The 72,089-nt window shown below is 38.8% G+C and overlaps 1 protein-coding gene across 1 annotated transcript; it reads left to right on the top strand.

Annotated features, from left to right (window-relative positions):
• Positions 1-43,020: 43,020 nt before the first annotated feature.
• Positions 43,021-64,002, top strand: LMNTD1 (lamin tail domain containing 1). The gene is made up of 8 exons (XM_036455517.2): positions 43,021-43,171; positions 46,426-46,652; positions 50,643-50,835; positions 54,611-54,791; positions 56,048-56,167; positions 61,707-61,921; positions 62,788-62,953; positions 63,436-64,002. The coding sequence occupies exons 1-8, from the start codon at positions 43,155-43,157 to the stop codon at positions 63,523-63,525; spliced, it is 1,209 nt and encodes a 402-aa protein (XP_036311410.1). The 5' UTR covers positions 43,021-43,154; the 3' UTR covers positions 63,526-64,002.
• The last annotated feature ends 8,087 nt before the right edge of the window (positions 64,003-72,089 follow it).

Here is a 72,089-nt window from a genome sequence, read left to right as displayed (position 1 = left end):
ACTCTAAAAAATAATCAATAAAAAAATATTTTAAAAAAAGAAAAGAAAAAGAAAAAGGAAACATGGGAGAGAGAAAGAGAGTGAGTGATGTGAGAGGGCCTGAGGCAGTCTCTACAAACTGCCCGAGGGTATGTTTTTAGTATTTGCTGACCATGTATGTGACATACAGGCCAAAGAACAGAAACAGAGCAGATACCCAATGTTATTGGAGAATGAGGTATTTTTCTGCAGTGGATTTTCCAAATACCTGAAACAAGCCCTTTGGAATGTATACCTTCATCTTTGCCAGGAAAACCTCTTAAATGGACTGTACATATCCTGAGCTTTTAAAGCAGAGTTTATGAGTTTAGTAGACACTTTACTAGATGTCCATCCCTGACTATACTGTGCTTTAAAACAGCGAAGCCTTCAGGTGTATGAAGCTCTGGCAGACTTCTTGTCCATACAGGAAGCATGACGTCTTTCCAGACTTCCGCCTTAAAACACAGAAAGTCTTGTAGGGATTTTTGTTTGTTTGCTGTATATTGTCCTCTGCAGTGTGATGGTGTTTCATATTACATCTAACCCTTCTTTATGAGTGCTCTTCCCTTCTCCTCTTCTGCCAATTTATTTCTGACTTATCTGCTTGGGGCTACAAAACCAGATGCTCAGATTTGTAAAAACTGTGTGTAAAATAAGAGGAGGGGAGGGTCCTGAAAAAAATATCTTATGAATGAAGCATTTAAACTTCAGTGTATGGACATCAAACTCCAAACATCTGTTTAAGCTGCTTCCAATCCTCTGGTGCCTTTGTGTACTGTTTTGTTTGTTTTCATGGTTGAGATTGTCATGGGTCATCTCTGCAGTTATGAGGTATTTAGCACGATCTGAAATGTGATTTGGCATTATACATTTGCCATCATGTCTTTTCTAAAACTGTGACTGGTGCAGAGTATGAGCTTCACAAATATTTATTGTATGAATAAGATATTAGTAAATATATTCATCAGGCAGGATGTACAATTTCTGTCCTACAAAATTCAGCTACATGCCCAATACAGCAGATAAGCATTAACTAAGAATGATGTGGCTACAAGCCAATGATACTGATATCATTCTGCAGGGGTCACAATTTCAAGGTCAACGGCAACACTGCCCAGCACAACATTTTGTTTTATGTCAGTGCCTGGGGATCATGCATGAACTCTCCAGTTCACTGGCCTCAACACTGTGTTTTGCTTTATACTTGGCCAAGTCACAAAGTTAAGTTACCTTCTGGGTATGCTCTGGGGGTGTTGGAATTTTAAGGTCCCTGAAAATTGAGTTTCTGTCTTATATAATCATTATTGAATATTCTCACCAAACAAGGCAGTACTAGATGGTGAGAAAGGAGTTCAAACACTGAAATTCTTGATTGCCCTTCCATCCGAGGCCTACTTTTCCCATAGTCTTCCCCAACTCAGCCTTGTCTGCCTTCAAATGATGAAAATTATCAGGTAGTTCTCTTTTCTTCATGGTTCATGTTCACCCCATCAGCAAATCACACTACTTTTGAAATATATTGAAAATTTAAGTACTTATCACCCCCATTGCCTCTACCTTGGTCTAACCTCCCACTGCCTGGAGTCCAGACTTTGGAATAGCCCCTGACTGGCCTATATACTTCCATGTGTGCTCTCTTACAGTCCTCCCCACAGGGAGGTCCTTCTACTATCAGTTCTAGTTCAAAATCCTCTCTTACTTTCCTGTCTCACTCAGAATGGAAGCTGCAGTCTGCTTCATGGCCCCAAAGGCAGTGCTTTCCCTTGGTCCACTTCTCTGACTATTCTTCTTACCACTCTCCTCTTGTTTCATAAAAACGAATCATCTACAGTTGCAACCTATTGCTTCCAGAACACCTCCACATGTTTTTACTGCATTGCCTGTGCAAGTTTTTTGTTTGTTTGTTTGTTTGTTTTTTTGTTTTTTTTTCCATTTTCACCTTCTCCCACCAGATGGCCAAATGACTTATTTCTGAGTGAACCCTCCTTCTGGTGTCTGCTCAAATGTCTCCATTTTAGATAAGCCTTCCACAAGTACACAACCTAAAACAGTGCTCCCACATCATTTTCTAGCCCCCTTGCCCTGCTTTATTGTCTTCACAACAATTCATTTATATGTTGTATTACTGGTAGTAGATATTAGTGTCTTCTCCTTTAAGAATATAACCTTCCAGCCGAAACCAGTTTGGCTCAATGGATAGAGCGTCGGCTTGGGGACTGAAGGGACCCTAGTTCGATTCTGGTCAAGGGCATGTACCTTGGTTGTGGGCATATCCCCAGTAGGGGGTGTGCAAGAGGCAGCTGATCGATGACTCTCTCTCATCAATGTTTCTAACTCTCTCTCTCTCCCTTCCTCTCTGTACAAAATCAATAAAATATATTGAAAAAAGAGAAAAGAATATAACCTTCCAGCTTGGTGGGACTTTGTTCATTGGTGTATCTTCTGTAGAATGAGGCCTTGTTTTATGGGCTCAATCAACATTAAAAAGAAAAGAAAAGAAAAAAGCGAAAGAGGCTGGCCTGTGTGGCCCAGTGGTTGAGCTTTGACCCAGGCACCAGGAGGTTACTGGCTCAATTTCTGGTCAGGGCTCATGCCTGGGTTGCCTGAGCACATGTTGCGGGGTATGTAGGAAGCAGCCAAATGATGTTTCTACCTCTCCCTTCTTCTCTCTCTAAAATCAATTTTAAAAACATATTGTAAAAAAATAGGTAAAAGAAAAAATGGGCAAAGAGATTTATGCATTCCAGAAACATTTCTTATATTAACTACATATCAGGGACTGTTCTAGGCTCTGAAAATACTTCAGTGAACAAAACAGAATAAACCAGCTCTTGTGGGGGTTGGGTATGGCAATGAATAGAGATGAAGACAACAGATGGGGAGGTAGCCTAAGACAGTGGTTAGGGATGCTGATGACAGCTCATCTGGGTTTGAGTCGCCTCCCAGCCACTTATCTGACTATCTTGAACAAGTCACTTAAGCCTTTGATGCTTCGGTTTCTCCCCTCTGAAAAGTTGGGGTGATTTATCTATTGCTTAGTGTTGGAGGATTTTATGATGCAGTACACATAAAGCACTTGACACAATATAAGAACTCAATATTGATTGATCTCCATTAGAGCAAATGAAGACATGGACACCAACACATGGTGTTAGAGTAGAATACAATATATACAAGGTTTTAGGAGAGAACAGAGGTGACCTGGTGTCTGAAGCCTTAGTGCAGAGGTTAGTACTTTCATGTTCAACATTAGAAGAGGAAGTCAGTTCAGAAAAAAACACGTAGAGAAATGTCAAATGGAATTGCTCTGTGAGAAACTCCCTGGGGCACAGACAGATGGAAGGAAGGCCCATAATAGTAGCAGCAGAGTGTACATACTCGCTGTGATGGGAAAAGTTAGTAAATTTACTCTGGTGTGTTGAAGAAAAAGAAGTATATACATTGCAAAAGTACATATTACTACTTTTCCTATCTTCCCAAGAAACAAAAAAATAATCCCATAAAATTTATTTTGCTACTATAAAAGTTTGAATTAAAACATAGAATTAAATGAAGTTAAAAGAGTCGAAATTCCCATTAATATTTAAAAAATATATATTTTAGACACTTCCTGTCAACAGTGGCCTCGGTTTTTCATGTATCAATGAATTTCAAGGCTCTGTAAAAATCTGGATCCAGACCAGAGGTAAGATGGCAGAAGAAGAGATGGGCGGATTCTGAGCCCTGTCCCGAAGCAGAAAGAGAGAGCAGCTGAGGGTCTTGTGCTGTGAGTGTTTATCAGCAAGCTGGGAGACAGTGAACACCAGAAGAAACTGCTGGGGGGCCGCTGACAGAGGTGCCCCTCACAGGGAAGCACCCACGAGGGCTGTGTCCCTGCCTGGAGCTACCTACCGGCTTGGACGGGGAAACCTCACCATCTTGAGAGGAAGATAGGATCATGTCAGAGGCCTGAATATCCACAGCTGCAGCGAACACCAAGCAGCTGTGACCCCCAGAACGCGGATCCCAGGCGGCTCGAACACCTGGCTGCACTGGAGTGCCCCACTGCTCGGTGAAAAGGTCAGATTTAGCGGGGAGAGGGTGGAGAGGGCTCACGGCGAAAACAAAAAGCCTGCGTGCACAGAGCCCGCATGGAAGCTGGAGGACAAGGGCGGTGATTACAAGTAGAAGCCCCCGCTGCTGGGTGGGTGTCACCCGTGAAAGTGGACGGGGCTCTTAACAGGGGAGATATCTAAAGAGCAACACATTTGGATCTGGCTCGAAGGGATATCGGAGAGTTGCCGGAGATTGCAGTTGCTCGCACCTGCCCCCTTCCCCCCTCCGTAGTTCATGCTGCAGAGAGGAAGAAAAAAAAAGAAAAAAAAAAGCTGGAGAGGCTAGAGTCTGGGAAGTCAACCTAGAAACACTGCCCCCGGAGGCTAATTCACAAATTGACTCTAGTGTAATAAAAATAAAGCAAAACCTGCCTAAAAATCAGGACTGGATCATAACAATAGAGGAAGCGAATGACCTTCATTACTGCAAATTCTATTTAAATTTTTAAAATTTTATTATTTTTTTTAATTGTTAAATTTTTGTTTTTTATTTTTGTTTTCATTATTTGCAACGTTTACCCAAGAAACTATTTTTTTTTCTTTTTCCTCACTTGATTTTATCTTTATAATTATTACATTGTATACGTAATCAACATTATTACTACTACTAATTTATCTTTTTCATCTTATTTTCTTTTGTTTATTTTTATTATTTTTATTTCATTTTATTACATATATATTTTTTTATTTCAGGATTACTGATCTACAGTCTTTATCTATCTTTCCTTCTCCAACGCTTTATTCTATCTCAACCCTACCTTTATGCCTTCACCCTCTTTTCGATCTTTTCCTTTGGTACCCCGTTTATCTTAACCCTTTTCTGCTCTAGATTTTCCCCATTCCTTCTGTCTACCCCCTCCTAAAATTTCACCCTACTTGTATATATCTAATTTCCAACTACCTGCTCCAAGCCCATTCACACCTCCCTCGCAGTTGTCCTAAAAACAAAACAAAACAAAACAAACAAACAAAAAAAACAGTCTTTCTCTCTAACCCTTTGAAGTTGTATGTTGAATGTTAACTATACTGAAGTTGTATGCTTTTTTTTTATAAGATTGACTTGCCTATGCTTTTTGTTTGATTGTATGTTTTTGTTAGCTGGGTTCTAGTCACCTTTATTGGTGGTTATTAATATTGCAAACACATTTCTATTCAGTGCCTTGTGTGTTGTACCTGGTTGTGTTGTATTTTGTGCCTTTAAATCAAAGCAGGAGAGAGAGAACTACACAACCAGACATCCTAGATCATGGGGAGACCAAAAACCAGCCCGTATATGAAAGAAAAGCAGGCTTCACAAGAAAAGGAAGTAAACGAGATAGAAGCAAGCAACTTACCAGAGCAAGAATTCAGAGTAATGATCATAAGATGGCTAAAAAGAATGGAAGACAAATTTGACAATATGAGTAAGAACCAAGAGGAAATGAAGAAGAACCAAGAAGAAATGAAAAATGACATCGCTACTGTAAAGAACTCAATAGAAAGTATCAAGAGTAGATTAGAAGCAGAGGACCGCATCAGTGAGCTAGAAGACAAGATGGAAAAAAATACCCAATTAGAACAGTTTCCGGAAAAAAAAAAATTAAAAAACAGGAGGAAAGTCTAAGGGAAATTTGGGACAATACAAAACAAAACAATATTAGAATAATAGGGGTTCCAGAAGGAAAGGGAACTGAGGAAGACATGGAAAATGTATTTCAAGAAATAATGACAGAAAACTTTCCTGAGATAGAGAAGAAAAAACCCCACACAAATCCAAGATGCTTGCAGAGTCCCAAGCAGAATGAACCCCAGAAAACCGACCCCTAGGCACATTATAATTAAGCTGGCAAACACCAACGACAAAAAAAGAATTTTAAAAGCAGCCAGAGAGAGACAGAAAGTTACATATAAAGGAACCCCTATCAGACTAGCAACTGATTTCTCCACAGAAACTTATCAGGCCAGAAGGGAATGGGATGAAATATACAAAATCATGCAAAGGAAGGGTCTGAATCCAAGAATACTGTACCCAGCAAGGCTATCAATCAAAAGTGAAGGTGAAATTAGGAGCTTCACAGACAAAAACAGACTAAGGGAATTTATCTCCACCAAACCAGCAATGCAAGAAATACTAAAGGGTCTACTGTAAAATTAAAGAAATAGAAAGCAAAGAAGGAACACAGGGGTATAGAATAAAAATGGCGTCTAGTAAGTATTTATCAATAATAACTTTAAATGCAAATGGACTGAATGCTCCAATCAAAAGACATAGGGTAACGGATTGGATAAGAAAACAAGACCCATATATCTGTTGTCTACAAGAAACCCACCTCAGAAAAAAAGATGCACACAGACTGAGGATGAAGGGATGGAAAAAGGTTTTCTAGGCGAATGGAAATGAAAAAAAAGCTGGGGTAGCAATACTTATATCTGACAAATTAGATCTCAGAGTGAAGGACATAACAAGAGATAATGAAGGCCACTTCATAATACTAAAGGGAGCAATTCAACAAGAAGAAATAACCCTGGTAAATATATATGCACCCAACACGAGAGCACCTCAATATATAAAAAAACTGCTGGAGGACATTAAGGGAGAGATTAATAGCAATACAATCATAGTAGGAGACTTTAATACCCCATTATCACCCTTTGACAAATCATCTAAACAAAAACTCAGCAAAGAAATATCAATCCTAAATGACTCGGTAGACCAGATGGAATTAATCGATATCTTCAGAACATTCCACCCCAAAGCCACAGAATATACATTCTTCTCAAGTGCACAGGGGACATTCTCAAAGATAAACCACATTTTGGGACATAGGCAAAGTCTCTTCAAATTCAAGAAGATAGAAATCATATCAAGCATCTTCTCAGATCATAGTGGCATAAAACTGGAAATTAACTACAATACATTGAAAAAAATCCAAAGAAATCAAACACATGGAGACTAAACAGCATGCTATTAAACAAGGACTGGGTTACCAAAGAAATCAAGGAAGAAATTAAAAACATCCTGGAAACAAATGACAATGAAAACACAACTATCCAAAATCTATAGGACACAGCAAAAGCAGTTTTGAGAGGGAAGTTCATATCCCTACAAGCCTATTGCAAAAAACTAGAAAAAAAGGTAACAAATGATCTAACTCTACAACTCAAAGAGTTAGAAAAAGAGCAACAAGAAAAGCCCAGTGTAAGCAGAAGGAAGGAAATAACAAAAATCAGAGCGGAGATAAATGACATAGAGACTAAAGAAACAATACATAAGATCAACAAAACCAAGAGCTGGTTCTTTGAAAGAATAAACAAGATAGATGAACCTCTAGCCAGGCTAACCAAGAAACAAAGAGAGAGGACCCAAATAAACAAAATCAGAAACAAAAGAGGTGAAATAACAACAGACCCTGCCGAAATACAACGGATTGTTACAAAATACTATGAACAACTCTATTCCAACAAACTGAACAACCTGGAGGAAATGGACATATTCCTAGAAAAATACAACCTTCCAAAACTCAATCAGGAAGAATCTAAAAATCTCAATAGAGCAGTGACTTGGGAAGAAATTGAAACAGTCAACAAAAAGCTTCCAGCAAACAAAAGCCCAAGGCCAGATGGCTTCACAGGAGAGTTTTACCAAACATTTAAGGAAGAACTAAAACCTATCCTCCTCAGACTTTTCCAAAAAATTCAAGAGGAAGGAACACTTCCAAACTCCTTCTATAAAGCCAGCATCACCCTAATACCAAAACCAGATAAAGACAACTCAATGAAAGAGAATTACAGGCCAATATCCCTCATGAACATAGATGCCAAAATCCTCAACAAAATTCTAGCAAATCGGCTCCAGCAGAGCATCACAAAGATCATACACCATGACCAAGTAGGATTTATGCCAGGAATGCAAGGTTGGTACAATATCCGCAAATCAATAAACGTGATATATCACATAAACAAATTGAAAGATAAAAACCATATAGTCATATCAATTGATGCAGAAAAGCATTTGATAAAATCCAACACCCTTTCCTGATAAAAACTCTTAACAAAGTGGGAGTACAAGGATCATACCTCAACATAATAAAAGCTATATATGATAAACCCACAGCCAACATCATACTCAATGGGCAAAAACTAAAACCATTCCCTCTAAGAACAGGAACAAGACATGGATGCCCACTATCGCCACTCCTCTTTGACATAGTACTGGAAGTACTAGCCATTGCAATTAGACAAGAGGAGGAAATAAAAGGCATCCAAATTGGAAAAGAAGAAGTAAAGTTATCCTTATTTGCAGACGACATGATATTGTATATAAAAAAAACAAAAGACTCCATTAAAAAACTAATTGGCTTAATAAATGAATTTGGCAATGTAGCAGGATACAAAATTAACGCCAAGAAATCTGTGGCATTTCTATACACCAACAGTGAACTTACAGAAACAGAGACTAAAAAAGCAATTCCATTTACCATCGCACCAAAAAAAATAAGATACCTAGGAATAAACTTAACTAAGGAAGTAAAGGAAATGTACATGGAAAACTACACGACACTGAAAAAAGAGATAGAGGAAGATGTAAACAGATGGAAGAACATACCATGTTCATGGATTGGTAGAATCAACATCATCAAAATGTCCATACTTCCTAAAGCAATCTATAGGTTCAATGCACTCGCCATTAAAATACCAACGGCATATTTCACTGATCTAGAAAGAACTCTCCAAAAGTTCATTTGGAACAATAAAAGACCCCAAATAGCCACAGCAATCCTGAGAAAGAAGAGTAAAGTAGGAGGGATCTCAATACCAGACTTCAAACTGTATTACAAAGCCACTGTTCTCAAAACAGCCTGGTACTGGCACAAGAACAGACATATAGATCAATGGAATAGAATCGAGAACCCAGATATCAACCCAAATCACTATGCTCAATTAATATTTGACAAAGGAGGCACGAATATACAATGGAGTCAAGACAGTCTCTTCAATAAATGGTGTTGGGAAAATTGGACAGATACATGCAAAAGAATGAAACTAGATCACCAACTTACACCATACACAAAAATAAACTCAAAATGGATACAGGACTTAAACATCAGACGGGAAACCATAAAAATACTAGAAGCATCCACAGGCAACAAAATCTCAGACATATGCCAAAAGAACTTCTTCACTGATACTGCCTCTAGGGCAATGGAAGCTAAAGAGAAAATAAACAAATGGGACTACATCAAAATAAAAAGCTTTTTTACAGCAAAAGAAACCATCAGCAAAACAACAAGAAAGCCCACTGTGTGAGAACATATTTGCAAATGTTACCACTGATAAAGGTTTAATCTCCAACATCTACAAACAGCTTACACAACTAAATAAAGGGAAGATGAATGATCCAATTAAAAAATGGGCAATGGACCTAAATAGAATATTTTCAAAAGAAGACAGAAGGAAGGTCAAAAGGCACAAAGTCACTAATTATCCGAGAGATGCAAATCAAAATAACAATGCGGTACCATCTCACACCTGTCAGAATGGCCAACATCAACAAATCAACAAACGACAAGTGTTGGCGAGGTTGTGGAGAAAAAGGAACCCTCGTGCACTGCTGGTGGGAATGCAGACTGGTGCAACCACTGTGGAGAACAGTGTGGAGTTTCCTCAAAAAACTGAAAATGGAACTCCCATTTGACCTAGTAATCCCACTCCTAGGAATATATCCCAAGAAACTAGAAACACCAATCAGAAAGGATATATGCACCCCGATGTTCATCTACAATAGCTAGAATCTGGAAACAGCCTAGGTGCCCGTCAGCAGATGATTGGATCAAAAAACTTTGGTACATCTACACAATGGAATACTATGCTGCCATAAAAAAGAAGGAATTCTCATCATTTGCAGCAACCTGGATAGAGCTAGAGAACATCATGCTGAGTGAAATAAGCCAGTCAATGAAAGAGAAATACCGCATGGCCTCACTCATTTATGGATATTAAAGAACATTATAAACTGACAAACCAAAAGTCAGATATAAAGACAGTAAAGCAATAAGCAGACTGTAAAATTACAGCGGAAAGAGTAGAGAGATCTGGGGGAGATAAGATCTGGGTTCAAAATATATATATATATATATATATATATATATATATATATATATATATATATATATTATATATATGTATGGTGAGGGAGGGTATGTATGAGGTTTATTTTAGTACCTATATGCATGACCAGGTTTGATTCTGGCCAAGGGCCTGTACCTTGTATACATGCATATAAGTACAACCAATGGACACAAAACTCTGGAGGGTATGTATGGGGTTTATTTTAGTACCTATATGCATGACCAGGTTGATTCTGGTCAAGGGCCTGTACCTTGTATACATGCATATAAGTACAACCAATGGACACAAAACTCTGGGGAGGGAGGGTATGTATGGGGGGAGGGGCAATGTTAAAATATGTACACAGATAATAATTTAATAAAAAAAAATATATATATATATATATTTTATTGATTTTTTTTTTCAGAGAGGAGGAGAGAGGGATAGAGAGCTAGAAACATCGATGAGAGAGAAACATCTACCAGCTGCCTCTCCACACCCCCTACTGGGGATGTGCCCGCAACCAATGTACATGCCCTTGACTGGAATTGAACCCAGGACCTTTCAGTCCGCAGACCGACGCTCTACCACTCAGCCAAACCGGTTTCGGCCCATTAACACTTTTAAAAATATATTTTTATTTATTTCAGAGAGGAAGGGAGAGAGAGAAAGATAGAAAAATCAATGATGAGAGGGAATCATGGATCAGCTGCATCCTGCATACACCCTGTTGGAGATGAGCCCGCAACCTAGGCATGTGCCCTTGACCATATCAAACCTAGACCTCCTGGTTCATGGGTCAACCCTTAACCACTGAGCCACACCAGCTGGGCTCTGTTAACATTTATAAATGGCTTGTTTTGTGAAATGCCCTTTTAAAACATTGCGTGGAGACTTGCCATTGGAAATAGCTATTCCATTAAAAGAGAGTCACATATGGGAATATCCAGTTTCCTCCAGAAGAGCAGCTCAGTCATAACTGGAAGTGAACTATGGCCAAGCTAAGTTTTTTTCCCCCTTCTCAGCACAGTATGCCCAAATTTCCAGCAGAGTTAAAGGAGAATCTAACTCATAAAATGCATATGGCCTTGCATATATATTTCACAGCTCTGGAATAAAAAAGCTAAAGCTTTTGGAAATGTAGTATTCAAAGAGTTCCCTGAAAAGGTCAGATACTTATCGGAGTTGTTTGATTAAAGTCAGAATTTACAAGTAGGACAAAAGTCTTACTATTCATGTCTTAAAAAAGGAGGAGTTCGCAAATCTACCGATGATCAGCATTGCTGAGAATTCTCTTGCATTAGTATGCCCAGGACAGCTTTACCATTCTTTTTGCCTAAACTTGACTATCCCTGGGGGACCAGCAGGGAGAGGAGAGGCAGCCCTGTCAGGGGCGGGCCTCCAGGCTGCTCTTAGCGCTTCTTGCTGCAGAGGGCTGAAAATTCACTTTGGAAAAAATGGCAGAAAGAACACCTGCGATCTTAGATCATTTTTTCCTGGATCTCAGCCTGACTACCATCAGCCAATCTGCCCTAAAGAGCTGTCTGGAGATATGAACAGTCTCCTAAACAGCTTCTCAGAGTAAAAACAGACACAAAAGGGTTGTGTGTGGAGATGGGGGTGGGGTCTTGGTCTGTCACAGCCATTTTATGACCTGATTATAAAAGACAAAGCTAGAACTAATAACGGCAGCCCCTCCACTGGCCCATGAAGTCTTGTCTCTTGTCTTCTGAGACACCCACCTTCTTGGCTTGACCCATGTCAGGAAAGTGTCTTGTCTTGGTGGTGTCTTGGAACCAAGAGGCAGATGCTATTAGAGATTGTACCATGCCACTGGAGTTCTGTAAAAGTCATCTATTACCTAGGTTCTGCCTTTTACAATAAAAAGAAATAAAGAAAACCCCTATATTAAACATATATAGGGGCTCTCAACTTTAACATCATTGTTAATATTTAAGTTAAAATTAATAATAATGGCAGCTACAGAAAGCAAGACAGCCAGTGCATGTGAGTCTTTCTAGCTACGTAAGTTACTGGGAAAGTTATTCAACCTTCCTGAGCTTAATTTTTCTCTTTTGTAAAATAAATTATTATAAGAATCAAATAATATGCAATTTAGCACAATGTTTGGGATATAGTAAGTGCTCAATAACTACTGACTATTATTGATTTATCCAAGTCTTTCCTTAAATATTTTTTCTTAGATAGCCCTCCCTGATCACACTGTCTAAAAGTGTTAGTTGTGTCAATATTTGTTTATCCTGCCTTATTTATTTTCTTCACAGATTTTACCACAGTCTAACTCGTGTGTGTGTGTGTGTGTGTGTGTGTGTGGCCTGTCTTACCTACTGAAAGTAAACTTCATAAGGGTAAAAACTTTATTGACTCATTGCTAAGTCAGGAATAATACCTAGCACATGGTAGGCACTTAATAAAACTTTATTGAATAAATAAATGAATAATTATATTCCACATACTCATAATTTTAGGCAGACTCATGCTAAAATCACCTGAAATAAAATACAATTTATTTTCTTTTTTAAAGTCAGCACACCATCCCAGTTTTTATCCACTCACACTGTTAACAAAATACTCTCTTATGACAACTAAGTTACTGGCATTAAGAGATAATTCAGGACAAATATAAATTTCTTTCCTGTCACTCTCTAATTTATGGATTGGAGAACTGCTGGCCAATGTCTTCCAGGCGACCTTTTTATGAGTTAAAGAGCATTAATATATCCTTCCTCGGCCTCCTTGTTCCTGCACTGAGAAATCTCAATGTCTTTACTTTCTAGTGATTAAAAATACACAGTTCTATGTGGTTCTGTTCTAAATCTCATGCAAAATCTTCACATCTCTCTTTGGTTTGGAGTTCAGAATTGGAAAACATACTTTATTCCTGACTGCAAAGCATAATTACTAAATTTACCTCCCAAGTTCAATGGCTGTGTTCCTGTTCATAAAGCCAGAAATGGTGCCTTTGTGTTTTACGGCATTACATAGCTAACTTGTGGTCAGCACGTTATTCCCAATGACCTTGGGAACTTTTTCTGCCCAACTTGCACATATCCAGCCTGTCCTCACCTGATTGAGGAGTTTATTTTAGTACCTAAGTGTCTCCCTTTTCTTTGAGCCTTATTCTGTCTTTGGCCACCATTGTGAATTGTGTCCTTCCCTTCTCTCCTCAAAAGAAATGTATGCATTGACGTCTTAACCTGCAGTATCTCAGAATATTTAGATAGGGCCTTTAGAAAGGCAATGAAGGTACAATGAGGCCACTAACCCAATATGACTGGTGTCCTTATAAGAAGAAGGGATTAGAACACAGAGACACAGAAAGAAAGCCAGGTAAAGACAGGGAAGCTGCAACCAGATTGGCTCAGTGGATAGAGCTTCGGCCTGTGGACTGAAAGGTCCCAGGTTTGATTCTGGTCAAGGGCCTGTACCTTAGTTGTGGGCATACCCCCAGTGGGGGGTGTGCAGGAAGCAGCTGATCGATGATTCTCTTTCATCGATGTTTCCAACTCTCTATCCCTCTGTCTTCCTCTCTGTAAAATATATATATATATATGACAGGGAGAAGGTCCTGTTTAGTAGTCAAGCAGAGAGGCCTCAGAAGAAACCAACCTGACCTTGACCTCAGGGTCCTAAACTCCAGCACTGTAAGAAAATAAATTTATATTATTTGAGCGACCCATTCTGTGGTACTTTATTATGGCAGCCCTAGCAAACTAAACTAGCCCCTTTTCCTATTTATCAAGCATACTTTGAGTTCTGATTCTTAAGGTGCTATTCTGCAGTTGACTCTGGCACCCTGTTCTCTTCTGGTGTTAATTCTGCAAGGGAAGTGCTCAAAAGAGAATGGGCACAAAGTCTACTGGACCTGATAAGATCATGGGAGGTAAATTAAACTCTAGTCTCGCTTACAGTTCATAGTTGATTACTCTGAAGGATTTCTGGGAAAGCACCCAGGAACAGTTAGGTGTGTGGGAGGTCAGCATTACCGGTGTCACTGGTAATTAAGGATTTGGGATGAAATGAGCTTATCAAGGGAATACATCTGTGCAGGGCAGATAAAACCACTGGCAGCTAAATGACTTACCTCAGTAAACCCAATGGACACTTCATGCAGAACCTGTCTTTTTTATTTTAACTGTCTGATGGCGCTTGACATGGACAATCTTTTATTTCCTCCTTTTTTTGAAACATCCTCTTCCTTTGTCACAATACTTGTTTCTGGTTTTCCTCCTGTTCCTGTGAAGCTCTCCCAATACTTCTAGTTTCCTTATTCTTCCAATGCCATCTTTATTTAGGAATCTGCCCTCACCCAACTTCTCACTCAACACATCTCTCTCACACCATGTAGTTCACCATCCCCATCATAGGTGGTACCCTGTGCCCTACACTTTCCCAATACTTTATCTCTTCTCAATGTTTACTTTCTCTGAGACCCATTCTCAACAAGATTCTATTGATATCTAATATTTCCTAATAAACGAATTCCATTTATGCATTCTCTCATTTGTTTATTCCCTTAACAATCACATACAGAGTGTTATATGCCATGCACTATTCAAAGAACTGAACTGCAATGATCATGACCAATTGTGGCTCATTTACATTTTACCAGAAGCCTTCAATTCCGCAGTCCAGAAAAGTAAGTAGTAATAACAATAGTTTACATTTTTGTTACAGTTTACAAAATGCTTATCCTATCTAACGAAGACAGGATATGCAAATCGACTGTCACTTCGTGACAAATATGACAGCGCCCACAGCCAATAAGGAGGGAATATGCAAATTGATGCAACAAAGATGGTGTTCTGACTCACCCAGGCCACTCCAGTTCTCTGGGCAGCACACGTGTACAGGCACGAAGTGGCCAGGGAGGGGCGGGATGCCTGCTATGAGGTTGGGGGTAGGGGGTAGAGGAAGCTACAGGAGGGCAACAGGGCCAGAGCGAAGGCGGCTCCAGCTGGAGTGAACGCAGAAGGCAGTGGCCAAGTGAAGGCCCACACGTGGGTGCCAGAGGGAAACCGGTGCCAGCAGCCAGGGGAAGGAAGGCCCATTCTTGCACAAATCTTCATGCATTGGGCCTCTAGTATTATGCATATTATACCATGTGATGCTTATCACAACTCCATGAAATAGATTGGGAAGGTGTCATTTTAAACCCAGGAAATTCAAGCTCATGGATTCTGACAAAAATATCTTTCTAAGAATTGGCAGAGCCAAGATTTGAACATAGGTCTTTTGCCTCACAAGCTAATACTGATTCCTTTCTACTCCAGATGCTATGTCAGAACTAACTGTAATGGTGCTTTGAAGTCTAGAGGGAGAATGGAGTTTGCATGGTGTTTTGGTTTACTATTGCTGCTGTAACAAATTGCTACAATCTTGGTGGCATAAAGCAACATGCATTTATTCTCTTATAGTTCTGGAGGTTGGAAGTTCAAAATGAGTCTCACTAGGCTGAAATCAGCATGTCTTCAAGACTGTTCCCTCCGGAGGCTCCAGGAGTAGAATGTGTTTCCTTGCTTCATCCAGCTACTGGAGGCTGCCATCATTCCTTGGCTCATGGCCCCTTAGCAAGTTGCATTTTCTACAACTTTTATCATTATATCACTTCTTCCTCACCTATAAGATCTCCCTCTAACCCTTTCTTATAAGTACATTGCTATTGTATCATTGGAACCACCCATGATAATCCATGATAATTACTCCATCTCTGTATCCTTAATTTTATCACATCTGCAAAGTGACTTTTGCCATATAAATTCATATTCACTGATTCCAAAGAATAGGACCTGATATCTTTTTAGGATCTGGTATCTTTTTGGGCTATCATTCAGCCTACCACCCATGGTATCCTTTTTAAATTATTCATTTAGTGGACTATTAAAATATATATATTTTAATTTTTCTACATAGAGGAAGAAAGGAATAGAGAGTTAGAAACATTGATGATGCTCTATCCACTGAGCTAAACCAGTTAAAACCTTTTTTTTTTTTAAACAAAAAGTCACAACAAACTGTAGTGACTTTTCAATTTTTCTTCATCTAAATCCAAATAGGTTCATCAGTCCTTCATTCATTCAGCTGACAAACATGGAGCTCCTATGTGTTGGGCATCATGCAAGTTATTGGGCAGTGATAATGAAAGAATGTAAGAGGTATAATTAAAACTTCTTTGGCCTGAGTGGCTCAATAAAGGTTTTCCAGACATGGAATTGCTTGAGCTCAGTCTTCAGTAGCAGCAGGAGTTTGTCAGGCAAATTGCAACTAGAAATAAATACAGACAAAGGGACAAAAACTACCTAATGACCAAAGTGTGAACCCCATAGCATATTCCAGGAACTGCAAGTAGTTTTTCAATACTGCTGACAAAGTGTGATGTGTGTGCGTTGTCTGTCAGACACCTCAAAGACCTCAGATAGAGATGGTGAATTGTAGGGAATTAGGTACTTTTTTTTTCAAGCAATTTATTAATTTATTTTAATAAGCATTTGAGTTTCTCTGAAAAAATTCTAATATTGCTATGTCTCTGTCAAATGCCACAGTATTCTTCTTATTTCTGCAGTTAGCAATGGAAAGAAAGCTCTACTTCTTTGGACACACACAAATATTTTTTTTAATAGATTCAACTAAGAGACTAAAATGGTAAAACTAGCTTAATAAGCACTCTCTATCCCTGAACTGAAGTTTTGCTGTTGCAAGAAAAAATATCTTTGACTTCTAGACATTTATTCTTTAATTCTCCCACACATACTGAAGGGAAAGCAGCCAAGATGGTGAGCAAAGGAAATTGAAATTTATAAAGAACCATTTAAATAAGAAATCAGATTGGCTTAAAATGAGTCCCATTCTAATCTAATTTTTGAATGCAAAGCTGTTGGTCTTTCAGGATCTAGGATCAGGCTTCTGTACTGGAAATGCGCACATTTTACTTAATTTATCTGCCTGTGTGAAATAATTTCATAGTATTATTAACTTGGCTCATCAAACCACTTGCCTAGAAAAATCAAGTAAAAAAAATGCTGGAAGTGCTCATAGCTGTGTGTGTGTGTGTGTGTGTGTGTGTGTGTGTGTGTGTGTGAGAGAGAGAGAGAGAGAGAGAGAGAGAGAGAGAGAGAGAGAGAGAGAGAGAGAGAGAGAGAGAGAGATGGAGGTGGGAGGAGTCCAGTAGAGGTTGGCCTTAAATTTTCAATCATATTTTGGAAGTGTTTTGTTCTTCATTAAATTTGTCCTTTAAGCTATGTAAATGCTCTTAAATGGATACATGAATGTCTGAGCTAAACCATGTTTGAGAAAGACTATCCATAGGATTATACCTAACTAGCTTAACTCACCTACATAGTGAAGGGTTCCAAATGTACTTGTTTCCTTCCTCTCATTCCCTCCCTCTCCACTGTGTTATTTCACTGCCTTTGCCTAGGTCTCCTCATCCTAAACAAACAAGGCAACTCCCTCCTACCACCATCAAAACAATCAAACAACTTCCTTTGAGTTTGTTAATCCTTTAACCTGACTGGCAATTTTTTAAAACTCTCACAATAACTTTGTGGTTTCTCCTTCTTCTGTCTCTGATGCTCCACTGACATTCCACTTAATATGTATTCTTAATCATCAAATGTACTTTGTGCTTTGCCTCAGTTTCTGTTCTGACTTTCCTGGCGTGATAATACACCTCGCGCCAGGTGTTTATTAACCAATTAATGTTTATTAACATAAATACAAATTAAGTAAAAAGAGAAATATTTGTATATGTTTCTCCTTTTACTTAATTTGCATATGTTTCTCCTTTTACTTAATTCCTACTCTGCATTATGCTGGTTCTCATTACTCTCCTCTTCTTCTTTTGACTCCTGCAAGCCCTTAAAATTATGTATTTCTCAAGGATCTCTTCTTTCTTTAAAGGCATTACTTTGAGGATCTTAACCACCCTTCATTCTTTTTTTTATTACTATTTTTTTTAATCCAACCTTAGCCACTCCCAGGTCTAAGCCTATGTTCAAAAGCCTTCAATAGCCTTGAATTGCCAACTGAAATAAATAAATGAAGGTGGCCTTGGAATCCTTCAATTGCACTGTCATGGCTAGAGTAGGGATAAGAGGGGTGGTAGATGGTTGCACTGCACATTAATGTCTTCAGCATTGGGTCCTATTCTGAAGGGCATATAAGAAACCCAGAGCTCAGAGTACAGTGACTGGGATAGAGAAAGGTTGATGATCATGTGACATAAAAGTGGTTAAGTAAGTGGATACATTTTGGCCTTTAGAACCACGGTAAAGAAGATAGCTGATGTTGACATATGAATAATTGCCATTTGGAAAAGAACTCCTTTTGTGCCATTTGGTCATGAGAGCTAGAACTTGAACAAAGAAGTGGAAGCTACAGGGAAAATGATGTTAGCTCAATATATAGAGAAAACAGAACTAAATAAAGTTGGGACAGGAGTTCTCAAGAGCAGAACCTCTGTTATCGGAGGTTTTCATTTAAACTGGATGCATTTGTAAGAACATTATAGAGTTGATTCAAGAATATAATTCTTTTCAATTATGAGGTTATTTATTTATGTAGCTCTTTCTTAGCCTAGCATGCAGCACCAACCCGTTTTGCCAACTCTCCCTCTCAATTTCTATACATGTCCATGCTGTCTTTACCCGCAATTTCCTTGACTTATAGATTTCCTTTCAAATTTTTAATCCATTTTTTAAATTTTGAGGATAAATAATTAACTAAAAAAATAAGTGATGGTATTACTTCTTAAGGGAGATCTATAGGTAAAGGCCCCTAAATGTATTACCCCAGATAGATATTCTTAAGCAGAAATATATAGTCAGCTGATTCTTCTTCCAGGCAAGTAATAATAATAATACCAATTAAAATAATGTATTCCATAACAGGCATTTCATTAGATGAAACCCACAAATATGGCAGTCTCACATTCCCTTGAAATCAATAGAGGTTTTTGTCAAAATTAAAATGATAACACACAAAATTTTATCCATTTTCAATGGCCAAATCAAATGTTACTTTTCTATCAAAATTTCCCTCCTCACATCTCAGATACCACCATGAACAGATCAGTTGTTTTACTCTAAAACTTTAACACTTCTTTTATTCATTTTAAGGTGCTTAGTATTCTTGTTAATGTTATTTGTTTACGTTTCTCCTTTTACTTAATAAGATACCAACTTCATGAGGCAGGAATTACTTTTATATTGCTATAATCTCTATAAGACCTAGTATAATGGAATTCCCTTATACTAGGGTTCAGATATACTGATGTCAAATTAGTAAGAAAGTTTTTTAAAATGATTCTAAATAGTAGGTAACTTTGTTTTTCGAGAAGTTTTGTGACATTCTTACTGAGATATCCAACACATATTCATAATAGAACATTAAAAGAATTGTAAATTTGGTTATATTTTTATGAAATTAACTGACACTGAATCAGAGCTCTATACCATTAAAATTTGTAAAATTAAGAACTCAGAAATATAAACAGTGAACTCTGGCAAGACTTAAGAAAGGGAACATCTTATTGTGATATATCAGACATTTACTCTTTTATCTCAACCATTTCTTCCTGCTCTTTATAGCAATACAGAACATTCTCATTGGTGCTGATTTCTGTTTGGTAAATTGTTGCCAAGAGCCCAGATGTTTTCTCTTTGTGAATTTACAGAAGCTTGTGCTGTCCAAATTTTAGAAGGGCTGTTAAACTAGATTCGATAAAGCAAGAAAAAAAAAACACAAACAAAAAACAGACCAACTTACGTTGAAAACTAAGCCTAAATTATTTACTATTTCACCTGCTCCCCACCCCACTCCCTCTTTCCCATCTGCATTCAGTTCTCAAGTACGGTAACTCAAATTAGGGGCTAAAATTCAAATTATGAGTTGAAAAGCATGACTGTGGCTGCCAGGAAAATCTAAATATATGGGAATCTAGTGAGGCAGTCTGATCAGCTCAGAAGTCTCCTTTACTTATGGTACTTCTTAGGAAGCAATCTTCTAAACCGTTGGACTGTCAGCCATTAAAATCCCCTTAGAAAAGGCCCAAAGGAAAGCCCTTCCATATGGGTCTGAGGCTAGTGTAATGCTGTCGAAAAGATGAAGTACCGTGACTCCTCAAGTACCTGGGCACCTCAGGAATGAACGAAACTCAGTGTTTTCCCTCTAGGCTTATCTTATGGCTTCTGCTGCTTAGCCTTCTATCTTCTGACTTCCCCCTTCCTCTCAGCCTAAACGGAAGAAAGTCAGAATGACATGGTCCAAAAAGTCAGCAGGAAGGTTGTGGGAATTCTCTTTCTCATCTGGATATGTGCCACAAAGAAAGAAGGAGAAAAAAAAAAAGATTATCAGGTTGCAGCAGAGGAAAAATAATAAATGAAATAGACAAATTACAACAGTCATGCTTCCCCATTGCAAGTTCAATGTCATTCTTTTCTGATAGAATGAAGAGGAAGCTAAAAGATATTAAAACTTAATGTGGCTCCATCCCCCCACCCCCTCTTTCTGGTATGAAAATAAATTTCTAGATATGAAAGGAGCACGGTTTGGAATACTAAAACATTATTTAATTAATTAAAGCAATCTGGCATTATTACCTACAATATGCTTTCTGACAACTTGGCATAGGCATTGAGAAGTTGCCAGACTATTTGGAAAAGAATTAACTTGGTCTTTGCAAGAAGGGGGCATGAGGACTGATGATTAAGCACTGATTTTCTTTTCTTATAAACTAGTGTCGTGTGTTCCGAAGGCATTAGCTTTGTTTTGTAGGAGAATTGAATCTTCCCTGTCCTAGCTCTCTGTGGTTACGTGGGTAGGATAAGTGGTAGCTGCTTCAGGCTGAGCTTTAGTATAGAATGCTTCTGACAGTGCAGGGACTCACAGAGCAAGCTGAAGCAGAGTATGAGCACACTGACTCATGCTTTATGCCATCTACACTCTCTTAAGTCTTATTTGTAGACAAGAAAGCTTTTTTAAATAATTATTCCAAGTGGGATATTCCTGCCATAAAGATTATAAATCTCATAATCCCTTGCTGAAAATCTGGCTTGTACTTAGAACATCAAAACAATAATCAGATTCTTTATTTTTAATGTAAAAAATATAAAATATGGAACATATTCCAAAAAGTACATGTACAGCATATGTAATTTAAAAATTAGTAAAATGAACAAACTACCCCCACTGCCAGCTTGAGAAATAGAGCACTAATGATGTCTTAAGTCACCTGTGTACCCATTCTCATTCCCAGCCTCAGTAGTCACCCTTAGCCATTACTCTGAGCTTTATATTTATCAATTTCTTGCATGTGTATATATACTTGTCTTTAATTTTATATTAAAAACATCAGACTATTTTCCCACATGACTTGTCTTCCTTAACATGTTTATGAGAGTCATTTGTGGAGATGTGTGTAGCTCTAGTTAATCTATGTCTGACTATTGAATGAATGTTAATGTCATTCTTACTCCTATTGATCAACACTTGAGTTGTTTCCAGAATTTTGCTATTATAAATGATGTTGCCATTACATATATGTTGGACAGTAATTGCTGGGTTATGGGGTATACATGTCTCAGCTCTGCTAAATCATGCCCTAATTATTTTTTTTTAAATTTGGTTTCTAGCAGCATAAAAGAGTTTCTGTTTTTCCATAGCTTCACCACTTGATATTGTCATACTTTATAAGCACATTTGGTGGGTCTTAAATGGTATCTCATTATATTTTTAATTTGTGTTTGACTGATTACTAATGATGTTGAGCATATTTTATGTGTTTAGTAGCTACTCAGTTCTGATTTTTGCTCATTTTTCTATTGAAGTGTTTTACTTTCACTTATTGATAGTTAGGCATTCCTCTCTTTTTTATTGTGAAATATAGTATACAAACAAAATTACATGAAACATGTATAATTTAATAAATAATTTCAAGGAAATACTTGTGGAAGTACAACCTATGTTACGAAATAGACATTTTTAGGACCCCAGAAACTCCACATATGTCTCAGATCTTTACTTCAATTCCATCTTTTGCCAGAGAAGACCACTATCTTGATTTTTGTGACAATATTTTTTTTGCTTTTTGATAGTTTTATCATCTATGTATGCAGTCTAAACAATAAGTTTAATGTGGTCCGTTTTGAACTTTATACTGTACATATTCTTTTAGATTTGGCTTCTTTAGATCAACATTGTGATTCTTAGCCTGATCTCATATCCTATCTTGAGGATTTGGGATACATCTTACTTTAATCCTAGAGCTTTCCCTATAACTCAGATCTATAATACATCGAAATTTAAATAAAACTAAAAAGATAATACTCACCTAGATTAATTTATGTCTTCTATTTTACCACAATTTATAAATTTCTATATGTTAATTGTAGATGAATCAGGAAATTTCACAAAATTGCTAGCTACAATAGTTGCTATGGTAGCAGATTTATTTTCATTTTATTGCTGCCTTATTTCTGAACATTTTATGTATGGCATAATCATGAATTAATTTTAACTCACCCAGGCTTCATATCTACTATCTCTGAGGCAAGGCCAGTGTTTTTATATTCTTTTCTCTTCAACACCAATAGCCTAATATATATCTTAGAAGAACTCTTAGTCTTCTGGATTCATATATATATATATATATATATATATATATCTCCTAAGTGACTGTTAAGACCGAACAACCAGGATGACCAGAGCAACCAGTAGACCAGTCACTATGATGCACACTGGGGATCACCAGGGGACAGACACTCAATGCAGGAGATGCCCCCTGGTGGTCAGTGCATTCCCATAGCCAACCTCCTGCAACCCCTCTACCCGGCCAGCCAACCTCCCACAGTCCCTTCCCCCAGGCCCTGATCAAGGGGGAGGGGAGGCTTGCAGGTCAATCTCCCATGGCGGGCCAATCTCCCACAGTCCCTACCCCCAGCCAGCTGGCCCCCCAATAGGCTTTGATCACCAGCCAGGCCAAGGGATCCCACCTGTGCATGAATTCGTGTACCAGGCCTTTAGTGGAAATATAATATGAAATAGTCAAATAAGTTATAAATCTTAAGATGCTATGCCTAAGCCATAGAACTTAGTAAACACTAATAACTGGGACCCAAACACATTGCCAATGATATAAACTAGAGGCCCAGTGCATGAAATTTATGCACCAAAGGGGGATGTCCCTCAGCTCAGCCTGCACCCTCTTCAATCTTGGATCCCTCAGGGGATGTCTGACTGCAAGTTTAGGCCCTATCCCGCAGTCGGACATTCCTCTCACAATCCAGGACTGCTGGCTCCTAACCGCTCACCCGCCTGCCTGCCTGATCCCCCCTAACCACTCTGCCTGCCTGCCTGATTGCCCCTAATCTCTCTGCCTGCCTGCCTGCCTGATTGCCTCTAACCTCCTGATTGTCCCTAACCCCTCCGCCTGATTGCCACTAACTGCCTCTGCCTGCCAGCCTGATCACCTCTAACTGCTCTCTCCTGCTGGCCTGATCACCCCTAACCACATCTGCCTCAACCCCTCCACCTGTGGTTTTGTCCAGAAGGATGTCTGGAAGACATCTAATCTATCTGGTCTAATTAGCATATCACCCTTTTATTAGTACTTGTAGACTTTTTTTTTTAATTACTGGTTTTTACCTAGTTTTCTTGTTCTCTACTCTCTTTCCTAAAGCACCCCAGAATTCAATTCAAATTAGTTTAATTCAACCACCAATTACTGAGGGCCTAAGGAATATCCCCTCCTTCAACCATAAAAAAGGAAGCAATAAAAAGAACTAATTTATTCTTTAATTTATTCTTTAGACCAGTCAAGAAGACATAGGTGTGTGTGTGTGTGTATAATTACCACATAGTATAAAGTCAATAATAGAAGCAAGAACAAGGTGAAAGTCACACAGAGGAAAGAGTGATTAACTCTATTAGAGATCACGTGTTAGAAGAAGATATCACGGAAAAAGGAAGTACCCAACCTGGTTTTTAAAGGATGAGTAGAAAATGTCTAACCAAGGGAAAAGGGATGGGCAAAAGCCTGAAGGTTACAATGAGTTCAATGAACTACACGTGATTCAATGTTGCTGGAGCTTTAAGTACAAAGCAAAAGAATGAAGAGAGATGAGGCTCCAGAGAAAGGCCAAGGTAAGATTGCAAAGGACATTGAATGGCTTGTCAAGGAGTTTGAACTAAATAAGCAATAGGAAGCCATTTAAATATGGGGACACAATCACATCTCTGTTTCAGGAATATTATCTTCGAGATGTTGTGGAACTTCAGTGGTCAGATGTGTAGAGGGTGTTAGAAATATAAAGATCCAGTTCAGGACTGTTAAGCATCAGAGGCTCCACTGTGTCCAAGACCCTTTTCCTATATTGTCGCCCTTGTGTGTAACCACAATCTCATATTGAAGATGGCAGTATTCACATCCCAGGCAGAAAAGTTAATAGAGACACAGTAAAAAAAGAGTAAAGTGAGCCACCCAACTGTCTTTATAAGAAGATCCCCAAAATCTGCCACATGACGTTTCTACCTACCTTTGACCAGAACTTCCTCGCCTACTCACACCTAGCTACAAGGCAATCAGAGGAATACAGGGGGAAAATGGTGATGAAGGACAACTGGCAGTTTTTTGCCATTGAGAAATAAGATATTGGAAGCAAAGGAGGACAATAAAAAAATGACTCCAGGCCCAGCAGCATAGCTCAGTGGTTGAGCATTGACCTATGAACCAGGAAGTCACGGTTAGATTCCTGGTGAAGGCACCTGCCAGGGTTGCAGGCTCATCCCGAATGTTGGGCATGCAGGCTGCAGCCAATCAATGATTCTCTCTCATCATTGAGTTTCTATCTCTCCCACTCCCTTCCTCTCTGAAATCAATTTAAAAGAAAAAAAGACTACTGTAGTATTGCAATGAGATGATGAGACTATGGTGAGGCAGTATGCATGAGGGTGCAGAGTGAATTGGGAAACAGAATGGTTTAATAGTTTAAAATCTAATGGATGGAGTGATGATTCTTTATTTCTAGCTTAAGTGGCTGACTAGCTAGAGGTATCCCCATGGGGAATTTATACCATCATAAAACTGATAGGAGGGGGGAAAAAGAAACCAAGAAAAATGTCAAAATAGTATTTTTTACTGTATAAAAACCTCTTGCCTCTGACACTTTCCCTTCCCCAGAGTTTCCTCCAAATGTTTGGACTTTACTTAAATGTCTAAGGGGAGATGCATTTATCCAAATAACAGGATGCTGAGCCTTTTTCTTCTATTCAAGAGAGTGGGATAGAAACACTTCCAGACCTGACTGTCACCAACGAGATGAGTGACTGGGCCTTCGTTTCCCCATCTGTAAAATAAGAAAGTGCACTAGTTGATGTCTAAGTTCTCACCAGATACAGAATTGTTTGGCTCACTAATCAGACCAATCACCCACGCTCATTAACAGCATAAAGTGAACAACCTTGATCCCTCCAGCCAATGGAAAAAGTAATGGAGGCAATATCTTAAAGTTCAAGTAAACACAATTTCCTGTCTAATTGCTTCATGTCCCTTTTCACTTAGCTGGTGGAAACCTCGTTTAGTGTGGTCTGGGGGTATTAAACTTCGCTGAACTTATGAAGTCTCTTATTAAAGCGGAGGGGGTTTTGTCAGATGCATTTCAAGATTACTTTAAAAGGTTCTTACTTGTGGGGGAAAGGATTACTTTTCTCATTATGTACGTAAGTCTCCATATGGTCGTTGCAAATATCTCCCCTGAGTTAAGAAGTATTTTCCCTTTCGGTTGGTCAAGTACACAGTGTTTCACCTACTACAAACGTTTCCAACGATCCTTTCATCCCAGAGCACAGCAATGGCGGCGGCCTGTGATTTTTGGCAGAAGGAACACTTTGGAATTGCTAATTTCCTATTTCCAAATTCAGCTGGAGATTGTAGCCTGAGTCCACAGCGCTTTGCAAGTTTCAGCAAGCAGGCCCCGGTGGCACTGCCAGGCTGTGTAAAATGCCAATGCAGCGAAAGCAGCAGGGCGTTTGCTGAGGATGAGCCTTTTGGAAGGCACATTCACATCCAAGACCCCGAGTGAATGCCTTACAGAGACAGGAAAGCGTCCACAGGACACATTGGTAGACTCAGGTGTTTGCTTTGGCCCGAGACTCCCTTCTCATCTCCACTGTGTTCTGTGCCAACTGGCAGCGGTACTCAAGGTCAGATTCTTTTTTAAAAATCAGCAACTTAAATGAGAACCAGTAATGCTTTCAGCAGGTATGATCCGTTTCACTTGGAAAGGGTTTCAACTAGTATTTCTTTTGATATAAAAAGTTTGGAAATCTGATATGAATGTTATATTTTTGTACTCATATCCAGCACCAAGTTTGCCTTCCTTAGCCAAAGAAAATAGCTTTTACTGAATAAGTATTAGGTCCCAGCCTAAGATGAAAACACATTTTCTAGGTGACCAAAATAAAACAAATGCAAATAAGGCTGTGATGATATAATCAACCTGGAAGCAAGCCATGGTTTTATTATTCTCAGTTTCCCAACAATCTTCAGTTGATTTTTTTAATTGATCATTTTTTTTTTGCATTTGACAAACAGACCTTTTAAAAAGAAAAAAACCATAAACATGTTATACATGTTTAATAGCTAGATACCTATCTACTTATATCTATCAATATTTACCTGTCTGTCAGTCAGTCTGTCTCTCTCTGTGTGTAAACTGGCAGCTTAATTCCTACAGTTTCTGAAGCGCAAATCCCCGGAGCTATTTTGATTTGCTCTCCTTTTCTTATATCTCATATCTAACCAACCGGTGAATTCTCCCAGCATTTCCTTGAGAATATATCCAGAATCTGAATATCTCATCACCTCCATTGCTACCCACAGTGGTACTCAGCATCACCAACTTTCCCTCGATGATGGAAAAGGTACCCTCCTCTCCAAAGTGGCCTTAAAACAGAAGCCAGGTCCGTCCCTCAGCTCAGGGCCCTCCGATGAGTTTCCTTCTTTCAGAGTAAAGCCATCATCCTCCACACAGCCTGTCACACCTGGGACCTTGGTACAGGAAAGGGCACAGAGCTTCTATGACCTCATTGAGTGTGCTGCTTTTCCCAAATCTCTACCTGTTCACCAACATGTAATCTCTCTGTACCCTGTTTTTCTGGATTGTATGGCGACTTCATTTCATAGGCACTGTTGATTGACTCATTGGCCCTTGATGATTGAGCTCAATCTCCAGCCTCTCTCCCCTTCCCAGAGGTGGAGGGAATGGGGAGGGAGAGGGAGAAGAGGAGTGATGGACGTTCCAACCAGCTAATCACAGGGTTGGCTCTGCCCCCATTCTTTGGTTACCTAAGGACTTTCCCAAGATCACCTCATTAACATAAAAAAGACACCTTTATTGTACTCTTCACTTTCAAAATTCCATGGGTTTTAGTTGCTCTGTGCCAGAATCAGGGATAAAGACCAAATATGTATTTCTTATTTTAAGCCATATTACACTTCCCTCTTCTCTGGGCCTTCATTTCTTCATCTGTAAATGTGAATAATTATAGTTCATATGATTGCTTTGAGAATCACATGAATTAAGGTATGAAGAGTACTGTAACTACTGGCTGGCCTAGAAACAAATTCTAGAAACCTAACATAAGCAAGAAGCCCTTTTGAAAGATATACATTTTAAAAGGAAGGATATTGCTTCTTCTATTCCCTATTGGAAAAACTCAGGAGAAATTCTCCAAGCAATTTTCCTTGCACCATCTGCATCAGAGTCAGTAAGACTCTTATTTAAAAAGCAGGTTCATGGGCCCTGCCCCAGACTTCCTGAAAAAGCAGCCCAGGAAAATCTCATTCCTAGCAAGTGCCCATTTAATTCTTTCATACTTTAGGGTTTGAGAACCACCTCTGTAAATTACCCCAGGTAACTCCAGCACACCCTTTCTTTCCATCCTTAGCCTGTGCTACAGTAAGGAGTTTCAACTAACTAAATACCACCAAGATTTGCTAACTTATTTAGTATCACTTGCTAACTTTTTCAGTGTCATTTATTAACTTTTTCAACATTCTAAGTACTCCCATTGACCTAGCCTCCCTAACTGGAACTCATTTATAACTGGACTAGAAACCTGAAGCATGAAGATTCATGCAAGAATGGGCCTTCCTTCCCCTGGCTACCAGCACCACCTTCTCTCTGGCCAAAGCCACCTTTCCACACTGCCCAGAGGCCTGGAGCTTCTTGGATGGTGTGGATCACCCCACCCCCAGCTGCTCAGCAACTGCAAATACAAATTGACCCGCCATTTTTGTTGGGTTAATTTGCATACTAGCTCCTGATTGGCTGGTGGGTGTCATGAAGGTATGGTCAATTAGCATGTCACTCTTTTATTAAGTAGATAATTTTAAAAATAGATACCAGAGAATCTCAGTAGCCATTTACTTTCTAAGGAATGCAATTAATGGAACTCTGCCCATGTAGCAAGCTTTAGCTTTTAAAAATTACCACAGAGAGGCTCTCCCATTGGTGCCTTCTGGGGCTATTTTGGTTTGTGTATCTCCTAGAGGAGGAGCCTGTCTATAATTTAATTCTGATTCAGGACCTTCCAATAGTGTCTAAGACCTACTTTTAAGTCTTCAGGTGATGCTGCATTTATATATAGCATCTTTTTCAGCTCTGAGCTTGGAGAAATTCCAAAGTCTATATAGATTCCCAGAGGTAAACCCAAAGTCAAAGGAGCTTAGTTCAAAGCACAAAGAGGACAAGAAACTTGAAACTCTAGGCCAACAATACTTGTGTCTTTGCCAAAATTTTTAATTTATAGGACCCATGTTCAGGCAAGGAATGGAAGCAAGGATCCCCAAGAAATCTTTCAGAATTATGCTGATTTTCTTTGGTTTATACCTTTTTCCTACTGATGCTGTCAGTGAGATTATTCCTAATTTTATAATCTCCTAAATTAGTGTTTGGTGTGACATTTTTAGGTTTCTGAGCAAGCTTGTCATTTGGCATCATTTCTCTAAGGTAACTTTTGTCTTTGTATACAATTTACTAAAGAACAGGTATGAAAATAAGAGCTGGTTTAATTTAATTGTTAAATTATAGAATGGTAAGTTTGAAGAATAAACTTTGCACGTCAACTGGAGAGTCTCCTGTTGACACAAATACATAGGCTGTTCTATTTAGATCTGCAAAATATGTGAAGCAGAAAACCTCACCAAGCTCTTGCCTGAAATTCTCCTTTTGCCCCTCTAGCATGCTGTGAGATCCTGACATTCCATATTGAGCTACCATATAACCTTTTTTTTCTCTCAATAAGGAAATACTTCATACTTTCTAGCTTTACATGGATGAGGAGGAATAGAAGTAGATTGAGAGAAAGAAGTCGGGGAGGGGGAGGAGTAAATATATTTTCTAACCTAGATTTAACCCTTCATAATATTATTCTTATCTTTCAATTTTCCAAGTTAGAATTAGATGCCTAAAATAACAGAATTTAATCAAAAGGGTATTGTATTTGGAATAAATTTTATTTTCTTGGCTTTATTACTAAATTTTGTGACAGAAGTATTCAACTTCTTTTTGTCTCAGACTCATCTTTTCTAGTCATAGTAGCTTCAGAGTCAGAGAAATAAAATAACTGTGATTACATTACTAGTCTTGACAGTTAACCTAACAACTGCTCTATATATATATATAGTTGATCGTCATATTTTATCGGCAAAAGAGATGCCTTCATTGAAAATGGATTAAGATGTTTTAAAACCGGATGCTTTAAAATAAAACAACAGCAGTTTCTGTTTTGACAAATAAAGCTATCTTGGGCCTTTGATATGTAATCAATACTCCAAGGGAGATATATGAGAGCACAGAGGGAAAGAAGTGAAAAGAAGAAATGAAGGTGGTCATGACTACAAAATTGAGATGACATATCTGAACCTTTAAAGATAAGTGGGATTTTTAATAGCGGTAAAAAAAGAAAAAAGAAAAAAAAAGAAAAAGGGCAGGACATTGTAGGTAGAGGAAACAACTATATTAAACAAAGGCTGCCAATGAGGTAGGGAAGAAAGAGTCAAGAATGACCAAAGCACTTGGCTTGAGAGTAACTCTATAGGTTTTACTTTAGATGGTACAGGCAAATAGAGATAGTATCTCCAGTATGTTTGGAAAGTGAGCAAGATAATGATCTTGGTTTTGTACATACTATGTTATGCAGAATACCCAGATGGAGAAGTTAAAGAATCAGTTGTAAATACAGATGACTAACAGTATCTACTCTATGCCATACAGATATGGATATGGATTATATATATGAACTAAGGACCCGGTGCATGAATTCATGCATGGGTGGGGTCCAGCCAGCCCACCCTGACTGGGCCTGATCAGGTAGGGCCAGCTAGGGGAAAGGGGACCAATCAGGGATGGGGACTTCCAGGGGGAGGGGCTACAGGTGGTTGGCCAGCTGGCCCAACCCCTGATCAAACTCCCGGTTGAAATTTCAATGGAACTCCTGGTCGAGGGGACAATTGCTAATTAGCCTTTTATTATATAGGATTATATGAAATACACACACACACACACACACACACACACACACACTCACACACACGCACACACTTGACAGACAACTCATAGCCTAAGGAGGCAACACTGAAAAATAATTACTCTTCCTTTAGGAGAAACTCTGGACACTGACTTTGCTTTTAGCTTTATTGAATCCCCAGCTGCACATCTTCCAGGACTGGATTAAGGGAAATGGGACTTTGGAAACCCAAGGATGTAACTCCATGCAAATAAAATTCACTCATCCTCCTGTGTGAAACTCAGGAAATTCTTTTTCTTGAGATATGATAACAACTCGACCAATAACATCCTATCTAATAAAGAGGGAAGATGCTAATTGACTGTCATGCCCTCAAAAATGGCAGTTCCCACAGCCACAAGATGGCAGCGCCCAGTTCCCTCAACCTTGCCAGGGCAGCAGGTACACAGGATGGCCGGGCCCACCCCCAGGTTGGTCCAGTCGCTCCATGTGCCTGCCTCCAGAGTCCCCTAGACCCATCAGGCCCCCAGCCACCCAGGGCCAGCCCAAGGCACAGACAAGCCTTGGATGTTGGCTGCCCAGCCATCCAGGGCCAGCCTGAGGTGCAGGTAAGCCTTGGATGTCAGCTGTCCAGCCGCCCAGTGCTGGCCTGAGGTGCAGGCAAACCTCAGATGGCGGCTGCCCAGCCACCCAGGGCCACCCAAGGCTCAGGTAACCAGTGCTGGCTGAGGCTTATGCTGCCGGCAGTGGCAGCAGCAGAGGTATGATGGGGGGTGTTGCCTTCCCCTGATCACCAGGTCATCTCCCAACCCCTGAGGGCTCCTAGAGTGTGAAAAAGGGTAGGCCAGGCTGAGGGACACCCCCCTGCCCCCCAGTGCATGAATTTTTATGCACCAGGCTTCTAGTTATCATATAATTAAATGGCATCCTATGACCTTGGTATTGCCTGCACTGAATTTCTTATATAAGCATTTACTTCTGACAGTTATCTAGGGACAATACTGAACTGAGGACACTTTAAATTAAATTCCCTTCCTGAGGTTTTTGAATGATGCTGATGGTGTGAATTGAGACATCATACCAATGTGAGTATGGCTGAGGTTCACCATCTCAGGGGAGATTTTTCTTTTCTTTCTCCTCCCAGTGTAAAGGTTGACAAACGCAAGTTGTCGCTTGGGGATTTCAGCTCTATGCCAGGATCTCTTATTAGATTCTCTATCTGGATATTTTTCCCTTGGCAGTTGATAAAATAATGCTGTGTCTTATAGCCAAAGGGATTTAAGAAATTTGATATTGGAACTGGAAAGGTTCATCAGGGACAAAAAGAAAACCTCAGTTTCCTGCTTCCGAGCAGCAGCACTGCCTTCTTCCAGTCTTTGCTTGTGTCTCGGAGCCTGGCACCACCTTTTAAGAACAGCTAGGTAATCACCCTACACATGAATGATTCACGATGCAATTTGTAGGTATAATGGGATTTGTTAATTTGTAATTTCATCAAGGTGTAATTTGTGAGCAAAGATTGTGGTAAAGCTATAATTACCATTCCGGTGATTTTGTTCATTGCTTTTGCAAAAATACTTACAAGGTATCTATTCTGTGCCTTGGGGAAGGAAATGATGCCTGATCTCAGGGAGTTAGAGTCTATTATAATTGAACTAGAAGCTCAAATGCATGAAATTTGTGAAAGAGTAGGCCTTCCTTCCCCATGGCTGCTGGCACCAGCTTCCCTCTAACACCCAGAACATGGGCTTCCCTCTGGCCACCAGCAGGCACCTGGGACCCGGGCTTCCTTCATAGCCCCAGCTTCACCCGAAGATCGTCTGGAAGGACATCCAGTATAATTAGCATGTTATGCTTTCATCTTTATAATAACTTTTTTTAAAATATATTTTTATTGATTTTTCACAGAGAGGAAGAGAGAGGGATAGAGAGTTAGAAACATCGATGAGAGAGAATCATCGATCAGCTGCCTCTTGCACACCCCCTACTGGGGATGTGCCCACAACCCAGGTACATGCCCTTGCCCAGAACCGAACCCGGGACCTTTCAGTCCGCAGGCCTACGCTCTATCCACTGAGCCAAACTGGTCCCGGCTGCTTTCATCATTATAGATAAGTCATGTGCACAATAACTGTAATGCAATGTAGAAAGTGATGGTGCCAAGGGGCAGGAATGAAAAATGTGCCCTGTGGATATTCAGTAGAGAAAGAAATCATTTCTAGTTTGTGTAGAATAAAAAAAAATACTTTATGAAAAATATGGGTATAATAGTAATAATAAAAATAATAATGATTACCACTTAAAATGTTGTAATATTACTTTACCTAATCTTTCATGAAATAGATATTAATTCCACTTTATAGTTGAGTATACTGGTTTTGAAGAGCAGATAGACTTTTTGAGGCTGAAGCAGTGTTGGGACCAGTTCCTCAGTGAGAATATCAGAACAAAAGCACATGTGGGAAAGCAAGGAGCACATATAGAAATACTATAGCACATGGTTTAATTTGGTTGGAGCATAGGATGTGTATAGGCACGTAATAAGAGATAAAACTGAATATATTTTGTTTTAAGTAGGTAATGGAGGAATAAATGGGAGTTGTCATGGAGACAGAATAAAATAACCTGGCAGATCGTTTATTGCAAGGTAACAGAGGAGGAAGGTTTTTCCAAGATGAAGAAACCTTTTGGGGACAAGAGATACTAAGAGAATTAGTAAATACAAGAGAATATTGGACATAGAGGTTATGTCCCAAGGAGCTTAATTAGCAAAGTATTAATACTAACACTGAATGTGCTAGTAGAGAAAAGGCTTGGGAGAAGGGAAACACAGTCAAAGGAGAGATGAGAAGCCACTCGCACCCACTCCCTGGCTGTGATGAAGCCCCGCCCCTGAAACAGCAGTGCTGGGGGGATGCAGAGAAACCAGGTCTGCACCACTCGTGGGAAGTTCAAGTGTGATTCCTTAAAAAGTGAAACATAGCCCAGCTGGTGTGCTCAGTGGTTATCATTCTGTGCACCCAGAGGTCATGGTTTAATGCCCAGTCAGGGCACATGCCTGGGGTGCCCCAAACATATGGTCACATGATTCACAATCAAGACACCACTTCAATGGGGGAAATGCAGGGCTTATTGGGTAATCATGTGGAAAAGAACTAAACCTTGAACCTGTTAATCAGCCATAAAAATTAAGGTGAATCATAATGTGAAGGATTAAAAACAGTAAAACTTCTAGAAGAAAATAGTCTAAATTTTCATGACCCTAAGATAGATAAACATTTTTTTTAAATAGGACATAAATTCTTTAAGCAAAAAATATTGATAAATTGGACTTCGTTAACATTAAGAACCACTACTCATACAGTAAAATGCACTATCCAGAGAGTGAAAAGACAAATCACAGTCTGGGAGAATATATTTGTTATACATAAATCCAGTAAAGAACTCTCATCTGGAGTATATAAAAAACTCCTATAAATCAACCCCAAACCCCACAAACACACACAACACAAGCATTCAATACACATAGATTGAAGCTAGGAACTCCTGGAGTGTTCTGTGGTTAATCAAACTACCAGTCCATTAGGATCAAATAAATGGCTACACATAATGCATACTGAGAATATATTCCATCCTTGGCCTGGGCTCAAGGCCCGCACAGTCTGGTCTCCCCTATCTCTCTGGCTCTACCTCACACTGCACACCCGGGTCATCTCGCTACCTTGGCTATTTAATATGCCTGCACCATGTTTACCCTGGCATTTTGATTCTTCCCAGAAGAGTACATTCAACACTTGTTTAGCCACAATAGACAATTAATATGCATTTGATGAGTAAAACGCACATAAAAAAATAAGTTATAAGTTAATAAGTGCCTTCCTTCCTGTTATCTGCCTTTTGAAATCCTACATAACCTTTTTTAAAAAATATATATTTTATTGATTTTTTTTACAGAGAGTAAGGGAGAGAGATAGAGAGCTAGAAACGTCGATGAGAGAGAAACATCGACCAGCTGCCTCTTGCACACCCCCTACCGGGGATGTGCCCGCAACCAATGTACATGCCCTTGACCAGAATCGAACCTGGAACCTTTCAGTCCAACGCTCTACCACTGAGCCAAACCGGTATCGGCTGAAATCCTACATAACCTTTGAGGTCTATTCTTATCTCACCTCTTCTGTGAAGTCTTTGCTAACCATAATAGAAAAAGTCATTTTTCCTCGAGTTCTTCTAATTCTTAACAAAGCTATCCCTTTGATTCTTATCACATTCCATCCTGCATTATTTTTTCATATTCACAGATACTATTGTCCTATCAAAAGGAGCATGCCTTACACCTGTTTATATTATTACAGAGTATCTGTCCGATTGCCTTGTCAATAGTGGCACTCAGTATTTTTCAGGGAATGATATAGTGTAATTGATAAATGCACTCTCTAAAGTTAGACAGTCCTGAACTCTGGCCCTGGTTCTGCCGCTTCAGAGATGTATGACTCCGGGCAACTACCTGACTGTAGTCAGCATTGATTTCCTCACTGTGAGAGGCAGATAAAAATATGTCCTCAAAAGGATGAAATGAGATATTATACAGAGAGTACTTAACACAAATAGGAAACGTGATAAATGATAGCTAATAGTAGCAGTAGTAGTAGCATTCACTATTGATTACGGCTGACTCTGAATTTTTATAAAAGCAATTTTCCCAGAAACCTAAGGGGAGAAACAAACATGAACACAGGACAACAACAACAAAACCAAGAATAATACACCGGCTCGAGAAAAGTTCAAGCACATCAAAATGCCCAGCGTGTCTTTCTCTACTGCAGACTATTTTACATGTGATCAAAGGTCTTTCAGAGAGTTCTGTTCCCAACATGGCATGACTTTCCTCATTCCCTCTCAGGTGTTTGATTTCTCACCTCTTCCTAATATACAGGACTCGAGCAAATGGCCCAAAGTTATTTAATTCATTCAGATAATCCATCCCCGTGGTTTCCTTTCTGGTCCTAGTGAAGATTAGAGGTGTTCTCTTGCAAAAGACTTAATTTGAATCTCAGCATCCTTATTATCCTTAGAAGCCTCCTAATTTCTTCTGTTCTCTCATTAGCACACGAGGAGAAAAGCTGCTAACCAACTTAAATTTAATTTACTGAGTTAAATTTGCTCATACTTCAAGTTGTCAAAAGACTAATGAAAGTAGCTTCATTTATGTAGATAGTATCAAGACATTTCTCAAGAATTAACAAATCCACCCGTAGTGAACTGTACCCCTTTTACCATGTATTGCCATTATCAATAAGTGAATAATGAGCCCTAGCCAGTGTGGCTCAGTTGATTGGGCACCAAGAGGTTGCTGGTTCAATTCCCAGTAAGGGCACATGCCCAGATTGCAGGCTCAATCCTCAGTAAGTGGAGTACAGGAAGCAGCCAATCAATATTTTGCTCTAACATCGATATGTGATGTTTCTCTTTCTCTCTCACTCTCCCTTCCTCAATCTCTAAAAATCAATAAAAATATTATATATATATATGAACATATATTATCCTATCTAATAAAAAGGGAATATGCTAATTGACCCTCACGCCATGGTGACACAGCCAATAAGGAGGGAATATGCTAATTGATTGTCCACCCTCAAAGATGGCAGTGCCCACAGCCACAAGATGGCGGTTCCCAGTCCCCTCAGCCCTGCCAGGGAGGCAGGTGCACTGCACGGCTGGGCCTGCCCCCAGGTGGGCCAGCCACTCTGCATGCCCAGTCCCCTCAGCCTCCCAGCCACCCAGGGTCACCTGAGGCTCAAGTAATCAGGGCCAACGAAGGCTTGTGTTGCCGGCAGTGACAGCAAAAGAGGTGTGATGGGGGTATCTGGGGCATCACCTTCCCCTGATCACTGGTTGCCTCCCACCCCTGAGGGCTCCTGGACTGTGAGAGGGGGCAGGCCAGGCTGAGGGACCCCCCCTCCAGTGCATGAATTTTCATGCATCAGGCCTCTAGTATGTAAATAATGAATATATCTATATCTACATCTACATCTATATCTATATCTATATCTATCTATCTATCTATTTACTTATAGATATATAGATATATAGATATAGATGATATAGATATATATTGTTATAGATATAGATATATAATATATATAATATATAGATATAGATATATACATATACATATACATATACGTATACATATACATATACATATAATGAATAATGAAAACAGTAGCTACCAGTGATCAAATTTGTGATGTGTGTGATAACCAGAGAAGAGAAACAAGGTTTAGGTCCCTCCTTGCCTGTTGTGCTTCCACAGTGAGTTTGACTGGGCTCCATACAGTTTGTATTTGTGCCTGAAGACATGGGTATGGCTCATGTTTAGGCTTCTAACAACTCTTTCATACTCCTTTAATCCAATGCTTCTCACAGTGTTCCTATGGGTCTCCAGTGTTTCATAGCTGTAGAGAAGGTGCATTCCACTGTAATATTGAATAATGATTGCCTTTACCCTGTTTATAGAGGGGGGGAAATTGGTGGATAGTATTTTCTCAATTCAAATTATTATCCAATAATGTTTTACAAGTCTTTGGCTCCAGACACCACTTTTCTGCTGTAGGTTGTCAGTAGATGACAGGAAAAAAAAATAATGAAATGGCAAATTCATATCTATAGGGAAACTGAAAACCAACCATTTGTTTTTTGTTCAATAGTTTGTTGGGTGTTTTATTTTGTTTTAAGACCTGTGAGTTGTTGGATATGAGTTTATATGGTGCACAAATAATAAAAGGTAGATTTCTTTTTGCTAGTAAAATATATATAAAAATAGTGTGTAGGTGAAATACAAAAATATATTGATTTGTAATTTTAAAAAACTCTACAAAGATATGGTACTCTGCAAATAAGATCATGTGTTCTGAATCTCTGCCTCCCAAAGAAGTCTGAGATACCCTGTCTTAAAATATTATAAGCTGTTCCTGATTGCTCAATGGTTAGAACATCAACCCAAGGACCAAAGGGTCAGTAGTTTGATTCCTGGTGAAGGGCATGTACATGGGTTTCAAGTTCAATCCCTGGTCCCACATCGGGGCCAATATGGAAGGTAACAAATTAATGTGTCTCTCTTACATCAATGTTTCTTCCTCTTTCTCTCTCCCTCTCTTCCACTCTCCCTGAAAATCAATTGGGGAAAAAATAATTCTTGGATGAGGATTAACAACAACAACAACAACAAAAAGACAGAAAAGATTGATAGATGAAGACTAAGTCTAAAATACCCTATGTATTAAATACCTATGTAGTTCTTTATGAGCCATGGCTAAAATTGGCATGAATGTTTGAGGATTCAAACCACTGTTGGACACTTGGTGTCACACATGTGGGTCTAGGATCTTAGCATGTGTTGAAATAAAATTTTTGATTGGGAAATCCAGTGAAGGTACTTGGACAAACTGTCTGAAACTTGAACCTCCCAGTAAATGGTCTCTCATTCTCTCCGTGAACACCTCCAGGAGGACCTTAACATGACCTTGACTTCAAGTTAAAATAATAACATCTATGTTCGAGGCTATGTTAGTTACAAATGGATCAGTGTGAAGAAAATGAATGAACCCAGTACACTTTTAGACTAGCAAGATACTTTACAATAGGAATTTATTCTGTATTTGTGCAGATACACATGTGAAACTATATTCCTATATATACAAACTCCTTGAATCTTAGATAGTGGGACATGTCATGTTTTAAATTATAATCCTCAAGTGCATATTACTCAATTTGGAAACTACCACCCATGGCCTGAGAGGGAAGGAAAATTCTCTTTATATATACAGCCTTCATTCACACAAGACATTTTATTTATATTACTGATTTAATAAAATCCCCCAGTGAGCAAATGTTCTCCATATGTGGAAACAGTGGGCTAGAATGCATAAAGCCAGTTCTTTGTGCTTTTCAGCTTTTAAAAAATTATGCACATGTAATACTTTGCCTGTTTTTTAGAAATTGCTGAATTTTGCCACTTTAAATTTGTTCTTAGTTAAGGTAAAAAATCACAATATAAAACTCAGTTTTCAGAATCCTATTAGACCCTATATTTACTCTTAAGGGGCTTCATTTTCTCGAGCAATATTTATTTTCCCAACCAAGGGAAGGGTGAACAGAACACTGACCCAGACGTTGGGAGAGAGAGGGATTCAAGACCAGATAGGAAGATCAGGACAAAGCAGGTTCAGGAGTAGGTAAGCAGTTAGGCAGTGACTGTGGAAGGACTTAGGAAGATAGTGGACAAGGATTATAGCAGAGAAACAGAGAGTACAGTGGAGGGGATCTTCATAACAAATGGATATGAGACCAAATCCTGACTGAGCCATCTATTGGCTATATTACCTGGGAAGAGGTATTTATCTCTCTGAATTTCCATCTCCTCATTTTGGAAAATGGGGAAATTCCCATGTCCAGAGTTATGTTGAAAGGACCTAGGTAGAGAACCAGTAGTGTTCCTGCATTTCCCTTTCAGCTCTTGCTTGAACCTCTCTCTTCCCTTAGCTAGAGATAGCCATGATGATGATACTCAGGATGGTGGAAGTCTACACATCCCACACTGATCCTTTCTTAGCCATTTTACTATGGAGAATTTCAAATGTCTACAGGAAAAAAAAAAAAAGATATAATGTATAATGAACCTCCATGTACATCACTCAGCTTCAAAAATTACAAGTCACGGCCCATCTTCTTCATCTACATCTGCTCCCTACTCTCTGTGTTATTCAAAATTTTTTAATGTAATTTAATTGATTTCAGAGAGGAAGAGAGAGAGAGAGAGAAACAGAAATATCTCGTATGCCCCACATCCAGGGACCATGCCTGCAATCCAGGCACATGACCTAACTGGTAACTGAACCATGATCTTCTGGTTCACAGGTTGATAATCAACCACTGAGCCATGCTGGTCATTTTATCTATAAACTAGAGGCTCGGTGCACAAAATTCATGCATGGGGCAGGGGTTGGTCCCCTCAGACAAGCCTGCACCCTCTCTAATTTAGGACTCCTCGGGAGATATCTGACTTTAATCTCTCTCACAATATGGAACCCCTGGTTCCTAACTGTTCACCTGCCTTCCTTCCTAACTGCCCCCCCACCATGCTGGCTTGATCACCCCAAATGCCCCCCTTACCAACTTGGTCGTCCCCAACTTCCCCTTGCCAGCCTGGTCACCCCCAACTACCCCCCCTGCCAGTATGGTTGCTCCCAACTGCTCCACCCTACCAGCCTGGTCACCCCCAATTGCCTTCCCCCACTGGCCTGGTCACTTTCAACTGCCCCCCCACCAGCCTAGTCATCCCCAACTGCCCCCCCTGCCAATCTGGTTGCCCCATGCAGCCTGCTGTCCAGTCATTTGGTCATGCCTCATTAACCCCCCTGCTGGCCTGGCTGCCCCACGCGGCCTGTTCAGTCGTCCTTCTGGTAGTTTCGGTCATGACGGCCCCTGACTTTTTATATATATGGATGCTTCACTATGTATCTCCAAACAATAGTATTCTTTTTAAAAGAAAGAAAAAGATGATTCCCAGATATCAGTGTGGTGCTAGCCAGAAGGAAAGGGGTAGAAGGTAGCTAGGAGGGGCAAAAAGAAGGTAAATGGGGATGCAAAGAGACTTTGCTTGAGGCAATGGGCACAGAAGCAATGTGCAGATGGTGTTTTGTTAAGTTGTACCCTTGGAACCAGTATAATTTTGTGAACCAATGTCACCCCAGTAAATTCAATTAAAATAAATAAATAAAATGGTTAAAATACGTAGGTGATGCCGTAACAAACTTAAAATATTTGTTAATTTTTAATATTATTAAATACCCAGTGTGCTTATGTTTCCAATGTCATATAAATTTTTTGTAATTTGCTTGAATTAAAATATAAATTATTGCCACAAAGTACAAGTTTTGTCCTTTAAATCTCTTAATCTATTAGCTAATATGCTCTTCTGTTTTCTGCATCTTATGTAAATTAGAGGATTCATTAGTTTCAGCTTGATTTTGTTGTCGTTGTTGCTGCTATTATTATTACCTATGTCAGGTAAGTTACATCAACCACATAAATACACCAAGTAATTTTTCCAAACTGAACAATTCTTAGAAAAGTTCTGAACAAACCAACATACTAATTGTCCTTCCATGAAAACAGTAAATAGTTACTTCTGGAAAACTGCTATGTAAAAGGCACGCAAAAATACTTTGTATTTATAGGTAATAAAGAGTTAGGATTTATGCTCAGAAATTATAAACTGTTTTTCATCTGCATGAATCTCAGGCAAATCATGTGATACATGGGAAAATCCTTTGCCAACTGAGGTTATCTGCTACATTGTAGAAATCTTGCATCTAAATGCCAGCGCCAAATCTTAATGGCTTCTGTTAATGTCTCCTCCTAGTGACAAAATGCCCGCTATGGTTCATGTCACCCCTGTAGCAAACCACGGGCTTCCTTCCAGTATCAGGGAAAGAGGAAACTGGTTTTAGTTACATATATGCTCTAATCTGGGGGCAGGAAATAAGGAAAATATCCTGAATGGGACATGACTATTAAAACATTCACAAGGTTAAAGCTTTCCAAAGTGTTTCTCAGTTGACAGAATTTTGTTTGTCCGAATGTGAATAGGCTCTCTGATAAAACACATGTGGTCATAATGACTTCATGCTAATATATGTAGTTCAAATAAAGACATTTGAACAGCTAAGAGGCCAGACAGAATTAGAGAAACTGGAATAGAGGCAAGAAATAAAAAAAAACACTTTCAGTTCTTTTCTAAGCGTAAGTATAAATTTATAAACCTCTTATTTTATTTTTGCTTTTCTTTCTTTACATTTATTTAAATTACAGTTTACTGTAAATCTCTTTATGCCGTATGTACATAATTGGCTGGTAACAGTGATAAGAAATGGCTTCATCTCTGAAGAGAAAGTTATACCTTCCTCTAGCTTAGTTGCCTCATTATGTGATACATTTCTTGTCTTTTGATTTATTAAAATGGTTACTTTGTTCATTGTTAGTTGTATTTAAATCCTATTTCTCGTTCTAAGATGGAAGCCATTTTCAAATCTAAATTGGAAGATGTTTTATCATTATTCCTTGAAGTAGGAATTGTTTATTTATAATACCTTGCTTTTGCGTGGTACATAGTAGGTGCTCATTTAAATATTTAAATTATCTTACCTATACAGTAATCATTATCATTAATATATCATCTGATTGTGTACAATGATGTACTTTTGTATGTGTTAATTTTATTCTCATCCATCATTATCATAAAACATTAAGTGTAGATCTTTTACTCAAAGTGGAATCTATATTAAGTGATTTATTTTATTTTTAAAAAATATATTTATTGATTTTTTACAGAGACGAAGAGAGAGGGATAGAAAGTTAGAAACATCGATGAGAGAGAAACATTGATCAGCTGCCCCCTGCACACACCCCACTGGGGATGTGCCTGCAACCAAAGTATATGCCTTTGACTGGAATCGAACCTAGGACACTTCAGTCCACAGACTGATGCTCTATCCACTGAGCCAAACCGGTTTCAGCTTAAGTGATTTATTTTAAATCACACTGCTGGCATAACTAAGAGAAGAATTTATGTCTCCTCGCTTTAATCTCACTATTTCTACCAGTAAGTTAATTTTTGCTTTAAAAGTATATGTTTTCTGTTCCTGCTTCCTGGCTGTTTCCATGTGCCAAAACAAAACAAAAAACAACACAAAAATTGTTTAAAGTCATCATTCAAAAACAGTGACCTTGACCCGCAGAAATCCAAAATAGGATATCAAACATCCCGGTGACAAAGTTTGTCTGGTGGGGAGATCTGGCTCTCCTAAAAGCAAGTTCCCTTATTTCAGCTCTGCAAGCTACAAAGCATCAACATAGTCATTGTTCAGAGACTGGAACTCTGTAACTATGGAGACATTATGTCACAGTGTTCTGACAGGCAGTGTTGGCCCCATGTGAGAACTGTGGTCATAAAGATAGCTATGCTGGGATACCACCCTGCCCCCTGCCCTGCTTCCGGTGAATGCTTTGCACCTTCACCTTGGTTTGTCTACTAGCCTTAGCCAACAGCAGTATTGGCTATGTCAGGACTTGCATCTTTCCATTAGAATCATGGTTCTGGCATCAGCATGGTAGAGAAAGCATCAAACCTGGCAGGTGCTTTAAGGTAGTTAGATTAACAGGTGAGGTCACTTGACATAGGAAACCTGGTGTGAACCTCAGCTATAATCCTGGCCTAATGTCGTAATCTGTTTTCCCAGGAAAGGAAAGAGACTTTTCTTCTGGCCAAGATAAAAGACATAAGAAGCCACTCAAGAAACATCGACAGCCCTGCAGAGTCAAGTTCCTGAACAGGAAGATAAAATGGAGAGAGATACCTCGTAAGAATGGCACAGAAGAGGGGAGGGAAGGGGATGAGTGTTGGAGGAGAGGGATGGAGCACTTGGCCTCTTGTTTCAAGACATCTAATAAAGTAGTTAGGGCTGGAATTGGTTCCACAGGTTTTCTAAGATTAACTATAACATGCAGTTACCTCCCACCCACTGTTTTATAAGGTTGAGTCCTTGAGGAATATAAAAATATATCTGGACAGAGGTCCATCATAGCTGACCTGGTTGAGGTTCCAAAGCTCATATCTAACACGTTAAAACAATTGGCAGATAATTTCCTTAGAATCACTTTACTGATCCAGGGACAAAGAATTACCAAAGAATGTTTGATTTAGCAAATGCCTGTGAGGATATAAAATAAAAATTACAATTCCCTATTGCGACCACTAATGTAAATCATTCTATCAACTAAAGCATTAGCATTGATTTTCCAATGTTTTCTAAAAAAAAAAAAAAAATCCATTGTATTGAATATACACAATTTAAAGCCAATGTTACTTTGGACCTAGATGTCCTGTGTTTATTGTTTGGTTCAAATTCATTTATAAAATATTTTATCTATTAAAATAAACAGTTTAAATCATTTCTTAGCTGAACTGCACATGGCTGTTGTCAGTATTACTAGTGCAACATCTCCCAAAATCACACTGAAATGATGGCATTGAACTTTTGTAACTGCCTCTGGTTTAGTGCTAATTGGTTACAGAAGGAGCAAAATACCAAGAAAGGGGTTGGAAAATTTCGTTTGCAAAGCAGTAGAGGAAGCTAACTAAGCACTAGGACAGTGGTTGGCAAACTCATTCGTCAACAGAGCCAAATATCAACAGTACAACGATTGAGATTTCTTTTGAGAGACAATTTTTTTAAACTTAAACTTCTAGCACCACTTCTTCAAAATAGACTCGCTGAGGCCATGGTATTTTGTGGAAGAGCCACACTCAAGGGGCCAAGAGCCACATGTGGCTCGCGAGTCAAGGTTTGCCGACCACTGCACTAGAATAAACCTCCCCTCTTCTAAGTCTGCTCGGTCTGTGAGTGCAAGGTTTTCAGACAATAGGCTGCATCACGCATGTCTCTGCCTAAAATATTTCAGCTCTTCCAAAATAATGCAGCCAGTAGAAGTTTCTTATTCAAATAGAAAAAGAAGAACACCCTGTGGTCCTAGCCAGTGGTCAGAAACTTATTAGTCAACAGAGCCAAATATCAACAGTACAACGATTGAAATTGATTTTGAGACCCAAATTTTTTAAACTTAAACTTCTTCTAACGCCAACTTCTTCAAAATAGACTCTCCCAGGCCGTGGTATTTTGTGAAAGAGCCACACTCAAGGGGCCAAAGAGCTGCTTGTGGCTCGTGAGCCAGAGTTTGCCGACCAGTGTCCTAGGCGATTTCTTTAATTGCAACCTTTGCCAAAGCTTATTGGGAATCTTTTGTGGAATTAAATTTATGTGGGAGCACTGTTGTTCTACTGGAGAAAAGTGAATTCAGAGCTTATAAGATGAACATGCTGAAAGATATAGCCAGCTTGGCTGTAATGAAACCCAGATGTGAGGAACTTGGAAAGAGAAAAGTACTTTTTCTGCTTATTCTAGCCAAGGCCGGGAAGAAGTCACATCATAAGAGCCTCTTTCAGGTCGAACTGAGATGGGATGTTTGTAATTTGACAACTGATCTCTATAGTCTGCATCTCACAGTCAAGCTTGAGTATATCTTCATGGGTTTGAGCTTTTCAGATAAAGATGAGTGCTTGGGTTGTCAGCAAAATGGCATTGCTCAAACTCAGTAAGTACTGGGCCAGGAATAATGCAACTTTCAAAGCCAATGCATTCAATTTAAAAAATAATAATAATAATTTGCTTGAGATGCCTGTACCTGCTGAGAGGTACAGAGAGGTACAGAGTTAGAGAAGTCTGGTTTTGAGTAAACACTCTCCAGATTAGTCTTTCGGATGAAGGAGTGTACAAATTATAAAACAAAAGAATTGTGCATACCTCTGGTAAACAGAGATATTGAGACTGACTTTAGCAAGATGGCAGATTAGGAAGCTCCAGGCCCTTGTACCCTTTTGGAAACATTTAGGGAAAAAAAAAAACAAAAACAAACAAACAAACAAAAAACAATGAAAAACAGACAAACAAACAAAAAGATGGCAACAGGAAACTGGCTAAAATAACTTTATAGAAACTCTGGAAAACAAAGAGATCAAAATAGAGACAATCCATGGAGGTAAAACACTTAGTTCCTAAATTATAGTGGATGTGTGACCACCAGAAAATAGGGGACTAAAAGTTGACTGCTCATTCACCCAATGTTTCAGAGAGTTAAAAGGTTTGGACCCCAGAACTTTGTTCACAACTCAAGCATTAAACACACACACACACACACACACACACACACACACTGCTTTTAGTTTATTGAGGAGAGTCTCAATGTGGCACATAAAATGGGGTTGTCATAAACCTTTTCATGAGCCATGCCAGGAGGATATTATTTTACTAGTACTTGTAAAATAATTGTAGTTTAAAAAATGTTTGTGTTAGTTAAAAAATGCTTTTATATTTATGAAAAAGAAAGAAAGGAAAAGCTTTGTTCATAGTAATGTTTGCTTATAAAAATAGTACCTGGAAATTAAGTTTTTCTTTTTCTGCTATTCTTTCAACATACACACACACACACACACACACACACACACACACACATACTGTATTTACAGTTATTAGTTTTCATAGAGTATTTGAAAGCAAACATTAACTATAGAATCTTAATATAGGAAAATTAATTCAACAGCAGAAGTCAAAGGAAAAATATATAGTAAACAATATATTAAACAAGAATTATAATATTTTTATGTTAGTAGAAAGGGGGACTAGGATATAATAAGTGATAAATGTGGCATACAAATGGTTTATAGAGTCTCAAATATATGTAAAAATATGCATTAAAAAGCCTACAATTCTTGGATGATTTTTATTTTCTTTCTACTTTTATACTTTTTCAAAACCATCTATAGTGGGAATTTATTGATTCTTAAATTTAAAAATTAGAGAAATTTTCTTAACTTGACACTAAAGTGTTCTATTTAGGTTCTTAAAACTAGAGCTATAAGATGTTCTTGTGCTTACATAAAATGCATAATGCCTTTGAAAATCAAAACTTTGGGTAATAATGATAGTTTATGCTTCTTGTGCTCATTGTCTATTCATGTTAACTTTCTTTATTTATTATACTATTTTTTTGTCCACAGAAGAGAAAATACAAGTGGCACCCTCTCAAGGACACACCGATCTTTAGTACGTTTTCCAAGTACTGAAAATTCATATAGCACAGCACTGCCGTTGTCACTGTCATCCACCAGTGAAATACCTCTCGGTTGCTATCTGTCTAACTTTGAGATTACTGGAATAGCTCTATCAGCAAGGGGATCAAAGTCTTCTAAATCAATTACAGCGGAACACTCAGATATCAACTTGGGTAAGCAAAGCCTTTACCGATTATTTTTAGACTATTTTTAAATTATATAGTTCAATAAATTTTCTATGTGTCTAGAAACCAGAATGATATTTTTAATTTGTGTTCAACAATGCTAATTTCTTAATGTCATATAACTGCTCACTATTGATCTTAATACTGGAATCATATTTGGTTCCATAAATATATGTGGCCAAGTATATCATCCCAATGATTAAAATACTTTGAGTTAACCAACTTACACCATACACAAAAATAAACTCAAAATGGGTAAAGGACTTACACATAAGACAGGAAACCATAAAAATATTAGAGGAATCCACAGGCAGAAAAATCTCAGACATATGCTGAAACAATTTCTTCACCCATACAGCTCCTTGGGCAATGGAAACTAAAAAGAAAATAAACAAATGGGACTACATAAAAATAAAAAGCTTTTGCACAGCAAAATAAACCATCAACAAAAAAATATGTTTGCCACTGCATGGGAGAACATATTTGCCAATGTTATCACCGAAAAGGGCTTAATCTACAACATTTACAAGGAACTCATACGACTTAAGAAAATGAAGATAAAGAACTCAATCAAAAAATGGGCAAAGGACCTAAATAAATACTTTTCAAAAGAAGACAGAAGGAGGCCAAGAGACATTTGAAAACATCCTCAAAGTCACTAATAATCCGAGAGATGCAAATCAAACTGGCAATGAGGTACCATCTCACACCTGTCAGAATGGTTATCACCATACATCAACAAATGACAAGTGCTGGTCAGGATGCGAAGAAAAAGGAACCCTGTGCTCTGCTGCTGGGAATGCAGACTTGTGCAGACACTGTGGAAAACAGTATGGCGTTCCTTAAAAAACTAAAAATGGAACTCTCATTTGACCTAGTGATCCCACTTCTAGGAATATATCCCAAGAAACTAGAAACACTAGTCAGAAAGGATATATGCACCCTTATGTTCATAGCGGCACAATTTACCAAAGCTAAGATTTAGAAACAGCCTAAGTGCCCATCTGCAGATGAGTGGATTAAAAAACGTTGGTACATCTACACAATGGAATACTACACTGTGGTAAAAAAAAAAAAAAAAAAAAAGAAGGAATTCTTATCATTTGCAACAGCATGGATGGAACTGTAGAGCATTATGCTAAATGAAATAAGCCAGTCAGAGAAAGATAAATATCACATGATTTCACTCATGTATGGAATATAATGAACAACATAAAATGATGAACAAAAACAGATTCAGAGACAGAGAAGCATTAATCAGACAGTCAAACCTCAGAGGGAAGGTACAGGAGGGTGGGAGTAAGGGGGAGAGATCAACCAAAGGACTTGTATGCATGCATAAAAGCCTAACCAATGAACACAGATACAAGGGGAGGTTTAAGATTATGAGTAGGGGGGTGAGAGGGGCAATGGGGTGATGAGGACACATATGTAATACCTTAGTAAAGAAAAAAAAATTAAAATACCTTGAGTTAGCATAATGGTTCATAGGTTGACTGCTTTACATGTTCCAGACTTTCTAGATAATTAAAAAATTCTAATGCATAACATGGTCTGCCCTTCCTCTTAATGCTACCAAAAAGATTAAGTTATGTCTTGGGTACTTTGTGCCCTTAGGAGATTTAGGACTTTGGTAAGGAAAAGACAGATAGATAAGAGAAAGAAGAAAAATAAAGTAGGTAAAATGGTGGAGAGAAAAGGAAAAAAACAATAAAGAATTTGGAGGAGAGGAAAATAAAAACAGGACTACTGTAGGAAGAAGTAAAATTGTAACAGGTGCCAACAATGCACTCAGCAGAATCCAGGCTGCAGGTGTTTGTTCCTCACTAAGTACAGGAAGCTTTGAGGGTATATTACAGTTTACTAGAAGGACCGCTGTCCTTGGGAACAGAAGACCAAGGTCCAAACTATTCCTCTGCTCCCTTTGGTGTGAAACATGAGGTATTTAGCATCTCTGAGTCCCATTTTCCACAACAGCAAAAATGGGGATTAAACTGTCGACTTCTCAGAACTATCCAAAGGATGATTAAAGGAGATGTGAAGATTTATGAAAATCCCCTAGCACATAGTAGGTACTCAATAAAAATTAGTTGTGAACCTGAGCATATCTCTAAGCACCTTCTCATCGAATGGGCTGGATCGAGTTCCATTACTCACTTATTGACAAGTTTTAAAACTGGAAACACAGCACCCTGACACCCTGATGCCTCTATTTCCCTCCACCTCCACCATTCTGTGCACATTTACAGCCTGGCTGCTGCTTCTCTGTGTTTCATTTTGTTTGTGGTATTTGCCTACGCCTTAGACACACAGGCATCTAGGGTTTTGACCTACTGCCATTATTGTCGTAGTCCCTGTGCTTCATTGTTTGCACACCTAAGCTACATTTTTTTTTTCTAAAGAAGCCTCCTAAGTTCACACTGACCTTCAGCAATAACCAGATCCATATGCTTAAAAGTGAAAGTACAGATTTAGATCTAGGGAGGGAGGATTTTCTATCCTTTAGCACTGTATCATCATGGCGTATGTCCTGTATTTGGGCCAAACTGGGCACACTCCCACGATTAGTGGGGAAAAGAAACAAAAAAAAATATAGTGGCTTCCCCTTGCAAGATGAGCAAGGAGCTAGGATGTAGGCTTCTCCTTCAGTTACTGTAGGTTCTGCTGCAGTTGGTGGAAGTCTGAGTTTGCTGCCACTTGCTGCGTTTGGTTCATTTCCATCTGTTTCCCCAGATGAAATAACATCTGGGACTAAAAATTAATTGATCTTCTTTCCTTTTAGAGTGCAAAGGTCCCTCACCCTCCACCCCATAGGATGAGCTATTCAAAGGGCTGCTATCTATTCTCTATTCCCAGAGGAATTTTAAAAAATTAAGTAAATACTTGACTGAGAAAAACAAATTGAATTCCAAACATTTCTTCTGAACAAAATACTTTGAGGAATCCTCTTTAGAAACTATGAGTTTAACCCTTTCCAGCTTTCACCTCACTTGGTTTTTGTGAAAGATACACAAATATAAATCAAACTCTAAATTGTGTTAATTTGTTGATAATTTTGGACCCAGGGTCACAATAATAATTATCATTTATTGGGTATCTGCTAAATACCAGATAGTCCTAGACACTTATCCACATTACTTTCAATTCTCACATCACCTTAACAAGGTAGTAGTATTTTTATGTTCATGAAAACTGAGAATTGGAAAGTTTAACTCAGTTGGCTTAGTAAGTGACAGATCAGGAATACAATTGCAAGTCTGTCTAAATCCAGGACATATTTCTCTGTCCTCTTTGTCATCACGCCTCTCTGTACTGTTCCTTTCTCTTTGAACTTACATTATTAGATTTACTCTGCCTGGTTCTTTCTATGCAAAATTATGAAACCTATTTTGTGTTTGAATCTTAGCATGAGGATTTTAAAGGAGTTTATTTCCAAGAGGAGACTAGAATCTGGTTAAGCATTATTTTATCTGTCCAATAAAGTATTTTAGTTGATGAAAGAAAACTGACATCTTTATCTGGCAAAAATACTAGCCATTGGTAGGAAAGGACTCATTTGAAGCTGTAATGTATGAGTATGAATGTGGAGAGAATAGCTAATATAAAATAGAATAAAGATGTACTTACATATGACTTATCCAAATTTGAGATACTCAGATGTTTTACCTACTCAAAAATGTATGATGCTCCTAGTACAAGTAACTAATCTGTGAAATAGTCATTATGTTGATGATATAATTGATAGTTTAAAACAATCTCTAGGAATTGAGTATCACTAAAAACAGTCTCTTACTGGTTATTGTGTAGCCTTTGGTTTAAAGTGTTCAATTATCTTCATTTAGTTTGACAGTCAGTGGTAGTAAAATGTATAAAGAACATAGTTTTGTAGAAGCAAAGAATAAAGATAATGGCTATGGGTTCTTTTAATATCCTGTTATTTACTTCCCTCTTTGTTGCTTCCCTCTTTGATTTGTTTAGAAAAAGTCATAGCTCCAAAGAAGAAGACACTGTTGATTACTACTTCTGAGCCACCTGTGTTGGGGCAAGGGGAGGATTATTTCCTATCTTTGTTTTCCGCATCAAAGAAACTTATTATACACTCATTCGCTACCAGGAAAACTTGGAAGCACTTTTCTATGATTCTTGAAGAAGTGGGCCCATCTAGATCCAGGTACATATTGTATTTTAATTATTTTATATCTGCTATTGGGATAGGAGCAATAAGTCAGTAGGAAGCAAAGTTTTAATCTGTTGTGCTGTCCCAGGATTCCATCTAAGAAATTAGATAAAATATAACTGTTTCGAGTTATAAGCAATTAAAAGAAATTAATATTCAGAAGCTGAATAATGAATGCTAATTCTTCAAAGATGCTAGAAGAAACAGCAATGCATAATCCCTACAAATAAAGTCAATTCAATTATTCAAGAACTTTATTATTGGCAAGTTATTCAGGTGGACTTAGAAGCTTTTTATTCTTATACTAGGTTCTTGAGTTCAATACAGAAAGAGAAATATAAACTTTTTAAATTGAATTTATTGGGGCAACATTGGTTAATATAATTATACTAGATTATATTAGTAAGTTACAGATTGGAAATACAATTGCAAGTCTGTCTAAATCCAGGACATATTCTTCTGTCCACTTTGTCATCATGTCAATTTGTGCATTGGGAGGTGTCCCTCATCCCAGCTTGTACCCTCTCACAATCCAGGACACCTCAGGGGATGTAAACAGGCAGTGGGACATTCCTCTAAGAATCTGGGACCGCTAACTTTTAACCGCTTGCCTGCCTGCCTGCCTGATCACCCCTAACTGCTACCCACTGCTAGCCTGATCACTCCCTAAATGCTCCACCCTGCCAGCCTGATCGCCCCCTAACTGCCCTCCTGTGCAAGCCTGATTGCCCCTAACTGCCCTTCCTTACAGGCCTGGTCCCTCCCAACTGCCCTCCCCTGCTGACCATCTTGTGATGGCCATCTTGTGTCCACATGAGGGCAGGATCTTTGACCACATGAGGGCAGCTATCTTGATCTTGTGTGTTGGAATGATGGTCAATAAGCATATTACTCTTTTATTAGATCGAATAGAGTCCTGGTGCATGGGTGGGGGCCAGCTGGTTTGCCCTGAAGGGTGTCCCAGATCAGGGTGGGGGGTCCCTTGGGGTGTGGGGCAGCCCAGGCGAGGAGCCTGTGGTGGTTTGCAGGCTGGCCACACCCCCTGATGACCCAAGCAGAGGCTCTGGTATCTGGAATTTATTTACCTTCTACAATTGAAACTTTGTAGCCTTGAGCGAAGCCAAGCCTCCTATTCGCTCTGTGGCTGCCGCCATTTCTGTTTGGATTTCTTTACCTTCTATAATTGAAACTTTGTAGTTTTGAGTGGAGGCTTAGGCTGGCTAGGGCAGGTGGAAAGCTTGGCTTCTTCCGTTGCTAGAGAAACCCAAGCCTACTTCCTGCTCTCTGTGGCCACAGCCATCTTGGTTGGGGTTAATTTGCTTACTCACTCTGATTGGCTGGTGTGTGTGGCTGGTGTGCATGGCAGAGGTATGGTCAATTTACATATTACTCTTTTATTAGATAAGATAGGTTTCAGGTATATTGTATGGTTCTATAATTCAATATCTGCATATTGTGTTCACCAAGCCAAGACAAGCCTCCTTCCATCACTATTTATTTACTTCTCCCTCCCCCTTTCCCCTCTCATAATCACCACTAGAGGCCTCATGCACTGAGGGGGAGGGGGCTTCCTCATCCCATCCTGTGCCCCCTCACAGTCTGGGACTCCACAGGGAGAGGGCCTAAATCAGCAGACAGACATCCCCCAAGGGCTCCTTAGCACTGCTGTGGAGGCAAAAGAGGCTCCCACCATCACCGCTGTGCTCACCAGCCATGAGCCCAGCTTCTGGCAGAGTGGCACTCCCCCTGTGGGAGTGTACTAACCACCAGGGGGCAACTCTTGCATTGAGAGTTGCCCACGCCTGGTGGTCGGTGCATGTCATAATGACTGGTCATTCAGCCATTCAGTTGATTTGCATATTATCCTTTTATCATATAGGATACTGTTGTCTGTGTCTTTGAGGGTTTTTTCTTTGCTCAATCTCTTTCCCGTATTCACCCAGCTCCCATTACCCTTTCTTATAATTGCCAGTCTGTTATCTATATCTATGAGTGTGTTTCTATTTTATTTGTTGAGGGTTTTTTTTTTGCATTGTTTAATTTTTTTAAACAATCCAATCAAAAAATGGCAAGAGATTTGAACAGTCACTTCTTCAAAGAGGACATATATGGCCAACAGACATATGAAAAGATGCTCAGTGTCACTAATCATCAGAGAAATGCAAATTAAAACCACAATGAGACATCACTTTTACTATCTGAATGGCTATCATTAGTAAATCAACAAGCAACAAGTGTTTGTGAGATTATGGAGAAGAGTAAACCCTTATGCACTGTTGGAGGGAATGTATATTGGTGCAGCCACTGTGGAAAGCAATATGAAGCTATCTAAAAAAAAAAATTAAAAATGGAACTGCCTCATGACCTAGTGATCCCATTTCTGGGTATATAGTCAAGGAAACACAAAACACAATTTTGAAAGAACATATGCAACCCCTATGATCATTGCAGCATTATTTACAATAGCCAAGATATGGAAGCAACCCAAGTGCCATCAATAAACAAATAGATAAAAATGTTGTGGTACATATATACAATGGACAAAAACCACTTAATTCACTTATAGTATGTGTAATCAAAGAGCAAAGCAAATAAGGTAGAAACATTGACTGATAGATACAGAGATCAGGTTGATGGTAGCCAAAGGAGAGAGGGATGGAGAGGTTGGCTGGAAAAGGATTTAGAAGTACAAATTGATAGTTAACAAAATAGTCTTGGGGATGTGAAACACAGCATAGGGAATATAGTCAATAATATTGTAATCACTATGCATGGTGCCAGGTGGATGCCAGAAATATTATGGGGACTACTTTGTAAAGTATATGATTGTCTAACCACTATCCTGTGCATCTGAAACTAATACAACATAATATTGAATGCAAACTATAATTGAAAAGATTGTAGGGATATAGACATAATCTTTTAAAAGCACCTGGCACATAATAAATATTGGTTATTATAATTGGTAGAGGTATATTTCACTTTTTTACAGAGAGGAAAAGAAAGGGATAGAGAGTTAGAAACATCAATGAGAGAGAATCATCAATCAGCTGCCTCTTGCACACCCCCTACTGGAGATGTGCCCGCAACCAAGTTACATGCCCTTGACCAGAATCGAACCTGGGACCTTTGAGTCTGCAGGCTGAGCTCTATCCACTGAGCCAAACCGGTTTCAGCTGTATATTTCACTTTTTAAATGATGTCTCTAATCCACCAAAGGGATTGTGACCTACACTCTAAAAAATGCTACAATAATATATCAATGTTTAGCCTGGTCCCTGGTACATATTAAGCCCTTAACACGTTAGTAGGAAAAAAAATATCATCTTATCTCTGTATAATATTTTGTTTGCTAAATTCTTTTAAGAGTACAGTTACTAGTCATCTTCACAGTAACTATATCAGAAGTAAACTAAAATATTTAACTTTCCTCTTTACCTATTTCAGTTTCATCTCTCGGTGGTTTTGAGAATAGTAGGATTTAACTAATGATAATTGCACCATCCTATGGCACTTATCCCTCGACACCTAAAGCACCTTTTAAGTTTTCTTTATTTTATGGGAAAGAGATGATTTTATTGTACAGATAAACAGAACTAACAGATCAAGGTATTTGCTATGAAAATACACTATCTCCACATAGAATGTGTCCAGTAGAGTAGACAGTTTAGGAATAACTTCCAAAGCATATTTATTATTCAGCCCTTCAAGTGAAATACTGATGACATGTTTATCTGAAGGCACCTTATAATCTTTATTTTTTTTCCAGTGCTTTTGGAGACATTAAAATAATTGAAGTGAATGATTTATTTGTGAAGCTCATTAACTCTTCCCCTAACCAAGAACTGGAGATTGGAAATCACATTCTCCAGCAAAATATCAATGGAAAACCAGATTCTCTGTACCATTTTCCTCCCAATATCACATTGCAGGCCAATTCCACAGTAACAGTGAGTATAAGATATCAATACTATTGTACAAACTAAAATTGTACAGGAAAATCTCACTTACCCAGGTCAGATTGCAGCTCAGCACACGTGGTTTCTTCATCACTCACTCTCTACGTAAAATGGGGTGTTTTGTTGGTGGTGGCTAATTGAGCCATGTTGTCCATCTCTGTGGGTAAGTTAATACCCATAGTTAAACTTCCATAGCTTTCTTCAGTTTGTTGTAGAATACCTCATGCTTTTATGACTTAACTATTAAAATTAAATCCCTAAGTTTATAAAATCAAGCAAACATAATCCTTAAAAGAAAAGTTAAGATAGTGTCTGCCTAGAGCCTTGGTTGGCAAACTACAGCTCACGAGCCACATGTGGCTCTTTGGCCCCTTGAGTGTGGCATTTCCACAAAATACCATGGCCTAGGCAAGTCTATTTTGAAGAAGTGGCATTAGAAGAAGCTTAAGTTTAAAAAATTTGGCTCTCAAAAAAAAAATTTTCAATCGTTGTACTATTGATATTTGGCTCTGTTGACTAATGAGTTTGCTGACTACTGGTCTAGAGAACAGATAGCTAGTTGATACTGGAGGGTTTTTCCTCTTTCTTGTGCTTTCCTTTAAACCACATACAGTGTTCCACTGCTTGGCACTGTATATTTATTATACTAGAGGCCCAGTGCACAAAATTCATGCACGAGGAGAGTGTGTCCCTCAGCCCAGCCTGCATCCTTTCCAATCTGGGACCCCTCGAGGGATGTCTGACTGCCCGTTTAGGCCCATTCTATCGGACATCTTTCTTACAATCCAGGACTGTTGGCTCTCAACTGCCAGCCTGATCACCCCCGAACTACTCCCCTGCCAGCCTGATTGATGCCTAACTGCTCTCCTGCCAGCCTGTTTGCCCCTAACTGCCCTTCCCTGCAGGCCTGATCACACCCAACTTCCCTCCTCTGCCAGCTTGGTCAACCCTAACTGCCCTCCCCTGTAGGCTTGATCCCCCCAAATTCCCTCCCTTGCAGGCCTGGTCCTTCCAAACTGCCCTCCCCTGCTGGCCATCTTGTGGCAGCCATATTTGACCATTTGGGGGCAGCCATCTTGTGTGTTGGAGTGATGATCAATTTGCATATTACTCTTTTATTAGCTAGGATACTCATTACATTTTAAGATCTCATCATGTTGAGAAAGGTAACATAGCAATCCCTTTCTGACATTTACAAAACTGTTGAACTCCAATGACATTTTAAATTAACAATTATTTTTTTACAGGTCTGGACAGCAGCATCTGAAGGAAAGCATCAACCACCATCAGATTTTCTTTGGAAGGAAAAAGAGAAGTTTAAAACCAGCCCAAATTCTACAACCATTCTGTGCAAACCTAATGGTGATGTCAGTATCTGTTATTCACAATGCTTCTTAAATAGATAGCCTCCTTATGTTCTCCTTGTCTCCTTAGCTCACTCAATTATTTTTCCACCCCTAAATCTTGGATAGAACCATCACTGACTGTCATAAGAAATCAGCAAATCAATAGCACCCTCTCCTGGGAGCTAATGTGCCAAAGAGCTGCTTATCCTTGGCAAAAAGAATTTTGATATCCCAAATTTGAAGCTACTTCAGATTTCAGAGTTAAGGATATATTTTATTTACGGTATTTAGCATGAAGAGCACGATAAGAAAGGAAGAAACTCTGTAGAGGCCCTCTCTATCCATTTATGGATTTTTCAAATGTTTTTTGAGATTCTTTTCAATTCTAAGGGCTGTAATACCACAGGACATCTGCTCTCAAGAACTAGCATTCTAATGAAACAAACTACAATCTTATTTGTCTGACTATACTATAGTCACTATAAAATTATGTACATTAGTAATAGCTTAGTAACTAACTCTGAATATTTGACAATTTTATATTTTCATACTACCTCTTTTCTTGGTATAATATTAGCATAAGTATACACCCAAGGACTAATAGTAAAGTAAGGTATCTTATTTTTATTAAAAAAAAATTATTTCTTTAATAAAACTACTAGAGGCTAGGTGCCTAAATTCATGCACCAGTGGGGTCCCTCAGCCTGTCCTGCTCTCCAACATCGCCTGAGAAGTCCCAAATAGCAAGAGGGTGCAGGCCAGTCTAAGGGACCCAACCAGTGCATGATCAGGGCTGGGGAGGGACGTGAGAGGTTGGCCACTCTGGGAAAGCTCCAGGGCATGTCTGGTCCTTCTGGCTCAGTCCTGATTGGGTGGACCCCAACAGCAAGCTAACCTACTGGTCAGAGAGTCTGTCCCCTGGTGGTCAGTGCACGTCATGTGAGTGGTTGAGCAGACACTTACTGTGTTTCCCCGAAAATAAGACATCCTCCGAAAATAAGACCTAGCGCATGGAAAGATAAGACATCCCCTGAAAATAAGACCTAGCGCAACTTTGGGAGAAAAAATTAATATAAGACACTGTCTTATTTTCGGGGAAACAGGGTAGCATATTAGGCTTTTATTATATAGGATTCTTTAGATTAAAAAATATATATATACCTGCCTTTTTTTCTTAGACCCAGTCTAACTTACTATGTCATACAACTACTAATCCATACAATATGTTGTTTAAAAGTTGTTACAAAAAAAGTTACAGAGCCTCCAATCTTTTGCCTAAAGCAATAGCCAACCATACAAATTAGAATAGGTACTATTTCTGGACTTGAGCAAAAAGTTATATTACTGATCATGAGTCATTAAAAAAATAAACCTAAAGTATGACAGACATCACTAATATGTCCATTCTACATAATAAAAGCCTAATATGCAAACCAACTGAATGGCAGGACAACCAGTAGAATGACTGGTCACTATGATGTGCACTGACCACCAGGGGACAGATGCTCAATGCAGAAACTGCCCCCAGCCTGCAGGCCCCAAGCCAGCCAAGGGGGGTGCCAGTGGGAGCTTCCTAATCACCTTGCTGGTTGCCCTACAGATCGGTCCTGACTGCCAGCCAGGCCAAGGGACACTACCCATGCATGAATTTCATGCACCAGACCTCTACTGGTTAATAATCAACTAACAAATCATGTGCTGTAATATAAAGGTAGATTTAGTTCTGTTCTACCATGAGTTAACTATGTAATCTTTATTCTGTTTTCTAATATATAATAATAGTGGCCTGGTGCACAAAATCCATGCACATTAAAAGGGAATTAATTAGAGGAAATATTTTAATATTGCTTTCACCCTTTCTCATTCCTACATTTCTATAATAGAAATGTCAGAGATGAAAGAAAATAAGTAAAATGTATATGAAAATCTTCCTCCTGTCAGAGTCTGGGGCACAGTGCAGGACCCAGAGTCAAGTCCCACCCACCTGCATGCATCTCGAAATTGCGCCCCATCCCCATTGCGTGAGATCCAGACCTAGGCAGCCCCATCCCCATCAAACCCCACTGGGCGAGAGTTGCAGCCTGAGGTCCCCTGTCAAGCCCCGCTGGGCGGGGGGCACAGCCACAGGTCCCCCAGCCCAGTGCTGGGGCAAGGGGTGTGGCCTGAGGTCCCCCAGCCTAACACTGGGGTGGGGGCACAGCCTGAGGTCCCCCTTGAAACCTCCACCAGGCAAGGGGTGAAGCCGAGGTTCCCCACCCTAGCTCAGTGCCATGCAGCCTCAGGTCCCTGCTGATCACTCATTATGACTCATTACAGAAACCCCGCCTCCACTGTGGGCACAGCCATCTTGTGACAGCATAACAGAGTGAGGGTCAATTTACATATTACTTCTTTATTATATAGGATAAGGGCTTGCAATATAATTACTAAAATTCTGTGGATCGATTGATTTTTAAACAGAGCTAGGTATTTTCTTTACCAGTTACATTGTCGTTCTTCAGGATTTGTAGCCTCTATATTATATGTAAAAAAAAATTTAATAGGGCCCAGCCAGCCTGGCTCTATGGAGTGTTGACCTATGAACCAGGAAATCATGGTTTAATTTATTTCAGGGAACATGCCTAGGTTGCAGGTTTGATCTCCAGGGGGAGGCATGCAGGAGGCAATCAATCAATGATTCTCTCTCATTATTGATGTTTCTATGTCTCCCTCTCCCTCTCTAAAAATAATAATAATAATAATAATAATAATAATAATAATAATTAATAGGTATTTTATATTTATGCAGTGCTGGAATCTTCCCAGTACATTGTTTTGCATTAGAGATTCAGTTAAGGGACAGACTGCTGCTATGTTGTAGAAGCTCGCTGAAAGGGTGTGTATTTGTGCATTATCCTGTTTGATTCTCACTCTAAGTATTTACAGAGGAGGAAAATGAGGCTTGGAAAATTAAATGGCTTGCTCAAGGTCACAAGATTGGTAAAATGGCAGAACTAAAATAAAACCAGACATTCCAACTCCAATAATTTTTCTACTGCACTAAAAATAGCCTACAAAGTTCATATGCCAACATCCCAGCAATGTAATTATTTTATTTTATCACATTAATAGAGGCCACAGCTGCCTCAGCCCTCACCGCCCTGGCTTCATCTGGAAGGTCAACTGGACAGTCATTCTGCTGTTTGGTCTAATTAGCATATTAGCTCTTTATTATATAGGATCATTGCCATCAAATATTTTTAAGTCCCTATAGTATAGAGGGAAATAAAATATTGCTCTTGTCTAAGAAAATCTTACAGTCTAATTGAGGGAGAGCACTAAAACAAAATCATAATGTATTTTCAACAAAAGTGTCTGTGAGCTGCTGACAGAGGAGAATCCCTAATTGATTATCTGAAACAAAAGTGAAGTTTTTCTATTGTGGTCCATGAAATTGAACTTTTTAGAAAAGATTTTATCTTTCTCTTTCTCTGCCACTGGCTTAACCTACCTGAACTTGCCAGATATTGCCTTTATGTCTAGTTAATTTGCCAGCCCAATCAGTGCAATCCAATCAATCAAATCGATTTTTCAATTGCTGGTGGCAAATTCTAGCAGGTCATAATTATGCAAGAAGTTCATCAAAGGCTGATGTTCCTTGGGGATCTGCAACAGCTGTTGAAGATCTGCAACAGCTGTAGGCATTTCCCCTAACCTGATCATCTTTTCCTGTTTATCAAACTTTACCTGTTTGCATTCTTAAAGGGCCAACACATTTCCCAGCAAATAAAAAGCCATGGGTGCAGACATTTGGAGAACTCACTTCACTAGAAAGTGGAGACTCCCTTGGCTTCCCATACGTCCCAAATTTATATATATATTTTTATCAAGTTTATTCATTTATATGCAGCCCCTTCTCCAGATTTCTGAACCCCTAGCAGCAAAAAAGACTTTAGCAGCATAAGCCAAAACTTCTAATTTAATAAACTAAAAACATTTTAAAAGAACAAGTAGGCTATTTGGGCACATTTCAGTGTTTAACTTTCTCATGTTGAATACAGACATAATTGTAAGTCCCTACACATGATTTTCCTGGGGAAAAAATGCACATATATGTAGTATGCATTCCACATATTCAAGAAACCAAAACAAACTCCAGCTTTAGTGGTCATGGGTCCCCTTAATAGTCTCACTTAGTATCTAGCCTGGAGAATGTGGTATCCTCTTCTTGTCTCTGGCTCTGGTTCTACTGCCCATTTTCCCATCTTAAATTATAGTCTTAAATAGTTAGCAATTTAACTTACTAACATTACTAGAGGTCCAGTGAACGAATTCGTGCATGGGTGGAGTCCCTTGGCCTGGCCAGCGATTAGGGCCAATTGGGGCTGTCTCACCCAGTCCTGATCAGCGACAATTATTGGGGCTGACTGGCCAAAGGGAGGGACTGCAGAAGGTTGGATGGTGGTGAGAGGTTGGCTGTGGGAGCACACTGATCACCAGAGGCAGCTCCTGCTTTGAGCGTCTGCTCCCCGGTGGTCAGTGCACATCATGGCAACCAGTCGACAAGTCGCTTAGACTTTTATATATATATTGACTAGTGACCTGTACATGAAATTTGTGAATCGAGGAGGAGTATCCCTCAGGCTGGCCTGCACCCTCTCCAATCTGAGACCCATCGGGAGATGTCCGACTGCTGATTTAGGCCCAATCCCTCGGGCCTAAATCGGCAGTTGGATATCCCTCTCCCAATCTGGGACTGCTGACTCCTAACTGCTCAACTGCCTGCCTGATGGCCCCTAACCACTCTGCCTGCCAGCCTGCTTGCCCCCAACTGTCCCACACTGCTGGCCTGCTCACCCCCAACTGCTCTCCTCCCTCTCCCTCACCCCCCCCTCACCCCCTTGCCAGCCTGATTGCCCCTAACTGCCTCTGCCTTGGCCTTGCCAGCATGGCTTCGTCCAGAAGGATGTTCAGAAGGTCTCCCTGTCTAACGGGCATATTACCCTTTTATTAGTATAGATAACTACTTTTTACTTAGTATCTTAACTAAATCTCAGAACACCCTCATATAGCAGTTCTCTACTACCAGCCTCCTTATTTTGTGTCGGAGGACTCAGGTACATAACAAGTAACTACTGGCCTGAGGATATGCAACTTGTGATTTTCAAAATTGGAAACTAAGGCCAGGATGTCTTGCTACATTCTTATGATGTTTCACTAATCTATGCACAATAAGTAAGTGATATTATGCAGTTGACTTTGAAACTTTATTGCAATAATTCCATGACATTAAAAAAAAAAATCTAATTTCTGCCCAACCATCATGGCTCAGCGGTTGAGCACCGACCTATGAACTAGGAGGCTAGAATCCTGGTCAGGGAACATGCTTGAGTTTTGGGCTCAATCCCCAATGGTGCGGGGAGGGTGGCAAGCAGGACGAAGCCGATCAATGATTCCCTCTTATCATTGATGTTTTTATCTCTCTCTCCCTCTTCCTTCCTCTCTGAAATCAGTAAAAAATAATATATATTTTTTAATCTAATTCCCATAGTATTTGATATTAATGAATCATTTCTGTTAGGCCATTGCCTGGTGCACTCCTATTCACTGGAAGCAAGCATGGGAGAAATTAGAGACTGATATTGAATTTCAGAGATGCTCGGTAGTAAATGCAGCATCTCAAAAGCACATGTTTCATTGGCCAAAAGCTACAACTACATCTAAAGAAACACTTGATCAACTTTATACTGACATCGAAAACTACCAGATGGAACAAATTCCGGTTTTTCTTAAGAGGTAAAAGTTGCTCTTTTATGTGTGTGTGCATTTTTGTTGTTGTTGTTTAATTGAGCCCTTCCCACAATTGGTAACTGAGCAGGGAGGAATACCTAGGTGATAAGTAAATATAATATATGATGAATAGGTAAATCAATAATGTCCAAAAAAAATCTATTTTGAATAGCACCATAAAACCCTTAATAATTTTAAAACATAGAAACACTCATGGTACACCTTAGCTGTTTTGGCTTAGTGGATAGAGCACTGGCTGGGCACTGAAGGGCCCCGGGTTCATTTCTGGTCAAGGGCACGTGTCCAGGTTGCAGGCTTGATCCCCAGTTGGGAATGTGCATGAGGCAAACTATCAATGATTCTCATCATTAATGTTTCTATCTTTCTCTCCCTCTCCTTTCCTCTCTAAAAATCAATTAAAAAATATTTTAAAAACAAACAAACAAAACACTCAATGGTACAATAAAGGCTGGCAATTTCCCATAGGCAATGGAGACCCACCCTTACCACCCCTCACCCCTGCCATCCTGGCCATTTCACTTCCCAGTGGCACTGCTGTTAGAGGCAGAGTTATGGAGGGTGAAGAGATGATGTTATCACCGTGTCTTTAGCAGTGTGGAGGCAAGGGGACAAGTGCCACATCTAGGAGCTTTATCTTGGGTCAAGAGCTGGCTGCGACTGAAGGTACAGATTTGTTAAGTCACTTGTGGGCAAATGCTTCTGAGGTTGTGATGACAGTGCTGCCCACACGGTCTAGAAAAGCCATATTGTTTTGTCTTCAAACATGTCTGTCTTCAATTGAGCTTTCTTTACTAATGCCACTGCATAAAATGTCTTTTTAGTTCAATTGGGGTTTAATTTTCCTTTTACAGAGAAAAAAAAATCCCACCAACTCTTGTCATGAGTCGTAGCCCTTGGTGCCACAGTCCCGACACCTCTGCACACCCCTACTGTCCTCTGATCGAACCTCAAGACGTGAGTGGAAGCAGCTTAAATGATCTTCCCAAGTCTCAGTCAGCCCGGACTCATGCAGACATGGTAAGTCAAATGGATACTGATTCCAGCAGAGAGTAAGAGGGTGTTTGTGTGTAGAACTGGTAAGAAGGGGTTAAAAGTTGTAAAATACACTAAGTATAAAAAATGATTCATATCCTCAAAAACAGTTAGCTCCTAAAGGAAATATTGTAAGCCATTCACTTACATTTGCTCCAGCACAGTGTATTTACTGTTTAAATAAATATTCATTGAATGAAACAAAAGAACAGCAAAATATCATGGCCAGCAAAAATAGGTAATTCTTGAAATTTGTTCAAAAGGACATGTTTGTTTGTTTTTTTAGTAGGCAGGATAAACTGGTCCTACAAGTTATGCTATGCTAAAAAAAAAATCATCTTTTCCAAACATACTCTAATATTAATCCCAAATTCTTTTTTTTTCGAACTGAAGTTTCTTATTTAAATTATCTCAATAAAGCTTGTAGAGTTGATGTTATTAACTCAGAATCTGTGAATGGATTTCAGGAAGCCCAGGAATCTATTAAATTTGGTAAAAAAATGTGTTCTACCGTCCTGTTTTCTGCGGGGAGAATCATAAAGACTCATCACATATGATCAATAGATGAGGACTCCCACTAGAATGAGAAGAACACCACGACAGATTTGAAGCTGTGAATAAAGGCCCTACCTTGGTGAGTTATAATGATTTTCAAACTTTATTTAGCAGAGGATTCTTTTTGAAATGAAATCTTGGGCAGAGTCCCAATGTGTGAAATGACCTGCCCAAGTGGAAGAGGAGGCAGCGATTCCCATTATACCATTCTTCTTCTTCTCTCCTTCCCTGTGATCCCTGAGGCACCTTCCTAGGATTGTAATGTTCTGTATACAACAGTATGAAAACCAGTTCATATGCTAACATTTTATTGGGACACAGAACCCCAAAATAATACCTTTCAGAAGTGGAATGGTGTAAATTTTGTAAATTTTATCCCATTTCATAAAATTAAGTATTCCATATCTTCATTGCCTGAATCCCTTCATATATAAAGAGATTTTGGTCTGAAATGTAAAGAGTTCTTTCAGCAATAAGTCTTAAACACATACACTGTACATAAATAATCTATAATAATAAAAGGGAAACATGCAAATTGACCATACCTTCACTACACCCAGAAGCCATGACCACAAGCCAATCAGAATCAAATATGCAAATTAATCCAACCCAGATGGTTGTGGTCACAAGAGCAAGCAAGAAGCTTGGGTTTCCCCAGCAACCCAAGCTTCCTGACCGGCCCTGACCTCTGCTCAAGGCTATAAAGTTTCAATTATAGAAGATAAATAAATCCCAACAAAAATGGCGGCAGTCATGAAATTGAAGCAAGCAGGAGGCTTGGGTTGCCCCCAGTGATGAAGGAAGCCAAGCTTCCCACTCAGCCTGGCCAGTCTTGGCCTCCACTCAAGGCTACAAAGTTTCAATTATAGAAGATAAATAAATCCCAGATACCAGGGCCTCCTCTTGGGTCATTGGGAGGCATGGCCAGCCTGCAAACCACCACAGGCTCCTCACACAGGCCACCTTATGACCTAAGGGAACCCCCATCCTGTTCTGGGACACCCTTCAGGACAAATGAGCTGGCCCTCACCTGTGCACCAGGCCTCTATCCTATCTAATAATCTAATAAAAGAGTAATATGCAAATTTACTGTCACTCCAACACACAAGATGGCTGCCCCCATGTGGACACAAAATACTCACCACAAGATGGCCTGCAGGGGAGGGAAGTTGGGAGGGACCAGGCCTGCAAGGGAAGGCATTTGTATGTGATCAGTCCAGCAGGGGAGGCCAGTTAGGGGTGACCAGGACTGCAAGAGAAGGCTGTTAGGGCAAACAGGCTGGAATGTAAGCAGTTAGACATCAATCAGGCTGGCAGGGGAGTAGTTAGGGGGTGATCAGGCTGGCAAGCAGAAGTGGTTAGGGGCAATCAGCAAGGCAGGCAGGTGAGCAGTTGGGAGCCAGCAGTCCTGGATTGTGAGAGGGATGTCTGACTACCCGTTTACCCCGATCCCAGTGGGATGGGGCCTAAACAGGCAGTCAGACATCCCTCAAGGGGTCCTAAATTGGAGAGGATGTAGGCTGGGCTGAAGAACACACACTCCATGCATGAATTTCATGCACTGGGCCTCTAATATTTATTATATACACATGTATATTTTCTGTACACTATGACTTAGATTTGAGGTTCTCAAGAAGCACATTAATTTGTTTTTCTCATTACTCATTTCTCTATAACTCATTCTGGACAACTTGTTTTCCAAATTAATTTGACTTAAATTTTTTTTAATTTTCTTTTTTAATTATAGTTTACATATTATTTTGTATTCAAATTTTCTGGATTCACCTTTCTATAGTTGTGGCAACTCACTTTGATTGTTCAATAATTATTGCTATTCAACATAGGACATTTCATTGTATGTGTACTAGTGTATTCTATCATAGTTGTTTTGTTACTTTCAGGGTCTCTGTTCATCATTATATACCTTTTTTATTTTTTATTTATTAAATTTCAGTGGGAACAGCTATACATCAGAAATGTAAGAAGTTATCTTTGATTTCAACTTTGAAAGGTGGCCATAGAGAGGCATATGTTATAAATAATTAGTTGATGATTCACTGAATTATAGCAATCCTTAAGTCATCTGTTCATTCCTTTGAAAGAATATGTAACACGATCCTTCAAGGAAAAGTTACCTAGGTTGTTAATTATCAGTCTCTTTTTAATTTGCCTACCATTGAACTATTTGCTATCATTAGTGCACTTCTCAATAATGGACAAAGAACAAAGAGATAAAACAAAAATCCATCCGTTTTGGGAGTCAAATTACAATTCTATAGAACCAATTTGCCACCAATCTCTTTTTGTAACCTGCTTTGGTCTTCCTTTTCTTTCCTCTATTTTCCCCTCCTTCTAAATAATAATGTGCATCCTTCTAGGGTCATTTCCTTTCTACTTGAAACATTTCTTCAGTGTGACTTTGTTGTTGAATTCTCTTAGTTTTAGAAATACACTAAAAAATAGGTTAGTTTGCTGAGTCACGGAAGAATCTTAGTTGCATGTGATTCATCTACCTGGGGATAGTTGCTTTGTGTTTAAGTGTGCCTCTCAAGTACATTATAGAAGAACCTAGTGACTTAATAGTAAGGATAGTTTTAAAGAAACATCTACACATCCTATGCCTAATCTTTATCAAGAAAACTTGTGTTTTTAAACATGTTAAAATACAGAAAGCATGAAAGAAGACTGATATGAAATTGGAATAAGTCATTCTGGTTCTCATTTTTATATTTTAATTCTCTATAAATGGATAAAATGGATAATTGATGTGTGTTTTTTATCACATAAATGACAATACATATAATGCATATCACATAATAGTTGTTTAACACATGTTTGATGAATTACAGGCAGAAAAGGAGACACTGCAGGTTTTCAAGCAGGCAACTCATAAAGTTAGATCTGTCTCTTAAAGAGAATTTTAGAAGCAGTATTGAAAATTAAGTGGAATGAAAATTATTCTAAAATCTAGGAGGAAAGAAAGAAAGAGGGAAAAATAGAAGAAAGAAAAGGAAGACCAAAGCAGGTTAGGAAAAGAGATTGGTGGCAAATTGGTTCTGTAGAATTGTAATTTGACTCACAAAGGACAGGTGACAGAGATTGGGGCAGAATTAATATTTAAAAAATAATGACAAAAAGATATCAAGCCATAGGATCAAGAAGAATAAATCTCAGTTAGAATATTTAAAGGAAACCACACTAATGCATATTATAACAAAACTTCAGAAAACCAAATAATAGAAATCAGAAATAAGTAGATGATATCTTCAGTGTGCTAATGTGCTAAGAGAACTATTGATACTATCCTAGAGTTCTATACAAATAAAAATATACTTCAAGAAATGAAAGTGAGCCCAGCTAGTGTGGCTCAGAGGTTAAGTATTGAATCATGAACCAGGATGTCACGGTTCCATTCTGGATCAGGGTTCATGCTTTGGTTGTGGGCTAGGTCCCCAGAGGGGGCATGTAGGAGGCAGTCAATCGATATTTCTATTTATCTTTCTTCCTCTCTCTTTTAAATCAATTATATACATATATATTTTTTAAATAAAATGTGAACAAAGACACTTTTAGGCAAACAAAAACTAAGAGAATTCAACAACAAAGTCACACTGAAGAAATGTTTCAAGTAGAAAAGAAATGACCCTAGAAGGATACACAGACATAATAGAAGATGTGAAGAGAAATGCAGAGTCAAAACATAGAAAAGCATAAATGAATATTTACTGTACAGATAATACTAATATTGTCTTGCAGATTTTACAATTTATATAGAACTTTACATTGATGACAACCTCATCCATCCAGTATAGCTCAGTAGACTGAGCAACCTACCATGCACCAAAAGGTCACTGGTTTGATTCCCAGTTAGGGCATATGCCTGGGTTCTGGGCTCAATCCCCAGTACAGGGTGTGTAGGAGGTAGCCAAACAATATTTCTCTCTCACTGATGTTTCTCTCTCCCTCTCCCTTCCTAACAAATCAATAAAAACATTTAAATTCGTTTCCCAGGGCTACTGTGACAAAGTACCACAGACTTGGTGGCTTAAAATAACAGAAATGTATTGTCTCACATTTGTGGAGACTAGTCACATGAAAATAAAAAAGGTGTCAGTAGGATCACCCCATCTCTGAAGATTCTCACCTGTTCCCAGTTTCTAGTATTAGCCAGCATTCCTTGTGGGGTTTTTTTGTGGTTTGTAGATGCATCACTATAATTACTACCTCCATGTTCACATGGCCTTCTCGTTTGTGTGTACATATATCCCTCTTTTTATAAGGATGCCAGTCACTGGGTTAGGGCCCACCCTAATTTTATATGATCTCATCTTAACTGGATTACATCTGCAAAGACCCAATTTCCAAATAAAATCACGTTTACTGTTCAAGTCATTAAGACTTCAAAATATATTTGGAGTGGACATAGTTTAACACATAACAATAGTAATAGCACAAAAGTCCAGAGAGGAGTAAATGGAGCTAAAGTACTCTACATTTCATGACTTTTTCAATAAGTTGTAAAAGTAATAATTTATATTAGACTTTAGTAAATCAAGGATATGCATGTTGGAATAAAGGATAGACACTAAAAGAATAGTATACAATTGTCATATTCATGATATGTAGCATACTTTTATTATCATTCAGTATAAAATGTATTCTAATTTTCAATATGTTCTTTTTTAATACATGGGGTTTTTTAAGATAATATATCACAAAAAGTGGGTTTATTTAAAGAATGCAAAGTTGGTTTATGCTTTGAAAAGTAATCAATTAAATTAATCATCTTAGAATAAAAGAATATGATATGGCTGTCTCAATGGATATAGAGAAAGCATTTGATAAAATTTAATACCCATCTATAGGAAAGAACCTTAGAAAATTAGTATTTGAAAGAATTTCTTTTTTTTAATATATATTTTATTGACTTTTTACAGAGAGGAAGAGGGATAGAGAGTTAGAAACATCGATGAGAGAGAATCATCTATCAGCTGCCTCTTGCACATCCCCTACTAGAGATGTGCCCGCAACCAAGGTACATACCCTTGACCAGAATCAAACCCAGGACCTTTCAGTCCGCAGGCCATCGCTCTATCCACTGAGCCAAACTGGTTTCGGCTGAAAGAATTTCTTTAATCTGAGAACTATAATAGTATCTACAAAAGTCCTAAAGCAAATTTATTTAATGGTCCTGTAGTGAACATTTTCCCCTTGAGATCCAGATCAAGAGGATTCTCTTTATGATGACTTCTGCTAAGCACTGTACGAAAAGTCTGAGTGAAGTAAGGCAAGAAAATGAATATATGAATATCCCATTACCCCATAATCCAGCAATTTCATTCCCAGGAATTATATATGACTAAAAAATACATACATATGCATACCAAAAGACAAATACAATAATGATCATAGCAACTGTATTCATAATAGCCAAAAACTAGAAGCTGCCAATTGTTTGTCTGCAGTAAAATGGATAAATAAATTATGATATATTAATACAATCTTGTAAGCAATGAAAATGAATGAACTACTACTGAACAGTGACTCATATAAGCATAATATGGAGTGAAAGATGCCAAGCAAAAAGAATTGCATTATTGTATGTTTCCATTTATGTAAAATTTAAAAACATACAAAACCATGGTTAAAGGTCAGAATAGTAGTTATCTCTGAGAGAGGGGAGGAAGCAGCCTTTGGAGGTTACACAAAAACTGCTTCTAGAACACTGACCATGTTTCCTTTCTTGACCTGAGTGGTGTTTACATGAATCACTGTTTTCATCATGCTGTGTAATTATGACTTGTGATCTTTTCTGCATGTATATTATACTTAAGTAAAAGTTTATTTTTAGACACTTGATGACAAGAAAAGGAAAATTAGAAAGAGAAGGCAACACAGTGATAGTAATGAGCACTGACATCTTATACCCTGAAGAGAAAGGAGAAAGAAAATCTCAAAAATATAGGGTGTCCCCAGAAAAATGTATACACACTTGAATAGCTGGTTGTTCTAGATTCTATTTGATTTATTAAATGAAATAGATTTGAATAAACACTGCCTTTGTCATTACTCAAGGTGTGTGTATATATTTTTGGGACACCCTGTAGATTGATGAACTCAAAATAAATATTAATAATATGAGGCTGATTTAGCAAAGGAGAAAAATAGCCTTACCTAAAATAAGTCTGAGCCTATTGTTATTATTGCCATGTATTGGAAATTAATTTTAATAGACTTCATCATAGCTCAGTCATTGCCAGGGACATCTGTGGCAGAAGTGGCTAATTACTGCCCCTACGTCATTGTTCCTTTAGACTCAAGGCCCACAGGCACAGGGATACCTAGACACATGACTGTCAAGAATGAGGCCTGTTGTCCTAACCGGTTTGGCTCAGTAGATAGAGCATTGACCTGTGGACTGAAGGGTCCCAGGTTAGATTCCGGTCAAGGGCATGTACCTTGATTGCAGGCACATCCTCAGTAGGGAGTGTGCAGAAGGCAGCTGATTGATGTTTCTCTCTCATCAATGTTTCTAACTCTCTCTCCCTTCCTCTCTGTAAAAAATAATAAAATTTATTTTTTTTAAATAAACTTTTCCTCATTCTCTCCTGCAGTTAGGCAAAATTATGTCTACATTCTGTAGAATGTGAACAGAAATCTATTTGTTTATAGCATCTATCTGATCATCCCCCTGGGGTGCATGTACCCCTGTGTCACCTCCGTACCCCAATAATAGGAGCTGGAGTTGCCATCTTTCAACCCAGAGTTGAGGCCATGTGTTGAAGATGAAAAAGACATTCTACATGGCCTGTGTTGGCACTTCTCCAGATTGCTAAGTGAGAGAGAAATACCCTTGTGTTAAGTTGTGTCTGAATCAGATGGCCCACACAGGATCACTACCATTTAGTTTCACTTAATAGGCTATTGGTTAAAAGGAAAACAAAAATCTCAGCCAGGAAGGGCATTTTAAAGTCAGTTAGGTAGATTTAAATATATATTGAATATTGGAGATCAATGAGTTGTGTTCTTTTCTTAGGTGTGCTGATTATGTTGTAGTTATATTGGTGGTTCTTAGATTCATGCAGATATCTGTACTTAGTGTCTAGTGGTTTAGTGATATAAGCATAGGTAGATGATACAAATATGGCAAAATACTAATTCTTGAATCTGGATGATAGGTATACAGATTTGGTTGTATTATTCTTTCTTTCATATTTTGTGTATGTTTGGAACTTTTCACAAGAACTTGAAAAAATAAAGTTATTATTCATATTTTTTGTTTTTGTTAATCCTCACCTGAGGATTTTTTCCCATTGATTTTCAGAGAGAGTGGAAGGGAGTTGGAGATACAAAGAGAGAGAAACATCAATGTGTGGGAGAGATACATCGATTATTGCCTCTCACACACTCTCTGACTAGGGTTAGAAATGGAGCCTGCATCTGAGGTACATGCCCTCAACCGGGAATTGAACCTGGGACCCTTCAGTCCACAGGTCATGCTCACACAGGCTAGACTAGAGCAAGAAAGTTATTTCTGATGCAGTGTAATATGCACTGGGAGGTACTAGTGCATGGAGCCAAGGCACTGGCCACAGTAGGAAAGAGTAGCTCTTGGGAAGGGTGGAGACCTTTCACAAAGCAGAGGTGTTTGCATTGTGTTGCCATTATTGTTCCTAGACCTAGAGAGAATGCACTTCCCTCTTGCTGAGATTAGTCTTTTGATAACTTTGTCAGTCTTCTTCTGTAATTTAAGTTAAATGACAGAAACTAGTCAGAAGGGAGTATTCCACAGACATCAATATAAGCTCTCTCTCCAGGTCATGATTATAGAATTTTACATTTGTGAGACTGTGGTCAGTTCCTCATCACACTTCAATAGAACTGGCTTATCTGCTCCTGGGATCAAAGTATTTTTCCCCATAAGAACATGTTCCCAACCCATACTGGAGATAAAGGAAAGAAATACAAGTTTGAAATCAAATTTTTATGTGTTCTCCATATTATAGTATCTGTTTTGTGTATTGATGGTTATACCCGTATTGCATTATTAAACTTATCAGGTTAAGTATTTGGAATATTGTATGTTACATTTTTATGACTGGGTAGATTTTTAGTTAATGTAACTAGAAATTGTATGAATTGATATATGGAAATTTTAAACCAAAAAAAAAAAAAAAATCTGTTTAACCTTAGAAAAGAAAAGACCAATTACTTGGACCTCTTACAATCAGACTGAATAGAAAATAATGACTTGAAGAAGCACTGCAAACTGCCAGGGATTTCTACCCATTATTTTAATAATAGCATCCAAAACATTAGGAACTTTTTTATAAAGGAAAATTATATTGCATCATGTATTTAAGGCTAGTGATTTTATTATTCTGTTGCTTGCTTTCAGAAATTTTAGATTATAATATCTTACATATTTCTGAAGACATTTCTTTTTTTTTTAATATATTTTATTGATTTTGTACAGAGAGAAAGGGAGAGAGATAGAGAGTTAGAAACATCGATGAGAGAGAGTCATCGATCAGCTGCCTCCTGCACACCTCCCACTGGAAATATG

Source organism: Pipistrellus kuhlii, unplaced genomic scaffold (genome assembly GCF_014108245.1).
Source record: "Pipistrellus kuhlii isolate mPipKuh1 unplaced genomic scaffold, mPipKuh1.p scaffold_m20_p_3, whole genome shotgun sequence".
In the NCBI taxonomy this organism is placed as follows: Eukaryota; Metazoa; Chordata; class Mammalia; order Chiroptera; family Vespertilionidae; genus Pipistrellus; species Pipistrellus kuhlii.
This window is presented reverse-complemented; position numbering and strand designations above follow the sequence as displayed.

What these genes read in the sequence shown, in the direction of transcription:
- LMNTD1 (XM_036455517.2), top strand. An exon ending in ACACTCAGATATCAACTTGG is followed by an intron (nt 46,653 to 50,642) that starts GTAAGCAAAGCC and finishes TGATTTGTTTAG; the next exon opens with AAAAAGTCATAGCTCCAAAG. An exon ending in GTGGGCCCATCTAGATCCAG is followed by an intron (nt 50,836 to 54,610) that starts GTACATATTGTA and finishes TTTTTTTTCCAG; the next exon opens with TGCTTTTGGAGACATTAAAA.